The sequence below is a fragment of the Heteronotia binoei genome, chromosome 13 (genome assembly GCF_032191835.1).
Source record: "Heteronotia binoei isolate CCM8104 ecotype False Entrance Well chromosome 13, APGP_CSIRO_Hbin_v1, whole genome shotgun sequence".
Classification (NCBI taxonomy): Eukaryota; Metazoa; Chordata; class Lepidosauria; order Squamata; family Gekkonidae; genus Heteronotia; species Heteronotia binoei.
In genome coordinates, this window is record NC_083235.1 from 14,539,412 (window position 1) to 14,608,458 (window position 69,047).

The 69,047-nt window shown below is 49.7% G+C and overlaps 4 protein-coding genes across 6 annotated transcripts in view; 2 read left to right on the plus strand and 2 right to left on the minus strand.

Moving 5' to 3' along the window:
• Positions 1 to 5,702: 5,702 nt before the first annotated feature.
• Positions 5,703 to 15,686, minus strand: PQBP1 (polyglutamine binding protein 1). 3 transcript variants are annotated; one of them, XM_060252415.1, is made up of 7 exons: positions 15,444 to 15,686; positions 13,078 to 13,199; positions 10,404 to 10,515; positions 9,377 to 9,486; positions 7,881 to 7,991; positions 7,125 to 7,185; positions 5,703 to 5,914 (listed from the first exon to the last, which is right to left on the minus strand). In XM_060252415.1, the coding sequence occupies exons 2-7, from the start codon at positions 13,142 to 13,144 to the stop codon at positions 5,758 to 5,760; spliced, it is 618 nt and encodes a 205-aa protein (XP_060108398.1). In that variant the 5' UTR covers positions 13,145 to 13,199; positions 15,444 to 15,686; the 3' UTR covers positions 5,703 to 5,757. The 3 variants fall into 3 exon arrangements, with proteins under 3 accessions (XP_060108398.1, XP_060108399.1, XP_060108397.1); XM_060252416.1 differs by having other exon boundaries at positions 15,278 to 15,473; XM_060252414.1 differs by lacking the exon at positions 15,444 to 15,686 and having other exon boundaries at positions 13,078 to 13,245.
• TIMM17B (translocase of inner mitochondrial membrane 17B) lies at positions 15,685 to 32,173 on the plus strand. The gene is made up of 6 exons (XM_060252417.1): positions 15,685 to 15,900; positions 19,487 to 19,586; positions 21,720 to 21,783; positions 23,203 to 23,331; positions 26,237 to 26,347; positions 30,906 to 32,173. Exons 1-6 carry the CDS (start codon positions 15,875 to 15,877, stop codon positions 30,992 to 30,994), a joined length of 519 nt encoding a protein of 172 aa, XP_060108400.1. The 5' UTR covers positions 15,685 to 15,874; the 3' UTR covers positions 30,995 to 32,173.
• Positions 32,174 to 32,478: 305 nt separating this feature from the next.
• LOC132581847 (chemokine-like protein TAFA-1) lies at positions 32,479 to 40,826 on the minus strand. Its single transcript, XM_060253265.1, has 4 exons — positions 40,679 to 40,826; positions 36,478 to 36,618; positions 33,821 to 33,945; positions 32,479 to 32,578 (listed from the first exon to the last, which is right to left on the minus strand). Exons 1-4 carry the CDS (start codon positions 40,824 to 40,826, stop codon positions 32,561 to 32,563), a joined length of 432 nt encoding a protein of 143 aa, XP_060109248.1. The 3' UTR covers positions 32,479 to 32,560.
• Positions 40,827 to 60,868: 20,042 nt separating this feature from the next.
• The window catches only part of CDK20 (cyclin dependent kinase 20), an 11,439-nt gene continuing 3,260 nt past the window's right edge, over positions 60,869 to 69,047 (plus strand). The window contains exons 1-7 of the mRNA XM_060252367.1: positions 60,869 to 60,886; positions 63,476 to 63,558; positions 63,702 to 63,815; positions 64,138 to 64,326; positions 65,746 to 65,867; positions 66,130 to 66,192; positions 68,339 to 68,462. Of these exons, the coding sequence (XP_060108350.1) occupies positions 63,484 to 63,558; positions 63,702 to 63,815; positions 64,138 to 64,326; positions 65,746 to 65,867; positions 66,130 to 66,192; positions 68,339 to 68,462 (687 nt within the window). The 5' untranslated portion in view covers positions 60,869 to 60,886; positions 63,476 to 63,483. The remainder of the gene's footprint in view (positions 60,887 to 63,475; positions 63,559 to 63,701; positions 63,816 to 64,137; positions 64,327 to 65,745; positions 65,868 to 66,129; positions 66,193 to 68,338; positions 68,463 to 69,047) is intronic.

Consider the following 69,047-nt stretch of genomic DNA (forward strand, 5'->3'; position numbering starts at 1 on the left):
AGGGGCATTATGATACTGGCTGATTTGTTTTCAATTCCCTTCCTAATAATTCCCAGCATGGCGTTGGCCTTTTTTATTGCAAACGCACACTGTCTTGACATTTTCAGTGAGTTATCTACCACAACCCCAAGATCTCTCTCTTGGTCAGTCTCTGCCAGTTCACACCCCATCTTGGAAGCTAGGCAGGGTCAGCTCTGGTCAGTATTTTGGATGGGAGACCACCAAGGGAGTCCAGGGTTGCTGTGCAGAGGCAGGCAACGGCAGACCACCTCTGCTCCTCACTTGCTGTAAAAATAACCCCATAAAACAGAGGTGGCCAACAGTAGCTCTCCAGATGTTTTTTTGCCTACAACTCCCATCAGCCCCAGCCATTGGCTATGCTGGCTGGGGCTGATGGGAGTTGTAGGCATCTGGAGAGCTACTGTTGGCTACCCCCGCATAAAAGGTCACAGTGAGTTGGTTGCAACTGGATAGCACTTTATAACACCAGGTTACAGAATGGCCCCTTAACGCATTTGAACTGTACCGCAGGGTGGTCGAAGAAGTGTGGGTTGACTCCATTCCCTCCCTGAAGGCTTATGGGTAATGTGGCAGTCCTAATCTTTTGCGTCGGAGGAACTGAACTGATAAAGGGGGCAATTGATCTGGATCAATGAGTTTGGCCATTATGGCACCTCCCAAGCCTGGAGTCCTGCTTTCAAACAAGGAGAAAGTTCTAGAAGCGACTGGCCAAATTCGCAGTCTCTCCCTTGTCCAAAGCAAGTATACACACAACAACAACAGAAAGTGTGTGTGTGTGTGTGTGTGTGTGTACAGTGTCATCCAGTCACAGCTGACTTATTGCAACCCTCTGGGGTTTTCAAGGCAAGTGAAAAACAGGTGGTTTGTCACTGCCTTCCTCTGCAGAGTCGTCTTTGGTGGTCTCCCTTCCAAGGGCCAACCCTGCTTAGCTTATGGAGACCCCAGCAAGGGGCTTTCAAGGTGAGGCAGTTTGACATGGCCTTCCTTGGTGGTCTCCCGTCCAAGTACTGACCCTGCTTAGCTTCCAATTTATGGCGACCTCAGCAACAGGCCTTCAAGGCAAGGGATGAGCAGAGGGGGTTGGCCATGGCCTTCCTCTGCAGAGTCTTTCTTGGTGGTTTCCCATCCAAGTACTGACCTTGCTTAGCTTCCAATTTATGGCGAACCCCAGCAGGAGGCTTTCAAGGCAGCTGAGAGGCAGAGGTGGATCCAAGTCCCAGCCCTGCTTTGCTTCCAGTTTATGGTGACCCCAGCCAAGGGCTTTGAAGGCAAGTGAGAAGCAGAGGTGGCTTGGCATTGCCTGCCTCTGCAGAGGTTTCCTTGGTGGGCCTCCCATCCAAGTACCAGCCCTGCTTAGCTCCCAATTTAACAGCAACCCAAATAAGGAGTTTTCAAGGCAAGTGAGAAGCCCGGGTGATTTGCCATTGCCTTCCTCTGCAGAGCCTTCCTCGGTAGCCTCCCGTCCGAGTACTGACCTTGGTTTGCTTCTGAGATCTGATGAGAATCGGCTACACTGTGCTGTCCCACATCCCCTGCAGATAAATAACCAGGGCTTTTTTTGTAACAGGAACTCCTTTGCATATTAGGCCACCCCCCCAATGTAGCCAATCCTCGAGCTTCCAGTAGGCTCTGTAAGAAGAACACTGTAAGCTCTTGGAGGATTGGTTACATCAGGGGGGGAGGATGCTTTTCTCCTAATATGTAAAGGAGTTCCTGCTGCAAAAAAAAGTCCTTATAATAATACGGCTGTATACACAGTTTCACCCAACCCAGCAATGACGGTCTTTTAATTCTGGAGAAGAGCCAGTTTGGTGTAGTGGTGAAGTGCGCGGACTCTTATCTGGGAGAACCGGGTTTTATTCCCCACTCCTCCACTTGCAGCTGCTGGAATGGCCTTGGGACAGCCATAGCTCTTGTAGGAGTTGTCCTTGAAAGGGCAGCTTCTGGGAGAGCTCTCTCAGCCCCGCTTCACAGGGTATCTGTTGTAGGGGAGGAAAGGAGATTGTGAGGCGCTCTGAGAGTCTGATTCAGAGAGAAGGGCAGGGTATAAACCTATGGTCGTCTTCTCTTTGTGTACAGAAATTCCATTTAGGGGAAGCTGGTAGTTTTTAGCAGGCAAATGACCACTGCATCTTATGTCTTTCTTAGCTCAACTATATATTTATTTCTCTCCCCCCCTCCCCACCACCTCTTTTCTTCCAGGATGGCAGCAAAAGAAAAAGGCTCCTAATTGTCGGATGAGACGTACCCTGCCAGTTCCTAGCAATGGGTCAACTGCAGACTGATAGAAACCAGCCTTCAGTCTTGCCTCTGTGCCTCCAGAGAGTTTATTGCCGTGTTTGCTTTGACCAGGATGGTGCTTTCCCACCCCCCACCCTCCCCGCTACCCCTACCAAGGTGGTTTGGTGATTTCTCTGGCACTTTGGGGGCCTGAAATGCTGACAGGCAGTAAATTCAGGACGGACAAAAAGGAAATATTACCTTACACAGCGAGCGATGAAAATGTGGAATTCACTGCCAAAGGAGGTATTGACAGCCACAGGAACGAACCGCTTTAAAAGGGATACCTCCGTGGGTTTGATTGCCGCCTCTTCCACATGCAGCCAGCTGGGTGACCTTGGGGCAGTCACAGTTCGCTCAGGGCTCTCTCAGCCCCACCTGGGTGACAGTTGTGGGGAGAGGAAGGGAAGGTGATGGGGAGCCACCCCTGACTCTTTGGGGTGATGAAAAGTGGGGCAAAAGAACCATCTCGTCGTCTTCTGAAAAAAGAGGTGCCGGAACTCTCAAGAGGGAAACGAAGGAGAAACACACAGGTGCCCCTCATAAATTTTTAAACATTTTTGGGAAAACTTTGTTTTCACAGAGGTTCCGGAACTCCATTCCACCACGTCCCCCCAGGGGGGAGCCCTGGACGCAGCTACCCATCTTGGTATCCATGGGCTTTTTTTGCAGAAGCGCAGCAGGAACCTATTTGCATATTAGGCCGCATCCTCTGACACCACCAGTTTCACACAGAGCTTTTTTCATTAAAAAAGCCCAGCAGGGACTCATTTGCATATTAGCCACACCCGACATCACTATTCCGCACAAGGCTTTTTTTGTAGAGAAAGCCCAGCAGGAACTTATTTGCATTTTAGGCCACACACGACATCACCATTGTTCCACACAGGGCTTTTTTTTGCATTTTTTTAAAAAGCTCAAGAGGAACTCATTTGCATATTAGGCCACACCTGACATCACCACTGTTCCACACAAGGCCCTTTTTGTAGAAAAAGCCTAGCAGGAACTCATTTGCATATTAGGCCACACCCCCGACACCCAGCCAGCCCAAACTGCATTCCTGCTCAAAAAAAGCCCTGCTGGTATCTGAAGAAGGGAGCAGTGACTCACAAAAGCCCCTCCCCTGCCACAAATGTTGTCTTTCAGGCACTCCTGGACTCTGGCTCTTTCCTGCTTCACACTCCTTGTTCTTGACGCTCTTTCCCAGGAAGAAAAGTCATTTCCCCTGCCCCTTGGAGGGGTGCTCTGGGGTTTATGCCGCAGCCCAGAAAGTATTTCAAAGCACGTCACTTTAAGAGCTCACTCAGCGTGAATGAAGGCCTCTGAAGGTCAACCAAAAAGAATGAGGATCGACTGGAAACTTGTGCAGGACCCGAGAGAGCCCAAGCCTTGCTCCTCTCCCCCAGCATAAAATGCCAGCACCCATTGACTGATGTGTTTGCAGCAGGAACTTCTTTGCCTGTTAGGCCACACCTCCCTGATGTAGCCAATCCTCCAAGAGCTTACAGGGCTCTTCTTACAGGGCCTGCTGTAAGCTTCAGGATTGGCTACCTCAGGCGGGTGTGGCCTAATAGGCAAAGGAGCTCCTGCTACAGAAAAAGCCCTGGTGTGTGTATACGTGCTTCTTTTCCCATGGGGCTGCAGCATTACGCTCAGGATTAACTGTGTTATGAAGAAACTGCTTATGAGCGTAGCGTGCTCAGAGCCACTATATCTTTTTTAAAAATCTTAAATCTTTTTTTAAATACTCGACCTGCTCCTCCCACTTACTGCTGTGTAATCTAATACAGAACTTAACAAGCACCCAGCATGGCATTCTTGATTCAGAACCAAATTACTGTATGCAGGGGTGGAATTCTAGCAGGAGCGCCTTTGCATATTAGGTCACGCCCCCCTGATGTAGCCAATCCTCAAAGAGTTTACAAGGGTCTTTTTTGTAAGCTCTTGGAGGATTGGCTACATGAGGGGTGTGTGGCCTGATATGCAAAGAGCTCCTGCTAGAATTCCACCCTCGATTGCATGGAAGGAGATTCAGGTGGGCAGTCGGGTTGATTTGAAGCAACAGAACAGAGTTTGAGCCCAGCAGCGCCTCGAAGACCAAGAGAGTTTAATTCTGGGTAGAAGTCTCTGCGTACACACAAAAGCTTATCCCTGGAATGAAACTTCGTTGGTCTTAAAGGTGTCACTGGACTTAAACTTTGCACGGAAGGGGAAACAGTGGGACGTTTTTGCTGCATGGGGCTATTTGGACGGTACTGAGGCAAGGGGGCTGCTAGATTTTGCTTTCATAGCCAAGAATGCGGCCAGTCCACGTACAAGCGAGCAGAAACCTGAGGAGCCAGGTTTCCTCGTGATGCTTCTCTATAGAGCAGGGGTGGCTCTTTCACACATATTGCGTGGCTCTTGAAGCCCCCGCCACCCCTTCGGCTGGCTTGGAGAAGGCATTCAAAGTTAAAAGTTGCTTTCTTTCAACCTCTCCTTCCGTTTGCCTTCCTTCCTTACGGCTCTCAAAACATCTGACATTCATGTCCTGCGGCTCTCAAAACATCTGACATTCATGTCCTGCGGCTCTCAAAACATCTGACATTCATGTCCTGCGGCTCTCAAAACATCTGACATTCATGTCCTGCGGCTCTCAAAACATCTGACATTCATGTCCTGCGGCTCTCAAAACATCTGACATTCATGTCCTGCGGCTCTCAAAACATCTGACATTCATGTCCTGCGGCTCTCAAAACATTTGACATTTATTCTCCGTGGCTCTTATGTTAAGCAAGTGTGGCCTCCTTTGCTATAGAGCCACATAGAATAAACGTCACATAAGAACAGAAGAGAAGCCCTGTTGGATCAGGCCAACGGCCCCTCCAGTCCAACACTCTGTGTCACATAAGACAGGAAGGAAGGAAGGTAGGGGAGAGAAAGGTGGAAAGAAAGCAACTTTAACTTTAAATGTATTCTCCAAGCCACCAACAAATCCCTTCTCCAAGCTGGCTGATGGGGCAGTGGGGGCTTTGAGAGCCACATAATATATGTGAAAGCCACACTGGCTCCTGAGCCGCAGTTTGGCCACCCCTGCTATAGAGCAAAGGAGAATGGGGGCACTGGGGAAGCACGCCAAGGGCACTTCGGGTCCACAGGAAGCCCCAGGACACTCTGCACAGAGCCCAGCCTAGCAGGTGTTTTTGGCACTGGAATGCTACAGGGAAGAGAAAACGAAGCACTGTTTAGAGAAGCTGGTCCTTTTAGCATCTCCACTGGAAAAACAACAGACAGCAGGTATACTCTATTTTCTGGTGCAGTGCAACAGTGACCCCTGCAGGCCAAACACCAAAATAATCACTCGTCGGCCTCAAGTTCCCCAAGGAGTTTTGGTCGTTGCGTCACAGTGAAACCGCTTGGAGGAAAGTTTTGCCAGCTTTATTATCAAATACATCAAAGAGGGAAGGAAGGGAATTCTCAGTCCTGCTGCTTAGCCCGGGACGCTTCCGCATTCGCCCGCAGGACGGCTCCAGGGCTTGGATAGGGGCGCTGCTGGAACAGGGGTCCGGCGGCCGTGGTGTCCGCGCCGGTCTTGGCCTCGTTGCGCTTGGGCAGCCCAGTAGACCAGGTCCCCCTTGGAGTGTGTGAGAGAGAAAAAGGATGTCAGAAACTCAGTCTCACGATGCCTCTCCCCCCGCTCTCAACACGACAGGTGGCAGCGGGGTTTCAAACCCGGCTTCTTTCGGATTCCAGTCTGCTGCGATGCTCAGGGAATCGAATGATTCCACAGGCACAGACAGCTTTAAAAGGGGATCTGTAGATTCACAGAGGAGAGGCCTACTGGTGGCTACTAGCCCTGATGACTACAGGGAAGAAAACGTGGCAGCAAGCCAAAAACAGGGGAAAAGGTGCTTTATTGTCATACAAAGCCCTTCTGGATTTTGTTGCAAATGCTTCATGAGAAAGTACACTTTGTACTGAACATTTCCACAGTAACAGACCTTAACTGCTGTGGAAAGGATCTCACACATTTTTCCTGTTTTGATTTCCTGCCTAAAGAGAACTTCCACGTTCAGAGGCAGTCAATCTCTGAATACCAGGACATGGAGACAGCATCAGGGGAATGCTTTGGCATCTCTATGCCCTGCTGTTGAACCTCCAGGGGAATTGGTTGGCTGCTGTATGAGACAGAATGCTGGACTAGATGGACCCCTGGTCTGATCCAGCAGGGCTCTTCTGATGTTCTTATGAAAGCCTCGGCCTCTCTGCCCTATTGTTGGCCCTCCAGAGGAACTGGCAAGCCACTGTGTGAGACAGAAAGCCAGACTATATGGACCGCTGGTCTGATCCAGCAAGGCTCTTCTGGTGTTCTTATGAAGGCCTCAACCTCTCTGCCCTGTTGTTGGGCTCTCCAGAGGAACTGGCGGGCCACTGTGTGAGACAGAAAGCCAGACTATATGGACCGCTGGTCTGATCCAGCAGGGCTCTTCTGATGTTCTTATGAAAGCCTCGGCCTCTCTGCGCTGTTGTTGGCCCTCCAGAGGAACTGGCTGGCCACTGTGTGAGACAGAAAGCCAGACTAGATGGACCGCTGGTCTGATCCAGCAGGGCTCTTCTGGTGTTCTTATGAAGGCCTCAACCTCTCTGCCCTGTTGTTGGCTCTCCAGAGGAACTGGCGGGCCACTGTGTGAGACAGAAAGTCAGACTAGTTGGACCACTGGCCTGGTCCAGCAGGGCTCTTCTGATGTTCTTGTAGATTCCCTACAACATTTAGTCCCATTCCTGTAATCTCCATCTTGAGAACACCCCCCACATATGCCCCCTCCCATTCGCAGCACACTGACCGTGGGGCATCCGAGTAAGCGCTGGGGTCCATGGGGTCCAGCTCCTCGTCCTTCCGGCTTGCTGTGAGGGGCACAAAGAAAGGCAGAGGAATTCAAGCCCTCCCTCACCTTCCAAAGAGCTTCCAAGCTCAAGGATGTAGCAGGCCCCCCATCCCTTCCAAGGATGTAGCATGCCAATCCCCAGGTGGGGGCAGGGGATCCCCATTTGGGAGGCCCCCCCCCCCGCTTCAGGGTCATCAGAAAGCAGAGGGGGGGGGGAAATCTGCTGGGCATTCCATTATTCCCTGTGGAGACCGATTCCCATAGGGCTCAATGGAAAATTGATCTGTGAATGGAAAACTGATCTGGGGCTCAATGGAAAATGGATCTGGGGCTTTGGGAGGGGGCTGTCTTTTGAGTTAGAGGCACCAAATTTGCAGCATAGCATCTGATGCCTCTCCTCAAAACCCTCCAAGTTTCAAAAGGATTGGGCCTGGGGGTCCGATTCTATGAGGCCCAAAAGAAGGTGCCCCTATCCTTCATTATTTCCAAATGGAGAGGAGGTGTTTAAAAGGTATCCAGAACTCCCTTCTGAGTTCAATTGTGCTTGTCACAACCTTGCTCCTGGCTCCACCCCCAAAGTCTCTTGGCTCCACCCCCAAAGTTCCCAGATATTTCTTGAGTTGGACCTGGCAACCCTACCCCCAAGCATATCGTGAAGGCTGTGAGCAGCTGGCAAGGCCCCCCCCCCCCTGCTCCCGAACGACCAGCTCTTACCCTTCTTGCTCTTGGGGTACGGGGCCAGCTCCTCCCGCCGGTGGTGCCGACGATCCTTTGCCTCCTCCCGCTCCATCTTCTCCAGCAAGCGCTCCGTTTTTTCCTCGGCGTCTGTAGGAGACAGGCCAAGGGGTATGCATTGGGGGGAGGGATTATTACAATGCTTTAAAATGCCCAGCCTCTCGTGGTTTAAGGTGGCTGATAAGAACATTTAAAATATTTTCAGTTAAAAGCTAAAATAAAATAGTAATCCCAAAATCTCTGCCCCCAGACAGTCTGCCGTTCAGCTCTCCCCTCAGACCCTGCAGTGTCTCTGGAAAGACTTCTGGAGTCCTGGCCCTGCTGGTGGACCTCCTGCTGGTGGAGCTCCTGCTGGTGGAGAGCCAGTTTGGTGTAGTGGTTAAGTGTGCGGACTCTTATCTGGGAGAACCGGGTTTGATTTCCCACTCCTCCACTTGCACCTGCTGGAATGGCCTTGGGTCTGCCATAGCTCTGGCACAGGTTGTCCTTGAAAAGGCAGCTGCTGTGAGAGCCCTCTCCAGCCCCACCCACCTCACAGGGTGTCTGTTGTGGGGGAGGAAGGTAAAGGAGATTGTGAGCCGCTCTGAGACTCTTCGGAGTGGAGGGCGGGCTATAAATCCAATATCTTCTTCTTCTTCTTCTTCCAATATCTTCTGATGGCACCTGGGTTTTGGCCACTGTGTGACACAGAAGGTTGGACAGTATGGGCCACTGGCCTGATCCAACATGGCTTCTCTTACGTGTTTGTGTCTGGGGCAGGGATGCTCGGTATTCTTGGTGCCTGGGGAAGGCAACAGTGGGATGGGGGCCTTCTGGAGTTCTGGCCCCACTGGTGGACCTCCTGATGGCACCTGAGTTTTGGTCACTGTGTAGCACAGAGGGTTAGACAGGATGGGCCATTGGCCTGATCCAACGTGGCTTCTCTTATGTTCTTAAAACTGCTAGTGGACCTCCTGATGGCACCTGGGTTTTGGCCACTGTGTGACAAGGAGTATTGGACTAGATGGGCCACTGGCCTGATCCAACGTGGCTTCTCTTATATTCTTAAAACTGCTAGTGGACCTCCTGATGGAACCTGGGTTTTGGCCACTGTGTGACATGGAGCATTGGACTGGATGGGCCACTGGTCTCATCCAACATAGCTTCTCTTACGTTTTTGTGTCTGGGCCAATGATGCTCTGTATTCTTGTTGCCTGGGGGGCAACAGTGGGATGGCTTCTGGAGTTCTGGCCTCACTGGTGGACCTCTTGATGGCACCTGGTTTTGGCCACTGTGTGACACAGAGTGTTGGACTGGATGAGGCCATTGGCCATGCTTAATAATCTGTGGACACGCATTACTGCCAGGTACCGATCCAATAACAACCATATCTTCTTTCTTCTGGACGCCTAGACCCCCACCCCTGCCCACTTATCCACAAGCCCTGGTTGCCAGCTCTGCAGCAACAGCCTACTCAAGCCACCTGCAAATCTCACCAAAACTGCTCTTCATTTTCTTGGCTGCTTTTGTGATCACAGAGTTGGGGTCACTGGGTGAAAGCCAGGAAACCAGGTCGGTCTCGATGTTCCAGTAGTAAGGAAAGCCACTGCAGGGGAAGACGAGAGAGGGTTTCATTCATAAGAACATAAGAAAAGCCCTGTTGGATCAGGCCAATGACCCATCCAGTCCATCAGTGGGGCCAGGACACTAAACGCCCTCACACTGTTGCCCCCCCCCACCAAAGCACCAAGAATACAGAGCATCACTGCCCCAGACATAAGAACATAAGAGAAGCTGTGTTGGATCAGGCCAATGGTCATCTAGTCCAACAATCTGTGTCACACAGTGGCCAAAAAACCCCAGGTGCCTTCAGGAAATGAATCATAGAGTTGGAAGGAACCTCCAGGGTCATCTAGTCCAACTCCCTGCATAATGCAGGAAACTCACAAACACCTCCCCCTAAATTCACAGGATCTTCATTGCTGTCAGATGGCCATGTAGCCTCTGTTTAAAAACCTCCAAGGAAGGAGAGCCCACCACCTCCCGAGGAAGCCTGTTCCACTGAGGAATTGCTCTAACAGTCAGGAAGTTCTTCCTAATGTTGAGCTGGAAACTCTTTTGATTTAATTTCAACCCATTGATTCTGGTCCTATCTTCTGGGGCCACAGAAAACAATTCCACACCATCCTCTATGCGAAAGCCCTTCAAGTACTTGAAGATGGTGATCATATCAAAATGGTATTCCAATCCCCACTTGAAGCTGTCTATGCTTGCAGCTGCCGCCACCTCCTGTGGCATTGAATTCAATGTGTTAACCACTCTTCGGGTAAAGAAGGACTTCCTTTTATCTGTTCTAACCCAACAGATAAAAGGAGTGCCCATGAATTCTTGTATTGTTATCCCGCGCATAATCTTGTAAACCTCGATCATGTCACCCCTCATAGCCAGTGCCGTCGTTTGCACCCATGTAGAGCTCCCTCAAGTTTTGGGGAAGAAACTCCTGGTCACTGCTGACAGTCTTACCAGATCGGGTCGACTACTTTGTACCAGTTCGGTGGCAGGTTTTCCATCCTCGTGGCTTCATAATCCACGTGGTCATCGTCGTAGTCTTCTGCAATGATTTCTTCCTCTGGCTCTGTTAAGAGAAGAGGACAAGTCAACATGAGAATTATGCTTTTTTTTTAGAATAAATGAATGAAGAATAAATATGCATTCACTGTAAAGTAAAGGTAGTTCCTTGTGCAAGCACCAGTCGTTTCCGACTCTGGGGTGACATTGCATCACGATGTTTTCATAGCAGACTTTTTACGGGGTGGTTTGCCATTGCCTTCCCCAGTCATCTACACTTCTCCCCCAGCAAGCTGGGTACTCATTTTACCGACCTCAGAAGGATAGAAGGCTGAGTCAACCTTGAGCCGGCTACCTGAACCCAGCTTCCACCGGGATCAAACTCAGGTCACGAATAGAGAGCTCCGACTGCAGTACTGCAGCTTTACCACTCTGCACCATGGGGCTCCTTACTCATTGTAAAGTCAAATATAAACAAATTGGCCTCATTATGAGCGTATTTAATATGTTTTTTAAAAATCGCTGCTAACCTAAAAGATCTCATTGCAACTTGCAACACTGAAACCATATTAAAAAGGTAAAAATAGCATAAGGACAGAAAACAAATATAAAACATTAACGTTAAAACGTTAAGCTATTAAAATATGTGGCTGGCACCATACCTCTAATAAATACAACCTAGATGTGCAGATTACGCTCCAAAGGTCAACCTGAACAATTTGGCCTTGCATGCCCTGCAGAAACTAAACAAGTCTGGTAGGGCACAGGTGTCATTCAAGAATGCATTCTGTAAGGTAGGGGCCAAAACTGAGAAGGCCCTTCCCCTGGTGACACTAATCAAGACATCCTGGGGACACGCACCTGCAAGCAACCCTTAGAGGAAAACCAAAGGGAACACGGGGGGTTGTAACAGGATCTAAGAGTTCTAATTTTACATTTCTGTCTAGTTTGATTATACTTTAGTATGAAATAAACAGCTGTCAGTGCTGAAGAAATACATATTGAGAACATTGTTTCTTGTCTCAAAACAAATGCTGTAAATTTATCCATAAGGGTAATGAGGAAAGGAAAGGTCCCCTATGCAAGCACCGGTCGTTTTCGACTCTGGGGTGACATCACAACTTTGTCACGGCAGACTTTTTACGGGGTGGTTTGCCATTGCCTTCCCCAGTCATCTACACTTCCCCCCCCCAGCAAGCTGGGTACTCATTTTACCGACCTCGGAAGAATGGAAGGCTGAGTCAACCTCGAGCCGGCTACCTAAAAACCCAGCTTCCACCGGGGATAGAACGCAGGTCGCGAGCAGAGCTCAGGACTGCAGTACTACAGCTTTAACACTCTGCATCACGGGGCTCTTTAAATTCACATATTAATTGTAAGTCTCTGTGTCTGATTCTATTTCTGCGATATTAATACTCTATATCAGGGGTCCCCAACCCCAGGGCCGTGGACAGGTACTAGTCCGTGGCCTGTTAGCAACCGAGCCATGAATTGTATAATTATTTCATTATACATTACGATGTAGCAATAATAGTAAGACGACATTGGATTTATATCCAACCCTCCACTCTGAATTTCAGAGTCTCGGATTAGCTCACAATCTTCTTTCCCTTCCTCCCCCGCAACCCTGTGAGGTGGGTGGGGCTGAGAGAGCTCTGACAGAAGCTGCCCTTTCAAGGACAACTCCTATGAGAGCCATGGCTGACCCAAGGCCATTCCAGCAGCTGCAAGTGGAGGAGTGGGGAATCAAACCCCGTTCTCCCAGATAAGAGCCTGCACATTTAACCCCCACACCAAACTAATAGAAATAAAGTGCACAATTGTATCATCTGAAACCATTACGCCCCCACCCTCCTCGGTCCATGGAAAAATTGTCTTCCATAAAACCGGTCACAGGTGCCAAAAAGGTTAGGGACCACTGTTCTATATGCAATAACTGATTTAGGAGACTTGCCATCCAGGAGGGGTTCTCACCGCCAGCCCAAAGTTAAGGATACAGTTTTAACAATTTCTGTTTTTAGCATCTGTCACGACTCAGGGGGGTCTCACCGATTGCTGCCACCACTCCGGGTTAAGGGTCTCCCTTGAGAAGGTCCAGAGTTCCCTCCCAAGCCCTTCCAGGCCTCTCTTAGCCTAGGGCAACTAACTGCTGTGAGGACCAGGCAGAGTTCACAACAGAAAAAAAGTTTAAGGTCAATGCAATAGAAAAATCAAGGTGCATAAAACAGTAAAAGGGGTGAAGGGAAAAATAACCAAATGCACTAACGCGTCTGAACTTACTGTCCCTATCTGTCTCAGTCAGACCTAGACTACTCACCCCACCTCACAGAGTAAGGGTCTCTCCCTGGCAGCAGCTCTTCCTCAGCTCTGCCTCCTAGGGAAAGAACACCCCCTTCCTGGGCTTGGCCTTTATATTCTCTTCCCAGGCCCCACCCCTCTCTGGCCCTATTTCCCTCCCATGCCCTCGCTACCAAATCAGAGGGACAGAGGGGATCCTGGGAGATGTAGGCTTTCCCCAGTAACTTCAAAGCAGGCTTCCCTGGGTCCTGCAGGCCTCGCTAGGCCCAGGATCATGACAGCATCCCCGGGAGAGTCCCTGGGGTTGGCAAAGGACACTTTCTGTACTCACCGGGCTCTACATGTTTCAGCAGCCCTCGCCTGGCCAGGCGGGACTGAAGCGCCACCGGCAACGGCATCCAGGACAACACAAACCGGGGCAGATGGACCAGCCTCTCTCCTGCACAGGCGTCCCTGTTTCCAAGCACACAACAGAGATCCCAGGCATTGCATCGCATCCTTGACATTATGGTCACATTGCTCCTTTCCCTCCCAGCTTTCTGAAGGGAACTCACGCCCTTGTCTCATCCTCCTGCACAACAACACGTATCTCCAGGGGTGGAATTCTAGCAGGAGCTCCTTTGCATATTAGGCCACACCTTTCATGTAGCCAGTCCTCCAAGAGCTTAGAAGGCTCTTTTTTGTAAGCTCTTAGAGGATTGGCTACATCAAGGGTGTGTGGCCTAATATGCAAAGGAGCTCCTGCTAGAATTCCATCCCTGCATATCTCCCAGAAAAAATCGCTATCTGGCTCCAGCCCCATTTGCAGCCTCTAAAGGAGCTTCCAATTCCCGTTCCAGCAGCTTCAATTGCAGGCACGCTTGCTGCTTCAGAAGAGCCTTTCCAGAACCAAACTGATCACCTCCACCAGATGGTTAACTCCAGCTTCATCCCTGTCTTATATCCACCACGGCTTTGCAATGTTTCACCTGCATGTCCTGTCTCACAAGATACGCTCTTTCAGAAGTCGTTAAAACTCCTCTAGTCAAGCAGGTACTTCATTATAAATGGCATCTGTTTAAATATAGATTGGTAATATCTGCCACAATATTATTTCAGATATCTTTCTGCATTTACCACTGGTCACATGTTGTTAACCACTGTGGATTTCCAAAGGAAAAACAAAACCTCTATTGGTTAAGGTACTCAAGTAGGCAATACTAAACCAGACCATTTTTATTACCTGCCTCATTAGTGCTAGCTAATTCTGATTGGTTGCTGCTAGGGTTGCCACCTCTTGGTTGGGAAATTCCTGGAGATTTCTGGATGGTGGAGCTGGAGTTGGGGGGAGGGACTTCAGTGGTGTATAATGCCACAGAGTCCACCTCCAAAGCAGCCATTTTCTCCAGGGGAGCTGATTTTGGTAATCTGGAGATTAAAGGTAATCCCAGGGGATCTCCAGATGCTGCCTGGAGGTTGACTACCCAACTGGCTGCCTCTTGAGTTCCTAAGCATAGAACCTAAATTAGCAAACCGGTTCCAATTCAGGCTACCAATGCAAAAGGCAGAATGAGATTAACAAAAAGAATGATTGGTAAAAGGCCAGTATGACAGTGAAAAGGCTGGATTAGACTCCTTCCTCCTGATGTGCTGGCTTTTTACATGGAGTGTGTACACACGAAAGCTTATACCTTGAATAAAATGTTGTTGGTCTTATGCCAGGGGAGGGATGGTGGCTCAGTGGTAGAGCATCTGCTTGGTAAACAGAAGGTCCCAAGTTCAATCCCTGGCATCTCCAATTAAAAAGGGTCCAGGCAAATAGGCATGAAAAACCTCAGTTTGAGACCCTGGAGAGCTGCTGCCAGTCTGAGTAGGCAAGAATGACTTTGATGGATCCAGGGTCTGATTCAGTATAAGGCAGCTTCATATGTTCATATGTCTTCTTTTCCCCATTTTACAAGTTTTGTTAAATTGCACAAGGAGAATTGGGGGAAAGGATCAGGGATAGGGTACAGAAAGTAAAAGAGTAGATTACAGTTATTACTACATTTAAAAAGAAAAGAAAAGGTATAGTTTATTGTACCTGCAAGTATTCATAATTAGTACATAAATATTACCTTTGAATTCTATAAACATTTATGACCTTTTGATATTATAAAATCCTACGGTTTTACAGAATATTGAATGAAAAATTCCAAATTCTTATCTATCATGTCTATCACCATACAAATGTTCATATGTCCTAAAGATGCCACCGGACTCTTAACTTTGTTGTGTCAGACCAGGGGTGGCCAAACTTGCTTAATGTAACAGCCACATAGAATAATCAGACGTTTGAGAGAAGGAAGGAAGGAAACTAGATGGAGGGAGAGGTTGAAAGAAAGCAACTTGGAAGGAAGATGGAGAGGTGGTGATGCATTCTCCAAACTGCTGGCTGGCTTGGAGAAGTGATTTAGAGACAAATGCCTTCTCCAACCCAGCTGATGTGGCGGTGGGGGCTTTGAGAGCCACAATTTGCCCCCGCCCCGCTTCAAACCAACACGCCTACCCACCTGGATCTATATCCCTGGAGGGTTTTTCCTTCTGCAGGGAGGAATAGCACACCAAGCCAAGCCCCTAGCTACGGCCTTGCACAGGCGGTGAGGTTCACCACCCCGGTGGGAAAAAGGTCCCAACAGCCTCCTCTCCTTCCAGCATCACCACCAACCCCGACTTTACCTGAGTCAAACGAAACCCTCGACCCTTTTCGGCCCTCAGAGGCCACCGTCCTGGTTCCTGCTCAGCGTGCCCCCTCCACTTGACGTTCCTCGACCAATCCGCGAGGACATTCCGTTTCGCCCTTGTCACGTGATTTAACTTGACTCCTTCCCTTTGTTATGCGATATTATGCTAGGATTCTGTTTTCCCCGCCCCGCTATTCCGAATACAGCCAATCAGAGATGATCTTGTTTTTTCAGACGCGATAAACTTTTGTCTCTCGCCTTTTAAGAGGTCAACGGGAGGGAGGCAAGAAAATCCCCGTAGAGACTTCCCCTCCGTCTCTTTCACGTGATCCGAACCGACCAATAGGAGAGTTCGACGCTATTAGTACGCGACTCTCGTTCCCATGTCTCCTTCTTACGTGACCGCGGAGGCGACGGCTGGGCGCGATGGAGGAATATGCCCGGGAACCTTGGTAACCGCGGGCGCTGGGGGAGGCTTGGGTAAAGGGAGGAAGGGAAGAGGTGTCAGCGGCCTCTGTCCCCTGTTCTCCCTCCACGCCGTGGGAGAAGCCCGGACGACTCCAGTTTCCTTTTGCCCTCTTTTGGGGACCTGGTTTATCTCAACCGCTTTTTCTATCTCCTCCCCCTTTCCCAGCTTGGGGATGTTTCGTATAGGGTTGCCAATCCCCGGGGGGGGGGGCAGGGGATCCCCCGGTTTGGAGGCCCTCCGCCCGCTTCAGGGTCATCAGAAAGTAGGTGGGGAATGTCTGCTGAGCACTCCATTATTCCCTATGGAGATCAGTTCCCATAATGGAGAATTGATCTGGGGCCCCTGTTTTTTTTGAGGTAGAGGCACCGAAGTTTCAGCTTAGCATCCGATGCCTCTCCTCAAAACACCCTCCAAGTTTCAAAAAGCTTGGACCAGGGGGTCCAATTCTATGAGCCCCCAATGAACGTATCCCTATCCTTCATTCTTTCTAATGGAGTGAAGGCATTTAAAAGGCGAGGGGGTCTCTTTAAATGTGATGGCCAGAACTCCCTTCGGAGTTCTATTGTGCTTGTCACAACCTTGCTCCTGGCTCCACCCCCAATGTTTACTGGCTCCACCCCTAAAGTCCCCAGATTTCTTGAGTCGGACTGGGAAACCCTAGTTTGGTACCTTCTGCTTCAGGGCTGCCTTGCCGGTCGAGTCCATTAATAAAGAAGGGGGGGGGAGGGTGATGATGCCCATTTGCTGTGAATTCTGTGTCTTTTAAAGCCCATATGTGCTCTTTGTTCTGTAGTCTTCTTGGGGCTGAGCCGGGCTTCTTTGGCCCAGCCTGACCAATTAAAGTTCTGCTTAGCCTATTGGTTTGCCCCAGTTTTTGAGCTGCTCACTAGGGTTGCCAACTTTGGGGGGGGGGAGATTCCTGGATATTTGGGTGGGCACAGTTTAGGTAAGGAAGGGCTCCAGCAGGGATGTTATGCTATAGAACCTACATTCCAGAGCAGCTTTACCCCAAGGCTGCTACTGTGTGTAGTCTGGAGATGAGTTGTAATTCTGGGAGAATGAAATCCACCACCTTGGCAAACATACTGCCTACTTCTGGGCAGCTCCCATAGTCTGAGCCTCAGCAAGTGAGATGGTGAGTCCACTTCTGGGTTGTGCCACTTGGAGCTGCATGATGGATTGCTTTTCCACACACCTGCAAACGGCTGGGGGTGGGGGGGAACCCAGTGTGCTGAGAGTTCTAACCTAACCTTTTCTATGAAATACTAATGTGTGATGTGTGGGTCTCTCGTCTTTGACGTGGTGGTAGTCTGAGATGTGAGCACTGAGAGTATCTGCTGTCTGATGTGCTGTTTAGCGATATGCAGAATTACCATCTCATTTTGCTTCCCCTCCCCTTTAAGAATGAATCAGGCATACTGCAAACCTAGTGGTGCTTACTTCAGCCTTCCATCTGAGTCCTCAGAATCCACAAGTTCTTCCCCACCCCTTCCTAGTATATTTAGATGGAAAACTGCCAAGGAATATCAAGGTTGTGACGCAAAGGCAGGCAATGGCAAACCATCTCTGAATCTTTCCTTAAACCTGTGAAGTTGCCATATGTCAGCTGTGACGATGGCAAAAAAACAACTGTGTATCACAAGATTTCCCTCCTGCTAGGTTGGGTTGCCCATAATCTATGTTGAGCAGGGCTTTTTTGGTAGAAAAAGCCCAGCAGGAACTCATTTGCATATTAGGCCACACCCCTGATGTCACCACTGTTTCACATAGGGCTTTTTGTAGAAAAAGCCCAGCAGGGATTCATTTACATATTAGGCCACACACCCTGACACCAAGCCAGCCAGAACTGCGTTCCTGCTCAAAAAAAGCCCTGATGTTTAGTAATTTATGACATAAACGAGGAAAAGGGTCAGCTTAATTTTTTTAATTGCCTGCTCGGTCTTTTGGAACTAAGTGAGCAAGTCTCAGTTCACAGCCCTCCCAAATAAGTAAGCATCTTGAATGACACATCTTTAGTCACATCTCACAGTTGCATTGTGCCCTTCCTATAAGAAATTTTGGGTACTCTGCCTGGGCTTACGCCATTTCATCCTTACAACAACCTTGTGAGGTAGGTTAGACCAGGGGTGTCAGACACATTTGTTATGATGGCCGGATCTGACATAAATGAGACCTTGTTGGGCTGGACCATGTTGAGTTGGGCCTTTGCCATGTTGGGCCAGGCCATGTGTGTTCCTATTTATGTATGGCTTTGCTCACTGTTATGGATTCCTCGTCTGATTAAGTGTGCTTAAGAGCACATGAAAGCTTACGTTCTAAATAAAAATTGGTTGGTCTTAAAGGTGCCACTTGACTCCTGCTTTATTTAAGATTAGGTAGCAGAGATAATAAATTTTATAAAGAACACAGACAGTCACAAATATATATTTTTTAAAACTGAAGACATGCTTAAAACGTTAGCGTTCATTTGTCTTAAAGATGCTTTCTTTGTATTTCTCCCATGGGATCCAGGGAACGGGGCAAAGGAAGCTCTGGCTCTTTCTTTCCTTTCCTAGGGGACTGGAGGGGGGAGCCTCAGCCAGTAGAAGGAAGAGAGGCTTGACTCAGTGGCTCTGCTGTTCAATTGAGAGAGCCTTGAAAAACAAGCTCTGCCTTCCCCCCTTCATCCCCAAGGGAGGAGCCTCAGCCAATGGAGAAAACAGGTTTTGCTCTGTAGCTCCTGTGCAATTGAGCAAGTCTTGCAAAAGCAAGCTGTTATGTAGAAAGAAGCAAGATATAGGGAGAAGGAAGCAGATGACAGCCAGTTGCTCAGGGGCCTGATAGGAGCCCTCTGGGGGCCTGATTCAGCCCCCAAACTGCATGTTTGACACCTCTGGGTTAGACTGTGAGAGACTTATTAGCCCAGTGTCCCCCAGTGGGTGTTATGGCTGAGAAAGAATTCAAACCCATCCCGTGCGCCTGCATCAGATGCTAATTTTGGGCAGGGGGAGCTCAACAGTATTCCCTCTTAGCTGAGTTAGTGTGAGCTAACTCACATTTTTTTCCATCTGTGGCTCACACATTTTTGTCTTAGCTCAGGAAGGATGGCCCCAGAACAAGCTAAGTTATGCAGCAGTCAAATCGCTCACTCCCAACTTTAATGCCAGTGGCACACAGTTAGAATTTTTGCTCAAGACTCTACAGTTTAGCATTTCGAAGCTCAGCATTTTGCACATCTGAGTAGTTGCCAAAAGAGGAGATGGCTGGACAGCATTACTGACACTAATTTGAGCAGACTTTGGAGGATGGTGGAAGACAAGAGGGCCTGGCATGACTTGGTTCATGGGGTCCCAAAAAGTTGGACTCGACTGTGCGACTGAACAACATTAGATGAAGTGGGCTCTGCCACAGTAAGACGCTGCATGCCACCTTCATTGTCCTGATTTTGTTCGTTGCTCTCTGACCTCTTTACTGAAAGGTTTCCTTTTCCTGGCATCACAGAGTCTGTGCTGAGCTCCTTTATTTCACAGCTTCCCGCCCCCCTCCCCCCATGGCCTGTGCTAACTTAACCTTCTCTTTCCTTCCGGCAGCCCTTGGCGAATTGTGGATGACTGCGGTGGTGCCTTCACCATGGGGATGATCGGCGGGGGTGTCTTCCAGGCTGTGAAAGGCTTCCGTAATGCCCCAGTGGTGAGTCCTGACTTTCCTCTTCCCTTACTTTTGAGTTTGAGGGCAAGTTTGGTGTAGTGGTGAAGTGCGCAGGCTCTTACCTGGGAGAACCAGGTTTGATTCCCCACTCCTCCACTTGCAGCTGCTGGAGTGGCCTTGGGTCAGCCACAGCTCTGGCAGAGCTGTCCTTAAAAGGGCAGCTTCTGGGAGAGCTCTCTCAGCCCCACCTACATCACAGGGTTTGTTTCCCCACTCCTCCACTTGCAGCTGCTGGAGTGGCCTTGGGCCAGCCATAGGTCTCGCAGGAGTTGTCCTGGAAAGGGCAGTTTCTGCCAGAGCTCTCTCAGCCCCACCCAACTTACAGGGGGTCTGTTGTGAGGGGGGAAGGGAAAGGAGATTGTAAGCCACTCTGAGACACTGAGATTCAGAGTATAGGGCGGGATATAAATCAAATATCTTCTTCTTTTTCCCACGTGACCAGGCTAGGAGGGAGCAGAGGAATCCAGGTTTGTTTGGGGGCCTGTCTTAAAACGTTTCCCTTCCTCTTATGTCAGTTTTCTTCTGGATTAGGTTACGTAGGCAAGGCTTGTCTTTTGACTTCTTTGCACAGAGTTACTTTTGACAGCTCGCTAGAAATAATAACGGTGATAATTCATAGCATCATAGAGTTGGAAGGTACCTCCTGGGTCATCTAGTCTAACCCCCTGCGCAATACAGGAAACTCACAATTACCTCCCTGGTGACCCCTGCTCCATGCTCAGAAGATGAGAAAAGTCTCCAGGATTCCTGGCCAAACTGGCCTGGAGAAAAAAATTGCAGGGTTCCTTCTGTTCTTGGCCTGCTTGCTGCATCCTAAAATGGCAGAGCCAGCACAGTGCAGCGGTTAAAGTGTTGGACTAGGACAGTGGTCTCCCACGAGCACCATGGATCCCATCGACCCCTTTTCTGGCACCCACCAAGTATTCTTAGAAAGCGGGAGGGACCAGGTAGGGCTTTTGGCCAGCAAGGCTTCTGATTGGCTATTGGAGATTTGATTGGCTGTGTAGATTTTTTTTTTTAAAAAAATGTTGCTTTGGCAGCAGCTGCCACCCAGCACAAGCATCTGCCCTGAGTGACTGACATTAAGCTGCAGCAATCATGTGGCGGGCTCCGCCTCCTGTAGCAGCCGTTTTCTTGCTGCGCCCATCATTCCATGTCAGAAGTCCAAATATGCCCTCAGGCTTCAAAAGACTGGGGACCCCTGGACTAGGATCTGGGAGACCCGAGTTCGAATCCCCCCCCCAGGCCACGAAAACTTGCTGGTGACCTTGGGCCGCTCACACCCTTGCAGCCTGACTTACCTCACAGGATTGTTTGTGAGGATAAAAACAGAGAAGATAAAAAAAATATTAATCTAAAACAGAGTTTCCCTCTCCGTTGTTTAGGAAGACTACTATCCAGGGCTGTTTTTGTAGCAGAAACTCCTTTCCGTCCTCTGATGTAGCCAGTCCTCCTGGAGCTTACAATAGGCCCTGTACTAAGAACCCTGTAAGCTCTTGGAGGATCAGCTATATCCGGGAGTGGGCGGCCTAATATGGAAAGGAGTTCCTGCTACCCAAAAAAGCCCTGCTACTATCTTAGAAACACAACTAAAAATGCAAGCTAGTGTCCAATTTACTAAGAAGTATATAGAAATCGGTCCAAATGTCCAAAACATGTACATTCAAGTCCCAAAGTAGTGTGGTGACATGCCAATCGATTAAGTACTTGTTTCTTTCCAGTCTTCATCAGACCTGGGACCAATATTGATTCAATTATATAGATTCTTTACACAACTTTCAAAAAAGAGGGACGCTCCAGCAGCAGTTTCACATCGGCTATAGCTCAGTATGAGGCTTCTTGAAAATCGTGTAAAGAATCTATATAATTGAATCAATATTGGTCCCAGGTCTGATGAAGACTGGAAAGAAACAAGTACTTAATCGATTGGCTTGTCACCACACCACTTTGGGACTTGAATGTACATGTTTTGGACATTTGGACTGATTTCTATATACTTCTTAGTAAATTGGTCACTAGCTTGCATTTTTTGTTGTGTTATCCATTATAGTGACCTCTCTCGGATTGCATACTATCTTAGAAAAGCCACGGAAGTGAATTCTCCTTTCCTTGCAGGGCGTTCGGCATCGGTTCAAGGGCAGCGTCAACGCCATCAGAGTCAGAGCGCCGCAGATCGGAGGTGAGGAAGGGGATGCGGTCATGGGACGGGAGCAGGGTGAGAAGTAGGCAGCATGAATCTACAGATGGCTAAAGTATCTCTGGCCAGTTTGCCCAGTCACTGCTTGAAGCTTGCCAGAGGGGGGAGCTCACCACCTCCCTAGTCAGCTGATTTCACTGCTGAACTAACTGTGCTACCAATAAATTGCATCCCTCCCCCCAGTAATATCCAGCCAGTACATAAGAGAAGCCATGTTGGATCAGGCCAATGGCCCATCCAACACTGTGTCATACAGTGGCCAAAAAAAAATTATATATACACAAACACACATATACACACTGTGGCTAATAGCCACTGATGGACCTCTGCTCCATATTTTTATCTAACCCCCTCTTAAAGCTGGCTATGCTTGTAGCCGCCGCCACCTCCTGTGGCAGTGAATTCCACATGTTAATCACCCTTTGGGTGAAGGAAGTACTTCCTTTTATCCGTTTTAACCCGACTGCTCAACAATTTCATCGAATGCCCACGAGTCCTTATATTGTGAGAAAGGGAGAAAAGGACTTCTTTCTCTACTTTCTCCATCCCAAGCATTATCTTGTAAACCTCTATCATGTCACCCCGCAGTCGACGTTTCTCCAAGCTAAAGAGCCCCAAGCGTTTTAACCTTTCTTCATAGGGAAAGTGTTCCAACCCTTTAATCATTCTAGTTGCCCTTTTCTGGACCTTTTCAGTTGCCCTTTTCTAAACCCATTCTTGTGAGTCCTCACCTCTGCTGCCAACAGGAACAGCTCCCCGCCTCCTCCTCTAAGTGACAGCCTTTCAAAGACTTCAAGAGAGCAATCGTGTCTCCCTTGAACCTCCTGTACTCAAGACTGTAACATTCCCAAGTCTCAGTCTTTCCTCATAGGGCTCGGTTTCCAGGCCTCGGATCATCCTCGCCACTCTCTTCTGCACCTGCTCGCTTCTGTCCACATCCCTTTTGAAGCGAGGCCCTCCAGAACAGCACGCAGCACTCCCAGCTCAGCTTGCCCAATGCAAAGTACATCGGGGCTATAACATCTTCCCCCTGTTGAGGCATACAGTTCTGGAGATACACTTGGAACTCCAGGCAAAGCCGGCACGAGGTTGTTCGGTGCCCCGTAGTGTCTGCTTTCGAGGGGCTCCAGGCACGATCCTCTCCCTGCCAGTTTCCATACTGCCCTTTCTTTACCCATCTCATTCCCTTTTTCCAATGCTGCCCACTCCTTCGCCAGCGAGCCTCAAATTCCGCCCCGTCTCGGCCCAGCTCGGCACGCTGCCCGAAGCACATTTGTGCGTTCAGAGCCGAGCATTTGGATTCAGCTTGGCATGGGCTCCGGATCGGCGTCGGTGCCAGTTACAGGCAGCTTCTGCGCCCAGCTGGTGACGCCACCTGCTCTCCCCGTTCCCCCCTTGCAGGCAGCTTCGCGGTGTGGGGTGGGCTCTTCTCCACCATCGACTGCGGCCTGGTGAAGATGCGGGGCAAGGAGGACCCCTGGAACTCCATCACCAGCGGGGCACTCACCGGAGCAGTGCTGGCCTCGCGCAGTAAGTAGCAGCCTTTGGCACGCTGGCAGCGCGACACCCCCGTCCCAGGCCCTTAGCTATGGTGGGACTCGGGGTGGGGAGGGGAAGTGGCTACTCCATTCCATCCCTGCTTCCATCTGTCTGCCTTAACCTGTGAGCGGAGGGGAGGAGGAGGGCCAGAGGGCAGCCTGGGAGTGGCCGGCAGGCTGGTGAGAGGGCTCGGCTCAGTGAAGAGTTGGATGGAGTTGGTGCCCCCCTCCCTTTCCAGTAATGGCGGCGCCTTACCTGCTTCTTCGGAGTGGCATTCTGCACAGGCCCGTAGCCAGAAAATTTTAGGTGGGGGGGCACAGAAAAAAATTTGGGTGGAGGGCCTCCCCCCCAATGGCCCCCACTCTCTCTGCCGCCTCTGCTCTGGCGCCCCCGATCTCCCTGCTGCTCTGGCATCCTCCACCCCCCTCCATGGGGAGAGCCAGTTTGGTGTAGTGGTTAAGTGTGTGGACTCTTATCTGGGAGAACCGGGTTTGATTCCCCACTCCTTCACTTGCAGCTGCTGGGATGGCCTTGGGTCAGCCACAGCTCTCATAGGAGTCGTCCTTGAAAGGGCAGCTTCTGTCAGAGCTCTCTCAGCCCCACCCACCTCACAGGGTGTCTGTTGTGGGGGAGGAAGGGAAAGGAGACTGTGAGCCGCTCTGAGACTCTTCAGAGTGGAGGGCGGGAGATAAATCCAATATCTTCTTCTTCTTCTTCCCTGTTGCTCTGGCACCCTCTGCCTCCCTCCGCGGCGCCTCCCCCTCCCTCGCTCCTGCTCACCCACCCGGTGAAGCAGCGAAGAGGAGGTACCTGAGGCTCTTTCAAGGCGCCCCAAGCAGCACTGAGGCCGGCGCTGAGCGCGTCAGAAAGCCGGTATAGGGACCGCTGGCCTCGGTGAGGCTTTTCCCACCAATCAGCTGATTGGCGGGGGGGCACCTTGAAAGAGCCCCAGGAGCCGGCGCTTCACCGGGTGGGTGAGAGGGAGGAGGAGGCACCGCGCGGAGGGGGGCAGGAGCCACCAGAGCAGCGAGGAGATCGGGGGCTGCCAAAGTGGCGGGGAAAGTAGGGGCCATAAAGGTTGTGGAGGAGGCTGGGCCTCCCCCCTCCCGTGGCTATAGGCCTTATTCTGCAGCAGGACCACAGCTGGGGGGGGGCCTCTTCCATGTAGGGTGGGTGGGAGCAGGCAGCCCCCCCAGTTCCTAAATTTTTTTAAAGTATGACATTCGTGATGGGCCCCTGTGGCTGCGCCCACCCACCTAAAATTGTATCCCCTGTGCCCCCCCCAGTCTAAAATTTTCTGGCTACGGGCCTGCTCCATCCCTTCCCATAAGAATGCCAGAAGAGCCCGTCTGGATCGGACTCTCCGGTCCAGCATCCTGTTCGCACAGCGACCCACCAGTTGCCTCCGAGAAGGCCCCCAAGTGGGAAAACTGAAACAGCGTCTCCCTGTCTGTGCTTCCCAGTGAATGATTTAAAGGTCCGTGGTGCCGGTGGGGGTAGATATCCAACAGGGTCAGTAGCAAAGTTCCCTCTAAGCTGCAGAGTCTCGTGAGCAATAGTTTTGTGAGCAACTGGCCTTAAAGTTGTGAACTCCTGCGTCAATTAGTGTGCCCTGGGGGGGCCATCTTTCCTGAGCTAAGACGAAAAGGTGTGAGCTGGAGGCTAAAGATCTGTGAGCCGGCTCATGCTAACTCAGCTTAGAGGGAACACTGGCCAGTAGCCATTGCTAAACTCCTTCCTCCATGAATCTGTCCGGCTCCCTTTCATAAAGCCTTTCAAGTTGGCAGCTCTCGCCACATCCGGTGGCAGTGAGTTCCACGGCTTAACTGTGCGTTGAGTCCTTTTGTCTGTTCTAAATCTCCTCCCCCCCAGTCAGCTTCAGTGGGTGAGCCTGGTTGCAGCGTTCCCTCTAAGCTGAGTTAATGTGAGTTAGCTCAGTTTTTTTAGCCTCCGGTTCACACATTTTTGTCTCAGCTCAGGAAGGATGACCCCAGAGCACAATAATTTATTCAGGAGCTCACAGCCATTAGCTCACAAAGTAGAATTTTTGCTCACAAGACTCTGCAGCTTAGAGGGAATATTGGTTGGGACCAGTGTTCCTTCTAAGCGTGAGCTAGCTCACAGATTTTTAGCCTCCGGCTCACCCATTTTTGTCTCCGCTCAGGAAAAATGGCCCCAGAGCAAACTAATGTATGCAGGAGCTCACAGCTTTCATGCCAGTAGCTCACAAAGTAAAATTTTTGCTCACAAGACTCCACAGCTTAGACGCAGGGGTGCCGAATTCATTTGTTATGAGAGCCACATCTGACATAAATGAGACCTTGTCGGACCGAGCCATGCTGGGCCGGGCCATGTATGAACCTATTTAAGATTAGGTAGCAGAGATATACATTTTATAAAGAACACAGACAAACATATTTTTTTAAAAACTTAAAACATGCTTAAAAAGTTAGCACTTGTGGGTCTTAAAGGTGCTTCCTTTGTATCTCTCCCATGGGATCCGGGGAACTGGGCAATGGAAGCTCTGGTTCCTTCCTTCCTTCCCCAGGGACTGGGGTGGATGGGAAGGCTCAGTCAATAGAAGGAAGAGAGGCATGGCTCAGTAGCTCTGCTGTGAGATTGAGAGAGCCTTGCATAGCAGGAAGCAAGAGAGAGGGAGAAGGAAGCAGATGACAGCCAGTTGCTCGGGGGCCTGATAGGAGCCCTCCGGGGGTCTGATTCGGCCCCCAAACTGCATGTTTGTCATCCCTGGCTTAGTGGGAGCATTGCTGGGTTGTTGTATGACTTGGAGAGAGAAAAGCATCTCTCTCTCCCCCTCCCTCTTCCCCCCGCCCCCCATTTCTGTGTTTGAAAGCTAAGTCAGAGCTTTTATGCCCATTATTCTTTCCCTCCCAAGGTGGGCCACTGGCCATGGTAGGCTCAGCTATGATGGGCGGCATCCTGCTTGCCCTGATAGAAGGCGTCGGGATTTTGCTAACGCGATACACAGCCCAGCAGTTCCAGAACCGTAAGTTGGGGCTAACGGGGTTGTCAGCAAAGAGAATTCTCCTAGAAGGGAGCAGAAAGGACTAATAATCTGTGGTGAAGGGATGGTGAGGGATAGTGGCTCAGTGGTAGAGCATCTGTTTTAGCAGAAGGTCCCAGGTTCAATCCCCGGTATCTCCAACTAAAAAGGGTCCAAGCAAGTAGGCGTGAAAAACCTCAGCTTGAGACCCTGGAGAGCCACTGCCAGTCTGAGTAGACAATACTGACTTTGATGGACCGAGGGTCTGATTCAGTAGAAGGCAGCTTCATATATGTTGATATATGAAGGGAAGGTTGTGTGGGGCATTCCTCAGGGGCCTCGGAGCAGAGCGTTTGAAGACAGGCCGCGGCTCGCTAGCAGAGCGTCTGCTTTGCACACAGGAGGTCCCAGGTTCAATCCCCGGCATCGGTTGTTTTTTTTTTAAAAAAAAACCCTAGTTGATAGGCAGGGTACCCTCTAAGCTGAGTTAGTGTGAACTCACAGATTTTTAGCCTCCAGCTCACACGTTTTTTGTCTTAGCTCAGGACACACTAATTTATGCAGGAGCTCACAGCCTTTAATGCCAGCAGCTCACAAAGCAGAATTTTTGCTCACAAGACTCTGCAGCTTAGAGGGAAAATTGGTTGGGACCAGTGTTCCCTCTCAGCTGAGTTAGCGTGAGCTAGCTCACAGATTTTTAGCCTCCAGCTCACCCATTTTTGTCTTCTCCCAGGAAGGAGGACCCCAGAGCACACTCTTTGATGCAGTCGCTCACGACTTTCATGCCAGTAGTTCGCAAAGTAGAATTTTTGCTCACAAGGCTCTGCAGCTTAGAGGGAATGTTCGTGATAGGTGATGGATAGCCCTATCTTGTCAGCTCTTGGAAGCTAAGCAGGGTCAGCACTGGTTAGTACTTGGATGGGAGACCACCAAGGAATACCAGGGCCGGGATATAGAGGCAGGCAATAGCAAATGACCTCTGAACATCTTTTGCCTTGAAAACCCTACAGGGTCACCGTAAGTCAGGTGTGAGTGGACGGCATTCTCCACCGCAACACAGGGAAGTTTGCATAGCCCCCTGAGTCGGTGCCCAAAGACCATCAGCAAAAGGCGTTTTAGTCGCTGAGAGCGTTTGATTGACACTCTGATTGGCATTGACATTCTCAGGTTTGGCTCCTCTCCCTCCCCCATACCGCTACATCACTCCATTGATTTGTCTGTCCTAGATTTGCATCTTGCTCAGACCAGCTCTCTGGTTTTAACTATCGTTCTTGGCTCTTTATATTGCATTGGATGCTAGCATTGCTGTTTTCACTGCGTGCCTGTTTGTTATGGCCTGCTTGGTTTGAAGTATGCTAGCAACTTCAGGGCTCGGGCGAAAGGCAGGCGACGGCTGTCCTCGTAACACGAATGAAAACAAAACGAATGCTGTCGCCTGCCTGCGCTTGAACACGATACGGTCCATCCTGCCCTCATTAGTAGTTAACCTGCCTCTTTCCCACCTTGCGTAGTTCCCAAGGAATTGTTCTGCGTTCGGGCGCAGAAGCCTTGGACTGGGATGAAAGAAGGCGAAATCTGATGCTTTCGGGGGTGGAATTCTAGCAGGAGCTCCTTTGCATATTAGGCCACACACCCCTGATGTCGCCAATCCTCCGAGAGCTTACAAGGCTCTTTTTTGTAAGCTCTTGGAGGATTGGCTACATCAGGGGGTGTGGCCTAATATGCAAAGAGCTCCTGCTAGGATTCCACCTCAGCTTACCCTGAATACTGACATTGCTGGGATTGCGAAGCCTGTGCAATTCCCCCTCCCCCCAACGGTCATCTCAGAATACATCCCTTTCAACGCACGAAGCTGCCCTTTACTGCAGAAGACTTATAGGTCCATCCAGGTCAGTGTTGTCAGTCTGTTCAGACTAGCAGCAGTTCTCCAGGGTCTCAGGTGAAGGACCTTCATATCTCCTGCTACCAGAGCCAGTTTGGTGTAGTGGTGAAGTGCATGGACTCTTATTTGGGTTTGATTCCCCACTCCTCCACTTGCAGCTGCTGGAATGGCCTTGGGTCAGCCAGAGCTCTTGTAGGAGTTGTCTTTGAAAGGGCAGCTGCGGTGAGAGCCCTCTCAGTCCCACCCACCTCACAGGGTTTTATTCCCCACTTCTCCACTTGTGGCTGCTGGAATGGCTTTGGGTCAGCTGTAGTTCTTGCAGAGTTGTCTTTGAAAGGGCAGCTTCTGGGAGAGCTCTCTCAGCCCCACCCCCCTCACAGGGTGTCTGTTATGGGGGAAGGAGATAAAGGAGATTGTAAGCCGCTCTGCGACTCTTGATTCAGAGAGACGGGCGGGGTATAAATCTGCAGTCTTCTTCTTCCTTAATTCGGTGGTTTTTCAACCATCGGTCCATGGGCCAGCACCGGCCTGCCAGAAATTCCTGCCGATCCATGAAAGGAGAGAATATGAATGGCATCTCCCCCTCGCCCCATGTGAAACTCTCCCCAACCTCCCTCCTGCCAAAGTTGCTGGGATGGGCCGGCTGGAGGGAGGGAGGCAAAGTTTCTTTCCAGCCCCCATCACTGATGAAAACCGAACGGAGAAACCGAATGGGCGTCAGTGCAGTGCTTCGTCTCTTGGGAACAGCACCGCAGCCATGGTTATCAAGCATTCTTGCAAAGAGGCAACAGGGGTTTCGCACTGGCTTTCTTTGAATTAACGTATTGCTCTCTCAGAAATTTCAGTTGTATTTTATGGTTTTTAAGAACAGAAGAGAAGCCACGTTGGATCAGGCCAATGGCCCATCCATTCAAACACTCTGTCACACAGTAGCCAAAAATCCAGGTGCCATCAGGAGGTCCACCAGTGGGGCCAGGACAATAGAAGCCCTCCCACTGTTGCCCCCCCAAGCACCAAGAATCCAGAGCATCACTGCCCCAGACAGAGAGTTCTAAGAGCCACTGATGGACCTCTGCTCCAGATGTTTATCCAATCCCCTCTTGAAACTATCTATGCTTGTAGCTGCCGCTACCTCCTGTGGCAGTGAATTCCATGTGTTAATCACTCTTTGGGTGAAGAAGTTTATTTCTGCCTTAGTGGTCCCCGAAATAATTCTCCTATTTCTACCAGTCCTCAAGTGTAAAAAGGCTGAAACCTGCTGCTTTAACTGGAAGGACCGGGGATCGAACCTGGGACTTTCTGCATGCAGGCAGAGGCCCTACCACTGAGCCACGGCCTCTCCCCTTCACTTTGTCCCTTGTGAGCGAAAAACTGCAGTTATAAAGAGGAAACAGGTGGAGGGTTTCTGCAGTGGTCCCCAGGGCAGCAAAGTATCCCCATCAGTCTGCGACATCTGCCAGTCAGTACCCCATGAGGGTGGGAGGGTGCAGTGCCCAGGGGTTCCTTGCAGCTCTGCCAGGGGCTTTCTGACATGTAGAACTTCCCTCTCTGCAGCTTCTCAGCTCATCCAAACTGCGGGCATCTTGCTCAAGATTCTATAAACGCATGCCAAAGTCGCACTGCCTTCCCACGGCGTCTGGCACCCTCCCCCGGCCCTTTTGTAGGTGTAAATTTCAACCTGTTTCGAAGGCCAGGGGGGTACGTCTGTCGCTTCCTCTCTACGTTAATCACCCTCGCCCGAGTCCACGCTTCTCCCCCTCGCTGCCGTGCAGCGGTCTCTGTTGTTTTCTTTCCCAGAGAAGAGTGGTCCTTAGCAGTGCTCCCTCTAAGCTGTGGAATCAGTGAACAACAATTCTACCTTGTGAGCTGCTGGCATTGAAATTGTGAGCGAGCGATCTGGCTACTGCATAAATTAGTTTGTTCTGGGGCCAGCCTTCCTGAGCTAAGATGAAAAATGTGTGAGACAGAGTCTAAAAAACTGTGAGCTAGCTCACACTAACTCACTCTAGAGCAGGGGTAGCCAAACCATGGCTTGGGAGCTACATGTGGCTCCTTCGCACATATTGTGTGGCTCTTGCAGCCCCCACTGCCCTATTGACCAGCTTGGAGAAGACATTTTTCTCTTTAAATTACTTATCCAAGCCAAGCTAGCCAGTGGTTTGGAGAATACATTTAAAGTTTAAGTTTCCTTCCTTCCTTCCTTCCTTCCTTCCTTCCTTCCTTCCTTCCTTCCTTCCTTCCTTCCTTCCTTCCTTCCTTCCTTCCTTCCTTCCTTCCTTCCTTCCTTCCTTCCTTCCTTCCTTCCTTCCTTCCTTCCTTCCTTCCTTCCTTCCTTCCTTCCTTCCTTCCTTCCTTCCTTCCCTCCCTCCCTCCCTCCCTCCCTCCCTCCCTCCCTCCCTCCATCTATTTGCCTACCTGTCTTCCTGACTCGAGGCTCTCAAACATTCACGTCTTGCGGCTCTCAGACATCTGACATTTATTCTGCGTGGCTCTTTCATTAAGCAAGTTTGGCCACCCCTGCTCTGGAGGGAACATTGGTCCTTAGCTCTAGCTCCCCATCTCTTCCTCCGCCCGACCCAGCAGAAACGGTTGCACTGTATCGGTTTGTTAAAGTTTTCTTTGTCGCTCCCCCATTGGCTCACTAAGCTTTCTTTCTGTCTTTTCCCTCCCACCTCTCAGCCAATCCTTTTGGAGAAGACCCCAGCCAGCTGCCTCCCAAAGACGGCTCACCACCTTCAGGATACCCAGGCTATGGACAGTACCAATGATTCCGTGTGGAGCTGGGCTTCCTTTGGGGGTTTTTTGTAGGGCAGGAATTTCCTCCAGAAGCTATTGAAGACTGTAACCTAATAACACTCAAAAGATGCGTTGGAGGGATTTAATTCCTAGAGTCTTCTTCAGGGGAAGGGTACACCAAGAGAGGAGAGGGGAGCACGAACAGCGTGACATCTACCTCTGCAGGGCCTTGGGGGTACTGGAATTAGGGCATTGTCCACACGCGGAAGGAGCCACAGCCTCTGTAGGAATAACTACTGAACATTGCAGGCTGACGTTACTTAGTTTGCAGGGTTCAGGGGTTCCGGCAGCAATTAATTGACCGGGATGAAAGCTTCGGCAGGGTTGTTTTTCTTAGCTTTTCATGGGGATGGGGGCATTTGTTGCTATGTGTGTCAAGAAGACCTTCCCAGCTTGGTTCCCCAAAGCCTACAGGTGACCCGCGAGTCTGTGCCTTGCTTTCCTGGAGCGCAACACCTCCGAGAGTCTTGCGGAGAGAGGGGCTAAGGCAGCGGCGAGCATCGGCCAAGATCTGCTCAGCCCACCGACGGGGTGGTCTTTTCTTTTTTACCTGCTTGTTCAGGACTGCAGAAAGGGGCGAGGCGCGGTCAAGCACCCGGAACGTCACAGCGGGTAACTGAGGGGGGCCGCGTGCAACTTTGGGAATGTCCCGTGTGGGCCTGTTGTACAGCCAAAGGTTGACCTCATCGGGTGATGCGCTGACCTTGGGTGTCTTAAGCGGGGTAAATCAGAAGGAGAGCCAGTCGGGCCCTCTGCCTGCCTGCGGCCCCCTCCCACCGCGCATATAACGACCCCCGCCCTTGGTTTTCGATTGATATGACCCTCCCAGTGTGACCCCAACTGCCATTTCCCCCCCAAAGAACGGCGGCTGCAGTTCTATACGCTGGTAAATTTGGCTCCCAAGGAGGCCCGGCAGCTTAGTACGACCTGGTTTTTTAAAAACTTTTTTTTCTGTGAAACTTGTTAGGGAGGGGTGTGGACTGAAGCTTTAGTCAGCCCCCTACCCCACCCCGCGGTCTTTCCAGGAGCCTCTCTTTGACTGCATATCCCCCCCCAAGCTTCTTATAATTGTATTGCAAATCCTTGGAAAAAAGAAGAAAGACTTGAACGTATTCTCTGTTTCAGGTGTAAATACAAACTGACTTGCTTGATTTCCGTCCCAGAGAGTTTAATGAGGTGTCGGCCGAAGTGGGGTCGGGGAGAGGGGAGGAGGAGAACAGGCTACGCGGAGTCCGGGGATGGCGTGGCTTCGAGTCTCCCTTGCTGCGGCACCGCCCGCGGAAGCAGAGCAGGTTTTGAACCCGGTCCCTGCTGGGAGGGGATGGGCAAAAAGTCTTTGCTCCCCATCTGCAGCTCCCCACCAGGAGCGGAACCCCTCCAAAGTCACCCAAGGTCAGTCCCTGAAAACTGCCTCCTCAATCAGTTAGGTAGCGTAGCTTCCTTCACGTGCTCCAGCCGCTGTTGGCATCTTCCTGGTGGCCGTCAGCGGGCATCGGTCTTGGCCAATCAAAAGCTTTGGTCCTTCAGCGATGTGGGCCTCAGTATCTAGGGTGGATCTGGAACGCGAGATAGGACATGTCAAAGAATGGAGATTGGAGCAGGCCTTGCTCACCCATCCACAGGGCCTCCCCCCAGCCTATGAGACTGATCGATATAGCCAGGGGTGGAATTCTAGCAGGAGCTCCTTTGCATATTAGGCCGCACGCCGCTGATGTAGCCAATCCTCCTGGAGCTTCCAGTAGGCCCTGTATGAAGAGCCCTGTAAGCTCTGGGAGGATTGGCTACAGCAGGGAGGTGTGGCCTAATATGCAAAGGAGCTCCTGCTAGAATCCCGCCCCTGAATAGAGCCATGTTAGTCTGTCTGTCTGTCTAGCAGCAGAAAAGAGCAGGAGTCCAGGAGCACCCAAAAGACATTTGTGGCAGGGGAGGAGCTGTCGTGAGTCACTGCTGTGAAGTATCTGAAGAAGCGCCCTGACTTGGACAGCCCAGACTAGCCCGATCTTCTCAGCTCTCGGAAGCTAAGCAGGGTCGGCCTTGGCTAGCGTTTGGATGGGAGACCTCCAGTGAATACCAAAGTCGTGACGCAGAGGAAGGCAATGGAAAACCACCTCTGAAACATCCAGGGCTTTTTTCGGTAGCAGGAGCTCCTTTGCATATTAGGCCACACACCCCTGATGTAGCCAATCCTCCAGGAGCTTCCAGAGCTCTTAGTACAGGGCCTACTGTAAGCTCCAGGAGGATTGGCTACATCAGAGATGTGTGGTCTAATATGCAAAGGAGCTCCTGCTACAGAAAAAAGCCCTGGAAACATCTCTTGCCTTTAAAAAGCCCTGGAAACATTTCTTGCCTAGCGGTACATAACACTAAAAGAGTTAGAAGGTCTGCTGCCGGACAGTCTTAGGATCGTCTGCTTATACGACACACATTGCCATACAATCGAGTGGAATTCTAGCAGGAGCTCCTTTGCATATCAGGCCACACACCCCTGATGTAGCCAATCCTCCAAGAGCTTACAAGGCTCTTTTTTGTAAGCTCTTGGAAGATTGGCTACATCAGGGGTGTGTGGCCTAATATGCAAAGGAGCTCCTGCTAGAATTCCACCCTGTATACAATGATGGTTGAACAGCGGCTCGTGAAAGCTACTCTGCTATAGATTTTGTAAGTTTTGAAGGCCCTGGCTGGGCTTCTCGCTCCTTTCTACTGGTAGGAGACTTGTTAGCAGAGGCAGCCGTGGAAATTTTGCCTGCTCCGAGCGTTGCTGCCTGCGGTGTGGGGGATGGCACAAGAGGGACCAGTACCTTGGTGGTTTTGACCCGGTTTCCCAGCAGGCACATCCAGCCCGAATTGTCCGGCAGCGCTTTGCACTCTTCCTCGGCCAGGCAGGGCTCCATGTCGCACCACCACTTTCCCGTCACGATTGAGGCTGCGGGGCGGAGAAGAGACGTTCGTTCTCCCATACTAGTCCATTGTCCTCTGGGATATAGGCTTTCTTTTTCAAAAGAGAAGACTACAAGGAACCTCTGCATTCTGAGGCACACAACCTCTGAATCCCAGAGGCAGGAGGCAACACTGGGGAAGGCCGCAGCCTCCGCGCTCTGTTGTTGGATCACCAGAGGAACTGGTTGGCCGCTGTGTAAGACAGGATGCTGGACTAGCGGGACTGCTGGTCTGATCCAGCAGAGAACTTCTTAAGTTAACTTCAAGGTCTCAGCCTCTCTGCCTTGTCTTCCAGAGGGACTGGTTGATCTCTATGTGAGACAGGATGCTAGACTAGATGGACCACTGGTCTGATCCAGCAGGGCTCTCTTATGAAGACCTCTAATGTCCTCTTACGAAGGCCTCTCTACCCTGTTGTTGGCCCTCCAGAGGAACTGGTTGTCCACTGTGTGAGACAGGAAGCTGGACTAGATGGACCACAGATCTGATCCAACAGGACTCATTTTCTTCCCTCCGACCCTTAAGGGATACAGTTGATCTGGGTACTAGGTGTGTGGCTTTCACATTTCATTTGGCTTCACCCATGGTAGGGTCTCTGGGGGTTCATCCAGCTTCAGGTACTGAAAGGATGCCTCTGGATCAAAGGATTGCCCAGGAAGTTTTGCAACAGGTTAAACCAGAGAGCCCCCCAGCCCCTTCTCCCCCAAATGTGTCCTGCCAAAGGGCATTGGACGTGGCTCTTTCTTAGAAGGAAGGCTTCTCTTCAGCTGAGCCAGATAGGGAGCAAATCGCCTGGAGTGTGGAGATTAAGCTTGCTGGGCTAGAGTCTCTAGGAGACCCGGGTTCAAATTCCTCACTCTGCCATGGCATCTTGCTGGATAAACTTGGGGACCAGTCACACAGAGTAAGCTTAACCTACCTCACAGGGCAGTGGTACGGAAAAATGGAGGGAAATGTTGTAACCCACTTTGGGTCCCTGTTTTAGAGCAGAGTGGGGGATAAATGAAGGAAATCAAGTCACTCGGGGTGTGTGTGTGTGGTGGGGAGGTATTTGTGAAGTTCCTGTGTTGTGCAGGAGGTCCTTTCCAGCTCTGACTCAAGTTCGCATCAGCTTGGCTGCATGTGGAGGAGGAGTGGGGAATCGATCCCAGTTCTCCAGATTAGAGTCAGCCACTCTTAGCCATAACACCAAACTGGCTCCCTCGTAAAGGGGTGTTGTGGGGCTCATGGATTTTGACAACCACAGTCTTCGTCCTCCTGAATGTTTTTGCCCAATTAGGTCTATCTTGAACTTCTCCCCTTAAAATAGCTGATGTCAGCTACTCCCAGAGTTGACAGGCAACTTCTAGTCAGGATTCTCTGCCCTCCCTCAGAAGTTTTTCCCCTTCCTAGCTTTCTCTAATCTGGGGCACAGGCTCCAATGTGGTGACTGCACACCCCCTTTATAGTGCCCACCAAGTATTTTTAAGCAGCAGGCAGGACGAATGGATATTTGATTTGCTGTGGAGGGTTTTATTAGATGCTGCTTTGGCAGCGGTTGCCACCATAACACAAGAATCTATACCATGTGACTGAAGTTAATCCGTGACAATTGCCTTGTGGCTGGCTCTGCTTTCCTGCAGCAGCCATTTTGTTGCTACGGCAACCGTGCTGTGTCAAAATTCCAAATGTGTCCACAGGCTCCAAAACAGGACCTCTGTTCTGGCGGGTTTCCTCCCTCCAGGAACATTGGGAATAGGGCAGGGCTTTATTTTGTAGCAGCAACTCCTTTGCTTGTTAGGCCACACACCCCTGATGTAGCTAGAGTTGCCAATCCCCAGGTGGGGGCAGGGGATCCCCTGGTTTGGAAGCCCTCCCCCCGCTTCGTGGTCATCAGAATGCGGGAGGGGGGGGGAGGGAAATGCCTGTGGCAACTCTATTATTCCTTATGGAGACTTATTCCCATAGAAAATAATAGAGAATTGATCTGCGGGTATCGGGGGCTCAATGGGGGCTGTGTTTTTAGGTAGAGGCACCAAATTTTTAGCATAGCATTCAGTACCTCTTTCCAAACTACCCTCCCAAGTTTTTAAAAGATTGGACCAGGGGGTCCAATTCCATGAGCCCCCAAAGAAGCTGCCCCTATCCTTCATTATTTCTAATGGAGGGAAGGCATTGAAAAGGTGTGCAGTCCCTTTAAATGTGATGGCCAGAACTCCCTGTGGAGTTCAATTATGCTTGTCACACCCTTGCTTCTGGCTCCACCCCCAAATTCCCCAGACATTTATTGAACTGGACTTGGCAACCCTAGACGTAGCCAATCCTGGAGCTTACAGTAGGCCCTGTACGAAGAGCCCTGTAAACTCTTGTAGCCAATCATCTTGGAGTTTACAGTAGGCCCTGAAGAGCTCTGTAGGCTCTTGGAGGATTGGCTACATCGGGGGGGGGGGGGGGTGACCTAATATGCAAAAGTGTTCCTGCTACAAAAAAGCCCTGGAACAAGGGAAGGGAGACCCAGCCCTGAAGCAGAAGCACTTACTGTCCACGCAAGACGGCTTGCCACGTGTGGTCCCAGCCACTTTCCCCGGCAGGCAGGAGCACTGGATGGTTTGGGACCGCTCCTCGATGTGGTTGCGGTTACAGCAGCGCCGGATGGCGATCACCTTGCAGGTGCCCCCACCTTGGGAGAGGAGGGAAAAAAGGTCAAGGTAGTCCCCTGTGCAAGCACCAGTCGTTCCCGACTCCGGGGTGACGTCGCATCACGACGTTTTCACGGCAGACTTTTGACGGTGTGGTTTGCCCTGGCCTTCCCCAGTCATCTACACTTTCCCCCCAGCAAGCTGGGGACTCCTTTGACCGACCTCGGAAGGATGGAAGGCTGAGTCAACCTTGAGCCGGTGACCTGAACCCAGCTTCTGCCGGGATCGAACTCAGGTCGTGAGCAGAGTTTAGGACTGCAGTACTGCAGCTTCACCACTCTGTGCCACGGGGCTGCTTGGAGAAGCAGGAAGCAGAGGGTCAAAAGAGAGGGCAGGGAGAAGCCATCGATGTTCCGTCATGCCCAGCAAATGCAACTTTGCTCCCTCAGCAGTTCTCTGCCCGACCTGAGAGAGCAAGGTTTCTAGCCTCAGCCCTGAAACTGGCATCTCTCAGACCTCATGCTTCTCTGACAGCGTGCCAGTTGGTCTCTCTCCTTTTGGCTGCTAGTAGGAGCAGATTTCGCCTTCTGTTTGCTGAAGCTTCGCAGGAAGGCTGAGAGCCACAGAAGTGGCAGAGAAGTGGTGGTGTTGCAAAAAGGCCTTCGTTTTGTCTTTTACCCCCTTGCTTTTAACTGGGCTATAATTCTGCACAGGGAGCCTGAATAGTTCCAACTAGCCTGAGCTTATCGGCACTTGGCTGATTTTTTTTTTAACCGTAGATTTTTACCCCGCCCTTCTCTCTGAATTGGAGTCTCAGAGTGGCTCGCAATCTCCTTTATCTCCTTCCCTCACAACAAACACCCTGTGTGGTGGGTGAGGCTGAGAGAGCTCTGACAGAAGCTGCCCTTCCAAGGACAGCTCTGTGAGAGCTATGGCTGACCCGAGGCCATTCCAGCATCCGCAAGTGGAGGAGTGGGGAATCAAACCCGGTTCTCCCAGAGAAGAATCCGCACACTTAACCACTACACCAGACTGGCTCTCAGCAGGGTTGGCCCCGGTTAGTACTTGGAGAGCAGGACGCCAAGGCAGTCCAGGATTGCTATGCAGAGGTAACCACGGCCTGGCCACCTTTGCTCATCTCTTGCCTTGAAACCCTGTGACAGGTCCCCAACACGGTGCCCATGGGCACCGACGTGCCGACCAGCACCTTTCCTGGCATCTGCCAAGTGTTTTTAGAAAGTGGGCAAGGCCAGGTTTTTCTGCCTGGCAGGGCTTTTGCTTAGCTGTTGGAGGTTTGATCGGTGGTTCAGTGTTTTGTTTTTTTGGCAGTTGCTGCCACAAGATAGAAGGAACCATGTCCTAAGAACGCTACGCAATGTAGAAAGTGAAAACTATATTCATCAACAGTAAATACAGTTCAAACGATGTGATGACAAATACCAGCAGTAGAGGAGGGGCATTTTTCCCAAGTCTTGAACCAAGTGAGCTGTGCCAGTTTGAATGCTTTAAACAGAACCCCGTTTAGAAAAATTGTTGGATCTCGTGAGGAAATATTCCTAAAATACACCATCCTGAAGAAGGACTTTCTTTCGGCCTGAAAAGTGCGGACAATCTGGAAGTCGCGTGGATGATGTTGGAAATTGAAGTTGAGGATGATCAACTAATGAATCTATAGTTGAATACAACAATATTTATCCTTTTGGCAGGGATGGAATTCCAACAGGAGCTCCTTTGCATATTAGGCCACACCCTGCTGATGTAGCCCATCCTCCAAGAGCTTACAAGGCTCCTTTTGTAAGCTCTTGGAGGATTGGCTACATCAGGGGTGTGTGGCCTAATATGCAAAGGAACTCCTTCTAGAATTCCATTCCTGTCTTTGGGGGAGATTACATCTGTATGAGTAATTTTGACTGCGGAAAGCAATGACAAACCGCCCCGTAAAAAGCCTGCCGTGAAAACGTTGCGATGCGACGTCACCCCAGAATCCGAAACGACTGGTGCTTGCACAGGGGACTACCTTGACCTTTAACATACTTAGGCTATGATCTCTCTCTCTCTCTCTCGCTCACACACACACACACACACACACACACACTAAATAATGCACTTTCAACCCACTTCCAGTGCATTTTCCAACTGGATTTTTCTATGTGAACTTGCAAAATCCACTCGGAAAGTGGATTGAAAGTGCATTATTTAGTGTGTGTGATCGCAACCTTTGAGTCCTGTCAGGACCACTGCCACTGGTATTTGTTGTAATGTAGTTTGAACTGGATTTACTGTTTATGAATATAGTTTTCACTGTCTACATTGTGTGGCATCTTAGAACAGGGCATCTTCTATATTGTGATTAGCCTTTTCTGTGTTCTCCTATTCATTGTTATCAGCAGTTGCTACCACACCACAAGGATCTGCACTGTCGGACTGGAAGTGAGTTGCAGCTGCCTTTTTTGAGGCTGGCTCCACCTCCTGTGGCAGCTATTTGAGGATCTTTTTGGGGATCCATTCTGGGATCTTCACGGTGCAACTGAAAGTCAGCTGCGGCAGCCATTTTTGTGGCTGGCTCCACCCCCCCTCCCTGGCAGCCATTTTGGGGGTTGCGCCCACACTGCTGTGTCAGAATTCCAAATGCATGGGATGGAGAAAGTAGAGAAAGAAGTACTTTTCTCCCTTTCTTACAACACAAGAACTCTTGGGCATTCAGTGAAATTGCTGAGCAGTCAGGTTAAAATGGATAAAAGGAAGTACTTCTTCACCCAAAGGGTGATTAACATGTGGAATTCACTGCCACAGGAGGTGGTGGCGGCTATAAGCATAGCCAGCTTCAAGAGGGGATTGGATAAAAATATGGAGCAGAGGTCCATCAGTGGCTATTAGCCAAAGTATGTATATATGTGTGTGTGTGTGTGTATACATACACACATATATTGGCCACTGTGTGACACAGAGTGTTGGACTGGATGAGCCATTGGCCTGATCCAACATGGCTTCTCTTACGTTCTTATGTGACACAGAGTGTTGGACTGGATGGGCCATTGGCCTGATCCAACATGGCCTCTCTTACGTTCTTATGTGACACAGAGTGTTGGACTGGATGGGCCATTGGCCTGAACCAACATGGCTTCTCTTACGTTCTTATGTGACACAGAGTGTTGGACTGGATGGGCCATTGGCCTGATCCAACACGGCTTCTCTTATGTTCTTATGTGCCTGCAGGCTCAAAAGTGTTGATAAAGGCTTGCATTAACTCAGCCGCGACTTGATGGCACTTAATATATTATTAGCAGCCATATTTATGTTCGCAAATAAATATACACAGGTTTTTAAGGCTGTGTGTTTTCATAAGAACATAAGAGAAGCCATGTTAGATCAGACCAATGGCCCATCCAGTCCAACACTCTGTGTCGCACAGTGGCAAAATTTTATATATATATATATATATATATATATATATATATATATACACACACACACACACACACACACACACACACACACACACACACACACACTGTGGCTAATAGCCACTGATGGACCTCTGCTCCATATTTTTATCTAAACCCCTCTTGAAGGTGGCTATGCTTGTGGCCGCCACCACCTCCTGTGGCAGTGAATTCCACATGTTAATCACCCTTTGGGTGAAGAAGTACTACCTTTTATCCGTTTTAACCTGTCTGCTCAGCAATTTCACAAGTGCATAGCCCCAGTGTTGGCCAAACTTGCTTAATGTAAGAGCCACATATAATGCAAGAGCCATGTCAGATGTTTGAGAGCCACAAGACATGAGTGTCAGATGTTTGAAAGCCACCAGACAGGAAAGAAGGAAATAGATGGGAGGAGAGGTGGAAAGAAAGCAACTTTAATTTTAAATGCATTCTCCAAGCTGCTGGCAGGCTTCTCTCGGAGAAGTGATTTAAAGAGACAAATGGCTTCTCCAAGCCAACCAACGGGGCAGAGGGGGCTTTGAGACCCGCACAATACGTGTGAAAGAGCTGCGTGCGGCTCCTGAGTCGCAGTTTGGACACCCCAGCATAGCCCAAAAGGCTATCCAAAATGTTTAATATATATATATATATATATATTGGGGGGAGAATAACTTACTGATCACAGGGATTCGATTCCCAGCTGACTGGTACCAGTACTGGTCATGATGGTACCGCGGAGTATGGATGTGGAACTCTTGGGCATAGATGCCCTGGTAGAGAAGAGTGGCACAGATGATGAAGATCGCTGATGCAGAGTGGCACATGGTGGTAGAGCTGTGGAGAGATTAAATCCCGTTAGCCATTCGTTTGGTAATGCACGTTTATCCTCAGTTCTCTGGAACTGTCACACGAATACATGAAGCTGCCATCTACAGAGCCAGACCCCTAGAAAGTATCGTCTGCCATGCCAGCAGCTCGCCTGTGCGTTCCATGTATTTACTTATTTTATTCAACCTTTAGCCCGCCCTTCCCATAGAACAGTCTCAGGGCGGGTTACATCATAAAAACAATCGAAAGTAAAAAAAAAACCCCAATTTAAAATATATAAAATCTAAAATCACAGAGTAACAATAGGTATTAAGATGGCAAGGGGGGAGTTCACATCACCTGCTACCTAGTCCAGGGTGGCTAAACTTTTTTCACATAAGAGCCACATAGAATAAATGCCAGTTGTTTGAGAGCCGCAAGACATGAATGTCAGATGTTTGAGAACCACAAGGAAGGAAGGAAGATGGGGAGGGAGGGAGAGATGGAAAGAAAGCAACTTTAACTTTAAATGAGTGGCTGCTGACTGGCTTGGCTTGGAGAAGTGATTTGAAGAGACAAATGCCTTCTCCAAGCCAGCTGACAGGGCAGAGGGAGTTTCGAGAGCCACACATTCAATGTTCCCTCTAAGCTGTAGAGTCTTGTGAGCAAAAATTCTAGTTTGTGAACTACTGGTATGAAAGTTGTAGGCTACTGGCATTAAAGTTGTGAGCTACTGTATAAATTTTTGTGCTCTGGGCTCATCCTTCCTGAGCTAAGACAAAGATGTGTGAGCTGGAGGCTAAAAATCTGTGAGCTAGCTCACGCTAACTCAGATTAGAGAACACTGTTCACATTATGTGTGAAAGAGCCACAGTTTGGCCACCCCTGACCAAGTTCTTTCACCTGGAGACTTGTTTGTCTCTCGCCTCGAGAACTCTACTGGATGGCCATAAGTCTACTGCAACCTGACGGTACTTTCCACCACCAGTGAATTTGATGGGTATATTTGTACTAGTGCTCGGCCGCGGCAGAAGCTACCAGTGACCAGTGTTCCCTCTAAGCTGAGTTAGTGTGAGCTAGCTCACAGATTTTTGTCTTAGCTCAGGAAAAATGGCCCCAGGGCAAACTAATATATGCAGTAGCTATGCAGTAGCTCACAACTTGAATGCCAGAAGCTCATAAAGTAGAATTTTTGGTCACAAGGCTCCACAGCTTAGAGGGAACATTGCCAGTGACATGTTCATGCTTCAGGAGTTGTTCAGGATTACTTCCCGCCCTAGGGTTGCCGAGTCCAATTCAAGAAATATCTGGGGACTTTGGGGGTGGAGCCAGCAGTAAGACTGTGACCATCATAATTGAACTTCAAAGGGAGTTCTGGCCATCACATTTAAAGGGACCGCATGCCTTTTAAATGCCTTCCTTTCATTGGAAATAATGAAGGAAAGGGGCACCTACTTTGGGAGCTCATAGAACTGGATCCCCGGTCTAATCCTTTTGAAACTTGGAGGGTATTCTGGGGAGAGGCACTGGATGCTATGCTGAAGATTTGGGCTACCTCAGAAAACAGCTGCTGCAGAGCCCCAAATATCCAAAGATCGATTCTCCATTATAACCTAGGGGACACGTTCTCCATAGGGAATAATGGAGTGCCCAGCAGACATTTCCCTCCCCTCCCTCTGCTTTCTGATGACCCTGAAGCGTGGGGAGGGCCTCCAAACTGGGGGATCCTCTGCCCCCACATGGGGATTGGCAATCCTACCCTGATCAATGGAGTTTGTGCTAATCTCAGACTTCCCAAGGCTTTGGTCTGCTCCTAGCCATGGGCTTTATTCTGAATACATGTACTTATGACAAGAATGCGTACCCAAGGTGGACTTAATGTGAGTTTAGTATGAGCCCCTGGGCTTCTGTTCTGGCTGTGTTGCCTGAAAGCACAGTTTTCAAGAAGAGACAACACCATTGAGGGTTGAAGGAAGTCTGTGGCTGCCATAGAACGCGGCCATTCCAGAAATAGGGAGGGACTGCCTGCCCTTAAGAACATAAGAGATGCCATGTTGGATCAGGCCAGTGGCCCATCCAGTCCAACACTCTTGTGTCACACAGCAGCCAAAACCCAGGGGCCATCAGGAAGTCTACCTGCAAGGTTAGAACTCCTGGATAGGCTTTCCAACCCTCCCGCCCTGGCGGGGGACCCCAGGATTTACAGCCTCTTCCCCCGCTCTCCAAAAATACAGAAGCGGGGGGAGGGAGGAAACGACGCCAAGGAGCGTGGCGAGCCGCCCCATCTTGGAGAAGAGGCGGCAGCAGCGCAGCGGCATCGCCCACTCCGCTCCGAGGTAAAATCAGAGAAGGAGAGGGTGGAGGCAGGCCAGGAGCGTAGCGAGCCGTGAATCTGGGTCCTTCTAGGACCCGGACTCGTGGCTCGCCACGCTCCTGGCCTGCCTCCACCCTCTCCTTCTCTGATTTCACCTCAGAGGCGGAGTGGAGCGGGCGACGCCGCTGCACTGCCGCCTCTTCTCCGCTTCACCGTAGCTGCTCCTCCGAGATGGGCTCAGCCTGAGCCCATCTCGGAGGAGCAGTTACGGCCAAGCGGAGGAGAGGCGGCAGCAGCACAGCGGTGTCGCCCGCTCCGCCTCTGAGGTGAAATCAGAGAAGAGGAGGGTGGAGGGAAGGAAGACATTTAAAAAGATGTGCCATCCCTTGAAATGCGATGGCCAAAACTCCCGTTGGTGTTCAGTGATGCTTGTCACACCCTTACTCCTAGCTCCACCCCAGTGTCTCCTGGCTCCACCCCCAAAGTCTCCTGGCTCCACCCCAAAGTCCCCAGAGATTTCTTTTATTGGACTTGGCAACCCTACTCCTGGAGCCCTTATACTGTTGCCCCGCACAAGCACCAAGAATACAGAGCATCGCTGCCTCAGATATAGAATGTAAGAGAAGCCATGTTGGATCAGGTCAGTGGCCCATCCAGTCCAACACTCTTGTGTCACACAGCGGCCAAAACCCAGGGGCCATCAGGAAGTCTACCTGCAAGGTTAGAACTCCTGGAGCCCTTATACTGTTGCCCCGCACAAGCACCAAGAATACAGAGCATCACTGCCTCAGATATAGAATGTAAGAGAAGCCATGTTGGGTCAGGCCACTGGCTCATCCAGTCCAACACTTTGTGTCACACAGTGGCCAAAACCCAGGGGCCATCAGGAGGTCTGCCAGCATGATCATGTGATGCTTCCTCTGTTCTCTGTGCCTGGGATTATGAGAGGGGTGTTCCCTGCACAAAGGTGAGGTGTCAAAGCTGAACACAGAGCAGCCCTGCTGGTTCAGACCAATGGTCAATCTCAGGGGCTTTTGAAATTATCATTATTATTATTGAATTTCTATCCCGACGTTCCCACAAGCAGGCTTAGGATGGGTTAGAACACAAAAACAACAAAAAAACCAAACACAGCTACTATAACAACGTTAGCCTTTAACTTCTGTCACAGGGGAAAGGTGCAACCTCAAAATGGTTGCCACAGGAGGCGGAGCCAAGTAGAATATGGCTGCTGCAGGAGGTGGTGCCATGCACTCAGAGGAAATCAAAGTGCAGGAGAGAAGAGGAGTAATTGTAAAAACCCACTGGGAAAGAGAATACAATTAACACTTCAGCTGCCACTGAAACAAAATTATTTTAATCTGCACACATTTCCAGTCAGTGATGGCCAAGAGCCTCACGTGCTGCCCTCCCCACTTTCTGAAAATGACTGGTGAGTGCCACAGTGCCCCTGGGCACACTGTTGGGAGACCCCTGGTCTATCTTGTCCAGCCTCCCATTTCCAACAGTGGCCAGTTAGTTGCTACGGGAAACCCTGCTCAGCAACAGTAGTCACCTGTTGATTGTCCCCATCACATGACACAGAGGCATCCCCCCCCCCCCCCTTTTCTGGTTCTGATTGCTTGTGGCAGCTAAGGCCAGACCCATCGATCTGTTTTCCCAGTTACCTTTTTAAAAAAATCCATCTAACCCACTGGCCTGTTATTGCATTCTTGTGGCGGGGAGTTCCACAAGCTGGCTCTCCCTTGAAAGACGTCGCACTGCCTTTTGCCTGCCTTGCATTTGGTGCCAGTCGGCTGGCACCAAATGGCTGCGAGCACAGCGTGTGAATGAGAGGGGAGTAGACTGTTTATGATGCCAGTAAAAACCTATGTAAGCATCCGAGAAGTACTTATTCGCCTCATGCCTTTGCCTCCTTATCCTCCCTGCCCTCTTCCTGCCTTTTTTTCCACTTATAACAGTTGAACCTTAGATATATTTTATTCAGAAGCAAGTTTTACTAATTTTGGTGGGATCCTCATCCAAATGAACATGCCTGAGAGTGGAACCAGGGTGTGGAAAAATTTGCATTTGTATACACAATTCAGCTCTGCAAGAAATGCCTTTGCTAGTAGTTCAGGGTGTGCTACTCTGCAACACAGAGTGTAATGCCAAAATCCATCCAAGAAGTTTTATGTCTGGGCTTGAGGGCCTTGGGGCTGAATCTCCTACGTCTGTTCTCCGTTCACTATTCCGCATTCTGTAGTTTTCCTTCTGACAGGAGCAGGGGTGCTAAAAGCCACCATGGTTCCTCAGACAAAGGTTCCATCTGGGCCCCCCACCTATGACCCTGATCTAAACCAAATATCAGAAGAAGAAGAGAAAAGAAGATGATATTGGATTTATATCCCGCCCTGCTCTCCGAGTCTCAGAGTGGCTCATGATCCCCTTTATCTTCTTCCACTACAACCAGTGATGGAATTCTAGCAGGAGCTCCTTTGCATATTAGGCCACACCCTCCAGATGTAGCCAATCCTCCAAAAGCTTACAAGGCTCTCTTTTGTAAGCTCTTGGAGGATTGGCTATGTCAGGGATGTATGGCCTAATGTGCAAAGGAGCTCCTGCTAGAATTCCACCCCTGCCCACAACAGACACCCTGTGAGGTGGGTGGGTCTGAGAGAGCTCTCCCAGAAGCTGCCCTTTCAAGGACAACTCTATGAGAACTATGGCTGACCCAGAGCCGTTCTAGCAGCTGCAAGTGGAAGAGCGGGGAATCAAGCCCGGTTTTTCCCAGATAAGAGTCCACGCACTTAACCACTACACTAAACTTGGCTGGTTGTTAGCATGCATCTGTAATAAAAGGATCCACGTGTCTGTCTGTCCATTTGTGGCAGGCATAACTCGTCAGAAAATAAAACTTGGAAGGTCAAAATTGGGCTACTGGCTTCAGGGTGATAATGGGAATTCAAGGGCTAAAGGAAATAAACTGGAATATCTTGGTCCAAGTTATCTCCAGACTCCCTCCGATACAATTTGTGATGGAAGCTAAGGTTGTGTAGTGGTTAAAAGGTGGAATAAAGATCTGGGAAGCCCACGTTCAAATCCTCAGTCATGCCCTGGGAAGTTTCCTGGGTGGTCTTGGGCCTGCCACTCCCTCTCTGCTGAACCTACCACACAGGGTTGTTGTGAAGAGAGATGAGAACAAAGAAAATTGCTGTGTGTCTGCCTTGGGGATAAAGGGGGGAATAAAGTAAATAAATTCTAACTTCTGTTCCTCAGTGGTTAGCACCGAGAAAGATTAACATTTATTATCATTTGGGCTTTTTTGGTAGAAAAAGCCCAGCAGGAACTCATTTGCATATTAGGCCACACCCCCTGACATCACCATTGTTTCACATAGCTACAAAAAAGCCCAGTGGGAACTCATTTACATATTAGATCACACCCCTTGACACCAAACCAGCTGGAACTGCGTTCCTGCTAAACACACACACACACACAAACCCTCCCAATTTGGTGAAGTGGTTAACTGTGCGGACTCTTATCTGGAAGAACCGGGTTTGATTCCCCACTCCTCCACTTGCACCTGCTGGCATGGCCTTGGGTCAGCCATAGCTCTGGCAGAGGTTGTCCTTGAAAGGGCAGCTGCTGTGAGAGCCCTCTCGGCCCCACCCACCTCACAGGGTGTCTGTTGTTGGGGAGGAAGGGAAAGGAGATTGTGAGCCACTCTGAGACTCTTCAGAGTGCAAGTCAGGCTATAAATCCAATATCTTCTTCTTCTCCCCCCCCTCCCCGATATTGTGATGCACCTTAAGGGTGGAGATGGAGGGAAAACATCCTTTTACTACTTTAATAGAATAACTTCCACTTTCTGTCCATAATATTATCAAAGTTTTGCTTCTGTAGATGAGCCATGTTGGATTAGGCTAGTGGCCCATCCAGTCGAACACTCCATGTCACACAGTAGCCAAAAACCCCAGGTGCCATCAGGAGGTTCACCAGCAGAGCCAGAACTCCAAAAGCCCTTTCATTGTTGCCCCCCCAAGCACCAAGCATACAGAGCATCACTGCCCCAGACATAGAATTAAGAATATTAGAGAAGCCATGTTGGATCAGGCCAATGGGCCATCCAGTCCAACACTCGGTGTCACACAGTGGCCAAAAAACCCCAGGGGCCATAAGGAGGTCCACCAGCAGAGCCAGAACTCCAAAAGTCCTCCCAATGTTGCCCCCCCCAAGCACCAAAAATACAGAGCATCACTTCCCCAGCCATGGAGTTAAGAACATAAGATAAACTATGTTGGATCAGGCCAATGGCCCATCCAGTCATGCAGTGGCCAAGGCCCAGGTGCCATCAGGAGCTGCACCAGTAGGACCAAACTATTAAATATATTCTAAGTTGCCAACCAGGATGTGTGAGGTGGCATTAATACTGAAAAATAAATGTGTGTGTGTGGGGGGAGACAAATCAGACATTGGGAAAGGTTTATTTATTTATATCTACCCAGGGGTGGAATTCTAGCAGGAGCTCCTTTGCATATTGGGCCACACCTCCATGATGTAGCCAATCCCCCTGGAGCTTACAGTAGGCCCTGTACAAAGAGCCCTGTAAGGTCTTGGAGGATTGGCTACATCAGGGGGTGTGGCCTAATATGCAAAGGAGCTCCTGCTGGAATCTCACCCCTGTATCTACCACAGACTAACAAGGCTTACCTGGTGAGATCTGGTTGTGCAGAACCTGGGTGGATCGAAAGGCAAAAGAAAACTCACAACCCCGTTAGGAGACTGCGTCCTGTCCTAATTGGTCTTCCTTCATTTCAGTGCAGGCTGGGCTGACAATGGGTTTAGCAAGACCTGAGCAGCAGCCAAAGAGCCAAAGAGCTCTTTGCCACGCTTTGCCTTCCCTGCACCCCTCGGGGCTGCATCCATAACAGCTCATCTCCACAGTTTATCTACCACAGAGCCAGGGTCTCAGGTCAAGGTCTTTCTCATCACCTCCTGCCTGGTTTTTTTACCTGGAGATACCGGGGATTGAACCTGCGACCTTCTGCATGCCAAGCAGAGGCTCTATCACAGATCCAGGGTCTCAGGTCGAGGTCTTTCTCATCACCACCTGCCTGGTTCTTTTAGCTGGAGATGCCGGGGATTGAACCTGCGACCTTCCGCATGCCAAGCAGAGGCTCTACCACAGATTCATGGTGTCAGGTCGAGGTCTTTCTCATCACCACATGCCTGGTTCTTTTAGCTGGAGATGCCGGGGATTGAACCTGCGATTTTCTGCATGCCAAGCAGGGGCTCTTCCACTGAGCCACAGCCCCTCCCCAGTTTCAAGTACCTTCCAGCTTACTTGAGTTCCCAGATTTTGTCCCCCCTCCCGTCTCCCTCTGTCAGCAGCCCTGTACAGGAGGCATTAAGTGTACAAGACTTGAACAGATGAAATCATAGAATTGGAAGGGATCTCCAGGGTCATCTAGTCCACCCTCCCTGCACAATGCAGGAAATTCACAAATACCTTTCTGCCAATGTTCCTTCTAAGCTGTGGCGTTTTGAGAACAAAAAATTCTACTTTGTGAGCTCCTGCATAAATTAGTTTGCTCTGGGGCCATTTTTCCTGAGCTAAGACAAAAATGTGTGAGCCGGAGGCTAAAAAACTGTGAACTATCTCATACTGACTTAGTATAGAGGGAACACTGCTCTCTCTCCCTGCCCCGCCCCCCACAAATGGTGGATTTGATCTGAGGGGAAGCATTTATTTAAAAGCCCTGACCTGGACGAAGAAGAAGATGATATTGGATTTCTATCCCGCCCTCCAGTCTCAGAGCGGCTCGCAATCTCCTTTCCCTTCCTCCCCCACCACAGACACCCTGTGAGGTGGGTGGGGCTGGAGAGGGCTCTCCCAGCAGCTGCCCTTTCAAGGACAACCTCTGCCAGAGCTATGGCTGACCCAAGGCCATGCTAGCAGGTGCAAGTGGAGGAGTGGGGAATCAAACCCGGTTCTCCCAGATAAGAGTCCGCACACTTAACCACTACACCAAACTGGCTATCTTATCAGATCATGGAAGCCCAATCTTATATCTTGAAAGCTAAGTAGGGTTGGCCCTAGTTAGTAATGGATGGGAGACCTCCAAGGAAGCCTAGGGTTGCTGTGCAGAGGCAGGCAATGGGAAACCACCTCTGCTCGTTTCTGCCTTGACCTGGATGGCCCAGGCTAGACGGATCTCATCAGATCTTAGAAGTCAAGCAAGGTCAGCCCCGGTTAGTATATGGATGGGAGACCACTAAGGCAATCCAGGGTTGCTGTGCAGAGGTAGGCAATGGCAGACCACCTCTGTTGGTCTCCTGCCTTGGCCTGGATGCCGCAGGCTAGCCTGATCGTATCAGATCTCGGAAGCGAAACAGGATCAGCCCTCGTTAGTATAGGGGTGGGAGACCCACCAAGGAAGAACAGGGTTGCTCTGCAGAGGCAGGCAATGCTATGGCAAACCACCTCTGTTCATCTCTGCCCTGACCTGGATAGCCCAGGTTTAGCCTGATTCCATCAGATCTCAGAAGCTAAGCAGGGTCGGCCCTGGTTAGTGTATGGATGGGAGACCACTAAGGAAGAACAGGGTCGCTGTGCAGAGGCAGCCAATGGCAAAACCACCTCTGTTTGTCTCTGCGTTGACCTGGACGGCTCTGGCTAGTCAGATCTTATCAGATCTCAGAAGCAAAGCAGGGTCAGCCTTGGTTAATATTTGGATGGGAGACCACCCAGGATGTCCAGGGTCGCTCTGCAGAGGCAGACAACGGCAAGCCACCTCTGTAGGTCTCTTGCCTCAGGCCACCACCTGTCAGCTGCAACTTGATAGCACTTTCTGTGTCTACCCATTTAAAAAAAAAAACATGCTGCAGGCATTTAAAATGTTCCAAAGTTTCCTCAGCCACTTAGGAGTAAAAGAATATCGGTCAATTAAAAAACAAACAAACCCCAAACTTGGCTGTTTTAAAACAACCAGCACCCTCAGTTCCCACGCGCTGCCACGATATCGACAGCTTCGCCAAGCTACCGAACTCTTAAGGAACTTTCATAACAGCCCCTGGTCCCATTTCTTTGGAGCCAATTTCACACTGCCTCAAACGCTGAATGGCTCAAGCAATGTTCTCTCAATGCTGCGGAGCACATATATACACACACTGTGGCTAATAGCCCCTGATGGACCTCTGCTCCATATGCTTATTCATTCCCCTCTTGAAGCTGGCTATGCTTGTGGCCGCCACCACCTCTTGTGGCAGTGAGTTCCACATGTTAATCACCCTTTGGGTGAAGAAGGACTTTCTTTTATCTGTTTTAACCTGACTGCTCAGCAATTTAATTGAATGCCCACGAGTTCTTGTAGTAAGATAGGGAGAAAAGTACTTCTCTCTCTACCCTCTCCATCCCAGCTAGCAGCTTGGAAAACTCATTTAAAGTTAAAGTTGATTTCCTTCTACCTCTCCCTCCTGCATTTATTTGCTTGCCCGCCCGCCCGCCTGTCTGCCTTCCTTTCTTGGAGCTCTCAAACATCTGATGTTCATGTCTTGTAGCTCTCAAACATCTAACATTTATTCTACGTGGCTCTTGCCTAGGCAAGTTTTGCCACCCCTGGTCTCAAGTCAAAAAGTGAAAATGACTGGGGGGGGGGGTCAAAGTCTGAGCTTACCTCCGGCACTGTCCTCGGTGCTGAAAGTTTTCTCACCTCTCTCTCCCAGCCGCCGAAGGGTCCCTTGACCCCTGAAGCATCTTCCTCTTTCGCTCTGATTCTCCCTTCCCTGACTTGGGGTAGGAAATGCAAACAATACAGCGCTGAGCACAAAGTCCTGGAACTAGAGGAACTGTTCTTGTCGCCTTGGTCTGTCCTGATCACAACCCACCCCCCCACCCTCTTGAAATTTAGCAACTAATCTGCTCTCCCCTCCAAATCTGGGGAAAGAACCGAACGTCCTGGCTCCAAGCCTGCCTTCTGTAGCCCAGCAGATGTCCCGGTATCTATGGGAGCTTTTGAATCTGCCTATTCTTCGGCTTGTGAGCTTGAATGATAATTGTATGTGTGAGTGTGTGAGATCCAGACTGTCTCTCTCAGATGCCTCTCCCTTCCACTCCTGTCCAAACCGCCTTCCTAACACACCCACACAAGGCCTCCTCCTACAGTTTTTGGCAATCCAGCTCAGCTCTCTCTGGGAGATCAGCCCAGGAGAGAACTTCACCAGTCCCCTGCCCCCCTCATCTTCGCTGCTTCTCACTTTGGGATGAAGCGTTAAAAGTTTGAGCTACACAAGAAGCCTTGTGCGGGGAGGTGAGTACAGCTTATCCTACTGTCCTTCCCTCGAAGAACTGCAAACTCTGCTGGAAGCTTACAGGCCAGGGGTGGCCAAACTTGCTTAACATAAGAGTCAAATAGAATAAATGTCAGATGCTTGAGAGCCACAACACATGAACATCAGATGCTTGAGGGAAGGGAAGGGAAGGGAAGGGAAGGGAAGGGAAGGAAGGAAGGAAGGAAGGAAGGAAGGAAGGAAGGAAGGAAGGAAGGAAGGAAGGAAGGAAGGAAGGAAGGAAGGAAGGAAGGAGGGAGGGAAGGAGGGAAGGAAGGAGGGAAGGAAGGAGGGAAGGGAAGGGAAGGGAAGGGAGGAAGGAAGGAAGGAAGGAAGGAAGGAAGGAAGGAAGGAAGGAAGGAAGGAAGGAAGGAAGGAAGGAAGGAAGGAAGGAAGGAAGGAAGGAAGGAAAATAGATGGGGGATGGAGGGAGAGGTGGATAGAAAACAACTTTAACTTTAAATGCATTCTTCAAGCCACTGGCTGACTTGGCTTGGAGAAGAGCCAAATACCTTCTCCAAGCCAACCAGTGGGGGCTTCGAGAGCCACACCAGATGTGTGAAAGAGCCACAGTTTAGCCACCCCTGCTACAGGCCAAGGGAATACTCTCATCTACTTTCTGCTACCCAGAAGAAAGGCAGCTTGGTGTAGTGGTAAAGGGCGTTGGGCTCTCATATGGAGAACTGGGTTTGATTTCCCCATGCCTCTGCCACGTGAATACATGAAGTGACTGTCCAAAAACCATAAATAATTACCCAAATTCTTAAATCCTAATAATCAGACTTTTAGTCAATATCACTTGCCGTTCAAAGAGAAAGAGAAATCTCAGGTATAAGAATCTTAAAGCGTATACATGCATAGCCCTATTACAGCAGATGTTTGCAGGGGTGCCGAACTCATTTGTTATGAGGGCTAGATCTGATATAAATGAGACTTTGTTAGGCCAGGCCATATTAGGTTGGACCAAACCATGTTGGGCCAGGCCATGCATATACCTATTTAAGATTAGATAGCAGAGATATACATTTTTAAACACAATTAAATATAGTTTTTTTAAAAAAACTTAAAATATGCTTAAAATCTTAGCACTTATGCTTTCTTTGTATTTCTCCCTTGGGATCCAGGGAACAGGGCAAAGGAAGCCTTCCTTCCCCAGGGGACTGGAGGGGGAGGAGCCTCAGCCAATAGAAGGAAGAGGGAGTTGCCTCAATAGCTCTGCTGTGCAATTGAGAGAGTCTGGAAAAACAAGCTCTGCCTTCCCCCCTCCCCCCCATCAGCCAATGGAGAAAATAGTTTTTGCTCTGTAGCTCCTGTGCGATTGAGCAAGCCTGGCAAAGCAAGCTGTGATGCAGAAGGAAGCAGATGACAGCCAGTTGCTCGGGGGGCCTGATAGGAGCCCTCCAGAGGCCTGATTCGGCTCCCAGGCCACATGTTTGACACCCCTGTTTAAAGGCAATACTGCTCACAGTAATCCAGGATGCTAAAGTGCTTGTGCAAAGAGTCCCTGAAGTCTTTCAATACCCATAAAGTGCCAGAAGTTGGAATCAGGAGTTGGACATCTCAGCCTGCCTTCAACCAAGCTTGCTAGCTGATTAGCTCGTGTCAATCATCTTCTTCGTGGAGAGGTTAATAACAGTCCACAAGTTTCATGAAGGTAGGACCAGAACCAATGGGTTGAAATGAAATCAAGTTTCTGGCTCAACGTTAGGAAGAACTTCCTGACCGTTAGAGTGGTTCCTCAGTGGAACAGGCTTCCTCCGGAGGTGGTGGGCTCTCCTTCCTTGGAGGTTTTTAAACAGAAGCTGGATGGCCATCTGACAGCAATGAGGATCCTGTGAATTTAGGGGGAGGTGTTTGTGAGTTTCCTACACTGTGCAGGGGGTTGGGCTAGATGACCCTAGAGGTCCCTTCCAACTCTATGATTCTATGCTTTCTGCTAGGTGATATCCTGCAGATCAAGGAGGAACATAATGCAGGCTAACTGCCAAGTGTGCTTACCATTGGGGCCTCAGGCAGCCTCTGAGCACTGTCCCCTTGACAGGCAACCATTTCCGCTGTGTGCTGCTAACAGGGCTTTTTTTGGAGCAGGAATTCCTTTGCCTATTAGGTCACACACCCCTGATGTAGCCAGTCCTCCAAGAGCTGACAGTAGGCCCTGTACTAAGAGCCCTGTAAGCTCTTGGGGGATTGGCTACATCAGGGGTGTGTGGCCTAATATGCAAAGGAGCTTCTGCTACAGAAAAAGCCCTGGTTGCTATGCAGAGGCAGGCAACAGCAAACCACATTTCATCAGGCCTTGGAAGCTAAAGCAGGGTTGGCTCGGGTTAGTACATGGATGGGAGAGCCCCAAGGAAGTCCAGGGTTTTGCTATGCAGAGGTGGGCAGTGGCAAACCACCTGTGAACCTCTCTTGTCCTGAAAACCCTACACGGTCAATGTAAATTGGATACAACTTGACGGCACTTTCCACCACCCATCAGTCCTGACCTTCGTGCTTTCTCCAAAGCAGTTTTAGAGCCTATCAGATCCAAAGGGGCTGCAGAAGCTGTTGATGGGGCATCTGTGAATCTGGTCTGTTTAGCCTATCGGAACTGCCCACATTCATCCTGGTACGCTTCCCTCCTTCTTTCCCTCCCTTTGTCTCTGTCAGCATCGATTGTAAGCACCTCAGGGCAGAGAGCTGCGTCTCTCCCATTTTTGCTATGAAGTGCCATACACATCGAGGGAGCTTTATGACCCCTTCTCCTCAGCGGAGGATCTGATAGAAAAAAAATTAGGGCGTGAGGGAACAAGTGTGACAGATGCTTCTGGGCTGAATAGATCTGTACCTGACCTGTCATTTCTGAAGCGAGAACTGTGACAGAAAGGGTGGTGGTGTGGAAAGCACAGTGTATTAATTAGGCCAGAAATGAAAAGCCAAAGACAGCAGATTTGCTTAATGAGGTCATGTGAAGCTTGTCTCAGGTTAGCCTCCTGGGGAACGTTGTACAACAGATGAAAAGTGGCAATACTGTCAGGTCTTTGGGCCAGAAATAGATCTTGGGGAGGAGGTGGAGTTGTGGGCTAACCCGGTCTTTATGCCACTTGGATTCTCTTGGCCCCTGAATCTGTTTTGCAAGTCCTATGAGGAAAAGTTGAGGGAGCTGAGTATGTTTAGCCTGGAGAGGAGGCAGCTGAGAGGAGATATGTTATATACATTTTATTGAAATTTTGAAAAGTGGGGGGGTGGTAAGGGAATACAGAATGGGAAGGGGAAAGGGGTAAAAGTAAAATAGAGTCATCGTCATTTTTTCTCTGCATCACTAAAATACATAATAGTACTCTTAGTTTTAACAAGTTTATAGCCTATAGATTCTAGTAAATAGGTTGCTACTATTCAAACATATCAAAATGAGGAATACATTAGAAAGTGCAACAGGTCTTACACAAAATCAAGTTCACGCGTTAAGCCATTCATAAAAAGGTTTCCAGAGATTTTCTCCATCTTTTAGTTGCTGAGAGGTGATATGATCACCACCTTCAAGTACTTGAAGGGCTGTCACATTGAGGATGGCGCAGAACTATTCTCTGTGGCCCCAGAAGGTCAGACCAGAACCAGTGGGTTGAAATTAAATCAGAAAAGTTTCCAGCTCAACGTTTGGAAGAACTTCCTGACTGTTAGAGCAGTTCCTCAGTGGAACAGGCTTCCTCAGGAGGTGGTGAACTCTCCTTCCTTGGAGGTTTTTCAACAGAGGCTCGATGGCTATCTGACAGCAATGTGGATCCTGTGAATTTAGGGGGAGGTGTTTGTGAATTTCCTGCATTGTGCAGAGGATGGACTAGATGACCCTAGAGGTACCTTCCTACTCTATGATTCTATGATCATGAAACCAAGATAAGGCCTTGGAGGATGTGCAGAATTCTGCAAGTGAACTCAATCAGTTTCCCACACATCTGGAATTAGAAGATAGAACTTCTTCCCTCGGGGTGTGGAAGTTCTATACCCAAAGAATATAAGTATGTTGGCTAAGGTTACATGTGGTCTGCAATATATTCAGGATATTCAATATCCTTTATCAGGTTATATATAAGGGACCAAAGGAACAGTTTCTTAGCACTAATCACATAAACGTAAAGATAGTCCCCTGTGCAAGCACCAGTCATTTTCGACTCTGAGGTGATGTTGCATCATAACATTTTTATGGCAGACTTTTTACGGGGTGGTTTGCCATTGCCTTCCCCAGTCATCTACACTTTCCCTCCCGCAAGCTGAGTCCTCATTTTACCAACCTCGGAAGGATGGAAGACTGAGTCAACCTCGAACTGGCGACCTGAACCAGCTTCTGCTGAGATCGAATTCAGGTCGTGAGCGGAGCTTGGACTGCAGTACTGCAGTTTACCATTCTGCCCCATGGGGCTCATGCTAATCACATACCATTCACTGCATTTGGAAATTACATTCATTAGTGTCACCTGGATTACAACTATACATCGTTGTCATTACAAAATTTAATGATTCACTATCTCATTTGTATCAAAAAGAGGGTTACAATTCATAATACAGGGATAGAATGTTCCAGCATTTCTGTAGATTCTGATTGTTGTCCAACAGATCTCAAAGACCTCAGAATTTGTTATCTTTGTTTCTATAACTATCTTCTGCCAAAGGGCTAAGGTTGCCAAATCCAATTCAAGAAATATCTGGGGACTTTGGGGGTGGAGCCAGGAACAAGGGTGTGACAAGCAGACTTGAACTCCAAGGGAGTTCTGCCCATCACATTTAAAGGGACAGCACACCTTTTTAAAATGCCTTCCTTCCATAGAAAATAATGAAAGATAGGGGCACCTTCTTTTGGGGCTTGTAGAATTGGACCCCCGGGTCCAATCCTTTTGAAACTTGGGGGGTATTTTGGGGAGAGGCACTACATGCTATACTGAAAATCTGGCACCTCTACCTAAAAAAACAGCTCCCCAGAGCCCCCGATATCCGCAGATCAATTCCCCATCATTCCCTATGGGAATTGTTCATGGAGGTGCATGATGGCTGTGGAGGTGGGGCTTCCCCCGCCGGCCAGCTGGCTGGGGGAGGAGGGAAGCCTGGAAAAACCAGGGGATCCCCCGCTGGGACCTGGGGATTGGGAAGCCTAGGCTATACATATAACAATAGCCAGGCCTCAGATTCAGCAAGAGCTCACAGGAGCACAGCTCCTGAACCTTTCTGAGGGTTCCCCCTCTTCCTCTCCACCTACCTTGACCATTGAATAGCAGCTGCAGCTGCATAACAATCCCTGGATTAGGAGAGCGGGCAGCCAGCCAGCCACCAGGGCTTTGGTACACCCCCAGCAGCCCTCATTAACTCCGGAGAAGCCCGCACCATCCTTTCTCCACTTCTTATGTGATTTTGGGCAGTGGGTGGCTTGTTGGCCTTTTGACTGGAGGGTGGTGGCCCAGGAGAGCCCCAGGCGAGTAAGGCCTGCTTGGACTGGCTGGATCTCTAGCCAGCCCAAGTAGGCCTTGCTCGCTTGGGGCTCTCCTTTCTTGCATCAGGTTGCTTTTGGCTGGGGGTGCATATGCTAATGAGTTATGCTAATAAGCTCCACCACCTATTTTTCTACAAAACGACCCCTGACAACAGCCAGCCTTTATAGTGTTGCCAGCTGTGGGTTGGGAAATACTTGGAGATTTGGGGGGGTGGAACCTGGGGATAGGCTTCCCAATCCCCAGGTCCCAGCGGGGGATCCCCCGGTTTTACAGGCTTCCCCCCTCCCCCAGCCAGCTGGCCGGCGGGGGAAGCCCTGCCCCCACAGCCATTATGCACCTCCATGAACGATTCCCATAGGGAATGATGGGGAATTGATCTGCGAGTATTGGGGGCTCTGCGGGGGGGGGCTGTTTTTTGAGGTAGAGGCGCCATATTTTCAGTATAGCATCTAGTGCCTCTCCCCAAAATACCTCCCAAGTTTCAAAAGGATTGGACCGAGGGGTCCAATTCTATGAGCCCCAAAAGAAGGTGCCCCTATACTTCATTATTTTCTATGGAAGGAAGGCATTTTAAAAGGTGTGCTGTCCCTTTAAATATGATGGCCAGAACTCCCTTGGAGTTCAATTATGCTTGTCACACCCTTGCTCCTGGCTCCGCCCCCATGTCTCCTGGCCCCACCCCCAAAGTCTTCTGGCTCCACCCCCAAAGTCCCCAGATATTTCTTGAATTGGACTTGGCAACCCTACCTGGGGAGGGCGGGGTTTGGGGAGGGGAGGGACTTCAGCCGTGTCATGCCATAGGTTCCGCCCTCCAAAGCAGCCATTTTCTCCAGGGAAACAGATTTTGGTTCTCTGGAGACAAACTGTTAACTGTGGGAGAGCTCCAGGTGCCACCTGGAAGTAGGCTACCCCGTCACCATTGCATCACATGTTTAGAAAACAGGTTCTTGACTGAGAGACTCAATCTGGATCGCTGGCTGTTTGCCCAACCTGGTCTCCATGGAACTCACAGAAGTCACAAGTTGTGTATTTCTTCAGGTGATGCATTCATTTGCACATTTGAAGCACCCAGGGATCTTCCTGCAGGCTCCTTTCATATTATATTTCTTATCCGAGAGAACCGGGTTTGATTCCCCACGCCACCACATGCAGCTGCTGAAATGGCCTTGGGTCAGCCATAGCTCTCGCAGAGCTGTCCTTGAAAGGGTAGCTGCTGTGAGAGCTCTCTCAGCCCCACCCACTTCACAGGGTGTCTGTTGCGGGGGAAGAAGATAAAGGAGATTGTTTTGTTTTTTTTTATTCAAAATTTATTGGGTAAGGAGATTGTAAGCCGCTCTGAGACTTGGATTCAGAGAGAAGAGCGGGGTATAAATCTGCGGTGTTCTTCTTCTTTCTCAGATTCAAGTGGTATTTTAATTAATGCGGGGAATGTTCTAAATGACGTTCCTCTCCTTTGAGTGTGAAGAACAATGTCTGTGGTGAGGTAGTAACTCAACCATTTGAACTCAAGTGATGCTCGCTTGTGATCCATATATGTGCAACATATAGTGCCTGGATGGGGTTGCCAGTCTGTGTTGGAAAATACCTGGAGACTTTGGGGGTGGACCCAGGGGAAGATGGGGTTTGAGGAGGGGAGGGGCCTCAGCATGGGACAATGCCATCGGAAAAAAGCAGCCCTTTCTTCCAGGGGAGCTGATCTCTGCCAGCTGGAGGTCAGTTGTCAAAGCGGGAGAGCTCCAGAGGCTGTGTAACAAAAAACAACTTATGTATAATGTACTCCAAAGGCACCAACATTTACAGGCAAAACATAACTAATAAGCATAATATGCAATAATACAATAATCGAAGAATAGTCCAATGTAGAGTTCCAATGTACAGGAAAAGGAGCCTCGTGGCGCAGAGTGGTAAGCTGCAGTACTGCAGTCCAAGCTTTGCTCACGACCTGAGTTCGATCCCGGAGGAAGGTGGGTTCAAGTAGCCGGCTCAAGGTTGACACAGCCTTCCCATCCTTCCGAGTAAAATGAATACCCAGCTTGCTGGAGGGGGAAAGTAGATGACTGGGGAAGGCAATGGCAAACCACCCCATAAAAAGTCTGCCATGAAAACGTGATATGGTGTCACCCCATGCAGGTGACTTTGTAGCAGGATTTCCTTTGCATATTAGGCCACGCCCTCCTGATGTAGCCAATCCTCCAGGAGCTTACAGTAGGCCTTGTACGAAGAGCCCTGTCAGCTCTTGGAGGATTGGCTACATCAGGGGGGCGTGGTCTAATATGCAAAGGAGTTTCTGCTACAAAGAATGCCCTGCACCCCAGAGTTGGAAATGACTGGTGCTTGCACAGGGGGCTACCTTTACCTTTAATGTACAGGAAGTTGATTTGATACCCTGCTTTGAAGTTTCTTCCAGCAAAGGTACACTCTACTTCCTTCTCTTGAATGAAGACGACTTCAATAACGGAAGACAATTCAAACTGAAGACCACTCCAAATTCTTCCACCTTCACACAAGTGATATATTATCTTATAAAGTACATTAACAATGGACACAGGGTCTCAAAATAACTTCCAAGTGGCAACAGCTCCAAGTGGCTCAATTTGAGCAGGACATCTGCAGTTTTTATAGGGTTGCCAGATACAGGTTGGGAAATACCTGGAGGTTTTGGGCGTGGAGCCTGGGGAAGGCAGGGGCCTCAGCAAAATGCCACTGCAGCTGGAGCTGGCAGTCCTATTTCAACATGCATAGGGCTGCCAACTCTGAGCTGGAAAGTTGTTAGAGTAGAGCTGCCAGGTCTGACTCAAGAAATATCTGGGGATTTTGGAGGTGGATCCAGGAGCAAGAGTGTGACAAGCACGATTGGACTCCAAAGGGAGTTCTGGCCATCACGTTGAAAGGGACCGCACACCTTTTCAATGCTTTCCCTTCGTTTGGAAAGAAGGAAGGATGGGGCACCTTCTTCTGGGGCTCATAGAATTGGACCCCCTGGTCCAATCTTGTTGAAACTTGGGGGGGGGGGGTCTTTTGAGAAGAAGAACCAGATGCTATGCTGAAAATCTGGTGCCTCTACCTCAAAAGAACAGGCCCCTTAGAGCCATAGATAGCCATGGATCAATTCTTCATTAGATCCTATGGGAATCGGTCCCCATATGGGGACCGATTCCCATAGGATCTAATGAAGAATTGATCTGTGGCTATCCATGGAGTGCCCAGCAGACATTTCCCTGCTTTGTGATGACCCTGAGCGGGGGAGGGCCTCCCACACCTGGGGATTGGCAACCCTATGTTAAAGATTTGGAGGTTGGAACTTGGGGAAGATGGGGTTTGGGGAGGGACCTCAGCAGGGCATGATGTCCTAGAATCCACCCTCCAAAGCAGCCATTTTCTCCATGGGAATTGATCTTGGTCCTATGGAGATCAATCATAATAGCGGGAGATCTCCAGGTACCACCTGGAGGTTGGCAATGCAAATTCACGAACGAACTGATCTTTTGCGTATCCCGTAGCAGTGAATCTCATAGGACAAAAAAAAGTGCATTGAGCAGGAGAGTCGGACTAGATGACCTCTAAGATGCCTCCCCGGCTTGAATTTTTCAATCCCCACAACCTTCGCTTATTAGTCGCTGTCTCTTTAAGAGCAGGGAGGGAGACGTTATGAGTCAGGTGACTGAGGCCGCGGAGATTCCGGAAGTGTTGTCAAGGGTTGCTAGGCCGCGGAGATTCCGGAAGTGTTGTCAACGCGGAGCTGCCCGCTGTTCGTCAAAGAGGTAGCAAACGGGCCAGGCAGCTATCCCTTCCGGTTCTGATTCGCCTCTTCCGTAAGCGGGACCGAAAGGCTGAGGTACGCGGAGTGGGTCTCCGTAAAAATTAAATTTAAGGTTGGTTGGATACTTGCTGTGGTTGCAGCGCTTCGCAAGCATCATCTGGTTGTTTTGCTTAGAGGACGGGCCAGATCCCGCCTTGAATTAGACCTCTGCGGGGAAGAGGGGGTTTGAGAAGGGTGTTTTCATGGTTGCCAGCTCCAGCTTGGGAAATATCTGGAGATTTTGGACTGAAGCCTGGGAAGGGTATAAATAATGCTGTAGTCCCCACCTTCGAAAGATGCCATTTCCTCCAGGAGAACTGATCTTTGTGGCCTGGGAAGCAGTTGTGGTTCCTAGAAACTGCCAGGCCCCACCTGGAGGTTGGCAACACTAGAAAGTGCGTGGTGGTGGTGGTGGTTTCTCCCAATAGATAGCATGCAGTCTGGGTGGGTTTCCCAGAATTCAGCTGGCCTGGATTCATGCTTATGGGAAGATGGAAGTAGGATTGTCAGCTTCCAGGTGGGACCTGGAGATCTGGCATTTCAGCTGATCTCAGACTCCAGATGACTGGGATCTATTTGCTTAGGATTGCCAATCCACAGGTGAGGGCAGGGAATCCCTCGGTTCGGAGGCCCTCCCCCCGCTTCAGGGTTATCAGAAAGCGGGGGGGGGGGAATGTTTGCGGAGAACTCTATTATTCCCTATGGAGACTTATTCCCATAGGAAACAATGGAGATTTGATCTGCGTGTATCTGGGGCTGTGGGGAGGTTGTTGTTTGAGGTAGAGGCACCAAATTTTCAGCATAGCATCCAGTGCCTCTCCACAAAATACCCCCCAAGTTTTAAAAGGATTGGACCAGGGGGTCCAATTCTTTGAGCCCCAAAAGAAGGTGCCCCTATCCTTCATTATTTCTTATGGAAGGAAGGCATTTAAAAAGTGTGCGGTCCCTTTAAATGTGATGACTGGAACTCCTTTTGGAGTTCAATTATGCTTGTCACATCCTTGCTCCTGGCTCCACCCCATTGTCTCCTGGCTCCACCCCCAAAGTCCCCAGATATTTCTTGAATTGGACTTGGCAACCCTAATTTGCCACCTGGTGGAAATGGCTGCTTTGGAGGATAGACTCTGTGGCATGATGTACCCTTCTGAGGCCCCTCCCCACCCTAAACCCTTCCCTGACTCCTCCCCCAAATATCCAGGAATTTCCCAACCCACAATTGGCAACCCCAAATGGAAAGCCCTCCTTTAAGGAGTCCGGCTAAAGAAGTACAGAGGCTCTTAAATAGCGGCATGAAATTCAGCAGATAAGAACATAAGAGAAGCCATGTTGGATCAGGCCAACGGCCCATCAAGTCCAACACTCTGTGTCACACAGTGGCAAAAATTTTTATATACACACATACACTGTGGCTAATAGCCACTGATGGACCTGTGCTCCATATTTTTATCTAAACCCTTCTTGAAGGTGGCTATACTTGTGGCCGCCACCACCTCCTGTGGCAGTGAATTCCACATGTTAATCACCCTTTGGGTGAAGAAGTACTTCCTTTTGATGTAAATCTTTCTGTGCCTAAGAGGGTTCTGGAGAAATGCTTCACTTGGAATTTAACGGGCACTGGGCAGGTAGAAGAGCTTCAGAGGCTAGTGGTGGCAAACTCCCTTAACTTTCTCGAAAACCCTACGGAGTTACCATAAGTCGGCTGAACAAAATAGGAGTCAATAGCACCTTTAAGACCAACTTAGTTTTATTCAGAACGTAAGCTTTCCTGTGCTCTAAGCACACTTCATCAGACTAGGAATCTGGCACAGTGAGCAGAACCACACAGAGCTGGTAGGCAATGGCTCAGAATGTAAAAGGATACAGATTTAAGATCCAATGGCAGAATAGTAAAATTATCTGATAGGCCGTGGTTTAGAATGTAAAATGGTACAAATATAAGATCCAATGACAGAATAGTAAAATTAACAAATTGAGCAAACCTTTGATCTGAGTAGCATGGTCATGTGAAAGCAACAAAACAGTAGTATGTCAAAATGTGAGAGTCGTGTGTCAAAATGACACTGTTGTTATAAACCTGGGCCAAAAGGAAGGAATTTCTATTTCAGAAGTTTTCCCATCCAACTAATTTACCTTTTAACATGCAACATACATATAGTTTGTCATTAGGAGAAATATACATTAAAATATAGTGGGAGATGGGTTCAAGATATGTAATGGGATAAGCAACCAATATCCCTGTTTGAACGTCTGATGAAGTGTGCTTAGAGAGCACACGAAAGCTTACGTTCTGAATAAAACTTGGTTGGTCGTAAAGCTGCAACTTGAATCCTGCTTTGTTCAACTACTTCAGACCAATACGGCTGCCCACTTGGATCTGAATAAAACTTGGTTGGTCTAAATGGTGCAACTTGACTCCTGCTTTGTTCAACTACTTCAAACCATTGAAGTAGTTGCCCACTTGGACCTGTTTGAATGTGTCAATACAGCTAAAAGAGAAATACATTGGATAGTCAGCTGTGATTGGATGACATTTGACATGGGCACTTGCAGATACTGGACTTTCTCTCCTCGCCCTTCTGATTTTGTGGAGGTGTCACTTTGATGCATTCCTGGAACTTGCTTTGCAGCTGACCTGTTTTGAAACCAGATTAAAATGATTGCTATAGAAACCTGCATCTTTATGACTCCTGAGAAAATCTGGATTTTAAAGGTGTGTGTTTGCTACTGCTACTGTAAGGCTGTGTGCTGTGGTATGATTTATTTCCACTCCGTTTCCCCTCACAGGGGCTACCATGGACCAGTACAGCATCTTGGGCCACATCGGAGAGGGGGCCCATGGGATTGTTTTCAAAGCCAAGAATATTGAAGTGAGTGGGATCCCTCTTGCCCACTGGGACTGAAAGCTCCTCAGGTTCTGGGAGAGAAGGGGCTGAAGCAGGGGAATAGGGTACCAGACACCACCACCCTCACACATATACCCCGTTTCCCTCCGTGTTTGCATTCTACACAGACAGGGGAGACGGTCGCCCTGAAGAAAGTGGCTCTCCGCAAGCTGGAGGACGGGATACCAAACCAAGCCCTGAGGGAGATCAAAGCCCTGCAGGAGATTGAGGAAAACCAACATGTGAGTAGTCGTTGAATTCTTCCTCTGTGTAAGCAGGTTGTAAAGAGGGACATATGTGCTTTGAATTAAGGCTCTCCTGAACCTTTTACGGTTTTACCATAGAGTTTCCAACTATTCCTAGAGCTACCCGTTGTCACTTCCTGTATACATTTCCAAGACGTACACAAGGCTCTTTTTTTTAATTTCCCCCCTCTACGATGTTGTGTCCCCCTCCCACAGCTCTCCCCACTGGTTGCCATATGCTGCCTGTAAACCTTAAAGGGGGGGACCTGATGGGAAGGGCACCCTGACTGATGTCGGGCCGCTCCTTCCCTCTCTGCAGGTGGTGAAGCTGAAGGATGTCTTCCCCCACGGCACTGGCTTTGTCCTGGTGTTCGAGTACATGATCTCAGACCTTTCCGAGGTGATCCGCAACTCCGAACAGCCCCTCACCGATGCCCAAGTGAAAGGCTACATGCTCATGCTGCTCAAGGGAGTGGCTTTCTGCCATACCAACTCCATCATGCACCGGGTGAGGCCTTTTTCTAACTGCTAGGGCAGGGGTGTTAGGCTTGCCAATCCCCAGGTCCCAGTGGGGGTTCTTCTGCTTTCCCAGGCTTCTTCCTGCCCCCCGTCAGCTGGCTGGTGGGGGAAGCCCCGCCCCCAAAGCCACCATGTGACTTTCCCCCTCAGGAGGCTCCAGCCTCCGATTGGAAAGGCTTCCTCTTGGGATGGGGTGTCTGTGTTACTTGGAAGAAGTTGGCTGCAACTCGTGAGTAGAGAGGCCAATCCCTCGCTTCAGAGTTGCCAGAAACAGCGGGGGGGGGGGGGGGGACGTCTGCTGAGCACTTCATTATTCCCTATGTGGAGATCGATTCTCATAGGGTATAATGGGGAATTGATCTGGAGGTTTTGGGGGCTCTGGGGGAGTTGTTTTTTGAGCTAGAGGCACCAAATTTTCAGTATAGTATCTAGTGCCTCTCCCCAAAGTACCCCCCAAGCTTCAAAATGATTGGACCAGGGGGTCTAATTCTATGAGCCCCAAAAGAAGGTGCCCTTATCCTTCATTATTTCCTATGGAAGGAAGACATTTAAAAAGGTGTGCTGTCCCTTTAAATATGATGGCCAGAACTCCCTTGGAGTTCAATTATGCTTGTCACACCCTTGTTCCTGGCTCCACCCCCAAAGTCTCCAGGCTCCACCCCTAAAGTCCCCAGATATTTCTTGAATTGAATTTGGCAACCCTAAGGGGTGTCAAACTGATTTGTAAATGACACCTTGTCGGGATGGACCATGTGCATCGTAAAATGTAATGCCAGGTGGCAGAGATATAAACTTTATAGCAAACACTATTAAAGATTTATTTTAAAACTTAAAATAAAGCATGATTGATGCATTAGCACTCATTGGTCTTAATGGTGCTTTCTTTGTATCTCTCCTGTGCGATCCAGAGAACTGGGTAAAGGAAGCTCTGGCTCTTTCCTTCCTTCCCCAGTGGACCAGAAGGGGGAGGAGTCTCAGCCAATAGAAGGAAGAGAGGCTTGGCTAAGTAGCTCTGCAGTGCAATTGAGAGAGCCTGGCAAAGCAAACTATTCCTCCCCCCCCCTTCCTCTCCAAGGGAGGAGCCTCAGCCAGTGGAGAAAATAGAGGCTTTGCTCTGCAGCTCCTGTACAATTGAGCAGGCCTTGCAAAGCAAGATGTGATGCAGAAGGAAACAAGAGAGAAGGAAAAGGAAACAGATGACAGCCAGTTGCTTGGGGTCCTGATAGGAGTTCTCTGATTTGGCCCCCAGGCCGCGTTTGACATCCTTGCTCTAGGCTTTTTTATCTCTTCTTCCTCTTGAAACCCTGACTCACTTGTTTTCACCTGGTCACACTGCTTAGCTCCTTCCCCAGCACTCTTTTACATCTAAGGACCTCTTTTTCTCTGAATTCTGGTCTATCCCTTCCAGGACCTGAAACCAGCCAATTTGCTGATCAGCTCCACAGGGCAGCTTAAAATCGCAGACTTTGGTCTGGCCAGGGTGTTCACCAGAGACGGAGACCGGCTGTATAGCCACAAAGTGGCTACCAGGTGAATTGGATGGGCGGGGGAGAAAGGGAAATTGAATGATATCTGATGTAAGAGAGCCAGGGGAGGGAGAATCAAGGCAGCTTTGGCCAAAGGATCTGATTCCAAGGCTCTTGAGATCTATCCTAACCAATCCAGCGGCTTCAGAGAAGGATGGGGTCAGGATCGGTATGAGCCTTATGTGTGAAGGTCCTATTGGCCAGAGTCTGGGACGTGCTGAAGGTTTGAATGTTTCAATGTGACAATGTGGGCTCTTCTCCCTTAGGTGGTATCGGGCCCCGGAACTCCTCTATGGTGCTCGGAAATACGATGAAGGTGTGGATCTCTGGTGAGTGTCTTTGCCAACATGGTGTAGAGGTTAGGAGCAGTGGACTCTAATCTGGAGAACCGGGTTCGAATCCCCGCTCCTGTACATGAAGCCTTCTGGGTGACCTTGGAACAGTCACAGTTCTCTTGGAATCTGTCTCAGTCTCACCGGCTTCACAAGGTGCCTTTTGTGGGGGGAGGAAAGGCGATTGTAAGCCGCTTCCAGACGCCTGAGGGTACAGAAAAGGGGGGTATAAAACTCAACTTTTTTTCTCCTTTGCTGTGCTATTTGCTATAAGAGCTGCATTTTCCTCCTATCAGAACTGGGGGGAACCAGTTAAGTCCCTCCCCCCCACTTCCATGTTTTATGTCCCGTTTAATATATCAGGGGTGGCCAACGGTAGCTCTCCAGATGTTTTTTGCCTACAACTCCCATCAGCCCCAGCCGTCAGCCATGCTGGCTGGGGCTGATGGGAGTTGTAGGCAAAAAAATCTGAAGAGCTACCGTTGGCCACCCCTGTAATATATAAAGGTAAAGGTAGTGCAAGCACCAGTCATATCTGACCCTGGTGTGACGTCATATGACGACGTTTCCACGGCAGACTTTTTACGGGGTGGTTTGCCATTGCCTTCCCCAGTCATCTACGCTTTCCCCCCAGCAAGCTGGGTCCTCATTTTACCGACCTCAGAAGGATGGAAGGCTGAGCCAACCTCGAGCCGGCTACCTGAACCCGGCTTCCACCGGGATCGAATTCAGGTTGTGAGCAGAGCTTAGGACTGCAATAGTGCAACTTTACAACTCTGCGCCACGGGGCTTTGGTTTAATATATAGCATACAACAGTTTCCTTTGCATTCCGCCCTTCTCCAGAAGAGATCCCTACCTTCTGAGAAAGGAGACAGCACATGTTTGGGGAAAGATAAAATTCAGTTCAGCATCGGTGAAGGAGAAAGGGGCCGCTCAGGTCGGGGCTGGGAGTTCTGGGTGGCCCAAAAGACAGCCCACCCTCCCCAGCCGTTCCTGCAAATGTGTGGGCTTGAAAAACAGTAAGTAGGAAAGAGCAAGAGTCCAAGAGCACCTTAAAGACTAACAAAATTTGTGGCAGGGGAGGAACTTTTGTGAGTCATGGCTCCCCTCTTCAGATATAGCTAGAATTGCCATAAGTTGCCACGCGGGAGCTTATGTCTTGTGTTGGTCTTAAAGTTGCCACTGGACTCAAAACTTTGTTCTGCCACCCATTTTGTTAGTCTTTCAGGCAGGGCTCACTTTCTAGCAGGAGCTCCTTTGCATATTAGGCCACACACCCCTGATGTAGCCAATCCCCCTGGAGCTTACAGTAGGCCCTGTACGAAGAGCCCTGTAAGGACTTGGAGGATTGGCTACATCAAGGAGGTGTGGCCTAATCAGGGCTTTTTTTTTAGCAGTGACTCCTTTGCATATTAGGCCACACACCCCTGATGTAGCCAATCCTCCAAGAGCTTACAGTAGGCCCTGTAAGAACAGCCTTGTAAGCTCTTTGAGGATTGGCTACATCAGGGGTGTGTGGCCTAATATGCAAAGAGGCTCCTGCTAGGAAATGAGCCCTGCTTTCAGGTGCTCCTGAACTCTTGCTCTTTTCTACTGCTGCAGACAGACTAACACGGCCCCCCATCTTGAGCTAGTGAGTAAATGACTCCTGTAGTTCCAAAGCAACTATAATGGGCTTCCTGTGAGCCCAGTGGATGAGATTACTTATCCTCTCTTGATCTCAGAGTGTGTGTTCAGTTATCAGAACAAAGTCCGTATAAAGCCCATTCAGTTGCTGGGGTTTTTAACACAGATGTCCTGGAAACTGGTGTTTGGTAAAGAGAGCAATAGAGGCCTCGGCCTCTGTGCCCTGTTGTTGGACCTCCAGAAGGAACTGCTTGGCCAGCGTATGAGGCAGGATGCTGGACTAGATGGACCACTGGTCTGATCCAGCAGGGCTCTTCTGATATCCTTATGTATCCGCTGTGAGGGTAGCCACAGCAAGGAACAGAGTTTTGCAAGCAGCTGAATGTGTAGCATTGAACCCAAAGGTGCTGCATAGCATCAGCAAGTTAGATCCTGTGGCTCTCTGGTCCCCTTCCCCTTCCAGGATCCTGCCCCTGCTGGTTCTGCCAACTGACCCTCTCTCCTGTCTCTTTCCAGGGCCGTGGGCTGCATCTTTGCGGAGCTTCTCAACAACTCCCCGCTCTTCCCAGGGGAGAACGACATCGAACAGTTGTGCTGTGTCCTCGGAGTGCTTGGGACCCCCAACCAGAAGATCTGGCCGGTGGGTTGAACAGCAATGAGATATTTTTGTCTCCAGAAGGGCTGGCGCTGTGGTTCCACCCTGCGTCTGGGGGAGGAAAGATTGAAGAACCAAGGTTTCCAAATTTCCACCCTGATCTCTTTCTTGGCTAACTCAATCTTGCCAGATGTCGGAAGTTAAGCAGGGTCAGTCCTGGTTAGTACACCTGGGTCAGTGATGCTCTGTATTCTTGGTACTTGGGAGGTAACAGTGGGAGAGCTTCTGGAATTCTGGCTCTGCTGATGACACCTGGTTTTTTTGACCACTGTGTGACACAGAGTGTTGGGAGGAAGGAAATGTGATCCAACATGGCTTCTCTTGTGTTCTTGCATCTGAGACAGTGATGCTTTGTCTTCTTGGTGCTTGGGGGGCCATAATGGGACGGCTTCTGGAGTTCTGCAGGTGGATCTCCTGATGGTCCCTGGGTTTTGGCCACTGTGTGACACAGAGCATTGGACTGGATGGGCTATTGGCCTGATCCAACATGGCTTCTCTTAGTTCTGGGACAGGGATGCTCTGAATTCTCGGTGCTTGGGGGGCAACAGTGGGAGGGCTTCTGGAGTTCAG

Coding starts and splice junctions, on each gene's coding strand:
- LOC132581847 (XM_060253265.1), bottom strand. CDS start 40,826: ATGTGCCACTCTGCATCAGCGATCTTCATCATCTGTGCCACTCTTCTC. Junction 36,619..40,678: donor GAATCGAATCCCTGTGATCA/GTAAGTTATTCT, acceptor TCCTCTCCCAAG/GTGGGGGCACCTGCAAGGTG. Junction 33,946..36,477: donor CAAGCCGTCTTGCGTGGACA/GTAAGTGCTTCT, acceptor TCCGCCCCGCAG/CCTCAATCGTGACGGGAAAG.
- TIMM17B (XM_060252417.1), top strand. CDS start 15,875: ATGGAGGAATATGCCCGGGAACCTTG. Junction 19,587..21,719: donor GCTTCCGTAATGCCCCAGTG/GTGAGTCCTGAC, acceptor CTTTCCTTGCAG/GGCGTTCGGCATCGGTTCAA. Junction 21,784..23,202: donor CAGAGCGCCGCAGATCGGAG/GTGAGGAAGGGG, acceptor CCCCCCTTGCAG/GCAGCTTCGCGGTGTGGGGT.
- PQBP1 (XM_060252414.1), bottom strand. CDS start 13,243: ATGCGATGCAATGCCTGGGATCTCTGTTGTGTGCTTGGAAACAGGGAC. Junction 10,516..13,077: donor GCTGAAACATGTAGAGCCCG/GTGAGTACAGAA, acceptor TTCTCTTAACAG/AGCCAGAGGAAGAAATCATT. Junction 7,992..9,376: donor GAAAATGAAGAGCAGTTTTG/GTGAGATTTGCA, acceptor TGTCTCCTACAG/ACGCCGAGGAAAAAACGGAG.